Here is a 72089-nt window from a genome sequence, read left to right on the forward strand (position 1 = left end):
GAGATGGAACCTATCCCCAACACTGTTCAGTACCCCAACATCCTGAGACCAGAAAGGACAGGAACCTATCAGAAGACCAAATACTACTGTTCTGCTAAAGGAATGTAGCAAAAAATAACTCCCAAAAACATTCTCTTATACCCATAGATCATTGTCTTGATCAGCCATCATCAGAGAAGCTTCCTCTTGCAGCAAATGAAAATAAATACAGAAACTCACAGCTGTACAATGTGCAGAAAGTGAGAGAACATGGGACATTCAATCCTAAATGCGATGTGTCTATCAAATCACTCCCCTTGGGGCTCAGGGAATCCTGTGCAAAAGGACTTTAGGAACCAGAGGGAAAAGGAGGACACTACCATTGCCTGGGGATGGGCCTCCTACAGGGCAGGGCTCAAAGGGAATCCAGAGTCAGTGCCTACTACATACTAAGACTTTATCTGAGGAGGTTAGGGAAAAAGACACTCACATACACTCTTGATGGTTTCCTTCAGACCTTTTCTTTATTCTTCTTTTGCAGTCTCTATTCTTTATTTACCTGATGATTTCCTACTCTCTTTCTGAGGTTTTCCTTGTAATGCATTTTAACTCTACCTTTATTCTTTCCCTTACAGCTTATATACCCCAGCAAAATCTTCCAGACAGTATAAAACTTACAGTGGGGTTACATTCTGTTAATGTGACAATCCACAGAGGTCTATTATTAATTTATTAAAGGTGCAATGAGGATACAGACTCAATAATACAGAACTAGGAAGACACAATGGCTGATCCTGCTGGTCCAGCTGCTGATGTCCTGTCCTTCTGACCCGAGGGGGATGGGGACCAACTGCAAGCTGTTCTATGCCACTTGACCTGGTCCTTGCCACCAAGAGAAGAATGACTCCTCTCTCTCTCTCAGCTCTTAAGGGGTCACTTGCACAGACAAAGCCATGCTCTAGGGCTTGTACCCCAAAGCCATTGGCTGAAAAGAACAAATTCCCACAGCATTCTGTTTTTCAAGTGAATAATTACAATGAATACAAGTAAATAAGAGCATTTTTCTATACCCTTTACATGATTAAACTTTTTACACATTACAGGTGAAAAACAAATTATCCCAAAAAGCCATTTACATTCATATCCAAGCAACTTGTTATAGATTAACAGTGTGTAAGCAAACAAGATATCCTTTTACTGGCAGGCTGTGTTTGCAGTTACAAGGAAGGACCAATCATTTTATTACTTATCTTGATAGGCAATCTTATGAGGAATCTTAAAGGAATCACAAATCTAAACTTTTATATATGAAAAAGAATTAGTCAGCTCTACTTTAAAACTTTAGGGTACATACCCACCCATCAATAGATTTTTTTGTTTTGGTTTTTGGTTTTTGGTTTTTTTTAGGGGGGTTTAGTTTTTTGAGACAGGGATCCTCTGTGTAGCTTTGTGCCTTTCCTGGAACTCACTCTGTAGCCCAGGCTGGCCTTGAACTCACAGAGATCCGCCTGCCTCTGCCTCCTGAGTGCTGGGATTAAAGGCATGTGCCACCACCACCTGGCAAAGTAACTTTTTTTAAAAAGATTTATTATGTATACAGTATTCTGCCTGCATATGTCCCTGCAGGCCAGAAGAGGGCACCAGATCTCATTACAAGTGGCTGTGAGCCACCATGTGGTTGCTGGGAATTGAACTCAGGACTTCTAGGAGAGAAGGCAGTGCTCTTAACCACTGAGCCATCTCTCCAGCTTATCAATAGATTTTTATGTCAGGAGATTGAAGGCAGAAATGAGTATAAGGAATTCATCACCACCTTTGGTCATCATCCAATCCTAGCAAGAAAGGCACATCAGCTAATGATAATTGGGTTGCTTTGTTCTTGTTCTCATTCAACTATGTGCTTTTCTAAAATTTCAGACTGTCTTCTTGGGTTTTACACCTCAAAGCTATTTTACAAAAACATCTTAGTCTAACTAAGTTATTTTCAAAATTTTATTTCAGCTATGCTGGACTCCAAAACCTGTGAACACCTGGCTCCTGGGACTCAGTTATTTTCCTTTATCATTAACCTGATTCGCAGTCTATACTGCTACTCAGTAGAAACTCATGTGTTCTAGCTGTGTGACACTTGCTTGTTTTATTTTTTTATTAATCAAAACTTTGTATAAACTAACATTATTATTATCAGTTAGACAGTACAGCTTAAGAAGAAATTATCTTCATAATAATCCACAGGTAAAAATGCTCTTTAGGATGAGATAAACACACTACATTACAGGCAGTGGGGGTCTCCCCACACCCATTCACATCATACCAGATACCAGAGAAAGATGGCAGCAGCCAACATGTAAAGGCACAGCAGAAGCAAAAGACATTCAGGATTCTGTGGTGTCTGGGCCTTGCCTGTCCAATATTCACCCATCAGGGATTTGCCTACTGGTGGCCTGACATCCTGAACTTCAATTGCCATCTGCTGCTCCTTGGACATGGCTAATGGCAGGACAAGAAGGAAACAAGGCTACTAAACTCAAAAGGACTGAATCACGTATGAATTCACAGATACTGAGGCAACATGCACCTGGCCTGGACCAGTTTGTGCCTGATGGGGTCCCAATGCAGAGAGGGGACATGGACACAAGCTCTTGTCCTGTTCCTAAGTCAGCAGTTATCTTCAATTGATAAAGCTTGGAAATGAAAAATTATTATTCTTTAACAGAGTCTCACTGGGGATACAAAACAATCTTTAAGGCAGGCCCATGCCTAGCAGTAGATGGTCCACACAAAACAAACTGAATAACATTTTAGAAGGTTCTTTGTCCCATTATCAGGGCATTTTTTAAGATTATAGCTCATATGTGCATATATTATGGTTTCTTGTTTTGGGTTTTTATGGGATTCCTGTGTGTGAGAACATGTATGTCTCTGCATCTTTATGTGTTTCTTGTGATTTTACTTTGGTTCTTTTTCTTTTGTTTGTTTGTTCATTTTCTCCTATTCTGGGCTTTTTTAAACTTATTTTATTTTGTTATTATTTTCAGATGTCTCTTTTTTCTAAGGAGAGACAGAAAGGGTAAGAGGAAACATCAAAATATATTGTATGAAAAAAAAACATTTTCAAATAAAGAAGAAAAAAACAATCCATAAGTCTAATACTGATAATTTCTCAGCTTGTTAGAGAAGACTTAGTCTTTTACACATTAGGTAAATTGTTTATAGTCACACAGCTGTCACACTCACTGACTTTGTGATTGACGTGAGCAATATATTTACACAAGCCCTATGCCATTTGATTTTCAAACCTACTTACCAAAAGGCAACATTGGATGTGGTTTCCAGATGAGGAAAATGAAGCTCAAAAAATTTACTCAGGATCCCAATAGTTAGGTAACTAGAAAGAAGCAGAAGTGGTCTGGGCATATCTCTGTCACCACAATGCTTTTCTGGCAGACGTAAAGACCTGGGTTCTATCTCCAGTATCACATAAAACCAACCTTCATGGTACAAGCTTGAAATTGCAACCTTTGGGAGGAAGATATAAGACTACCAGAAATTCCCAAGGACACAAATGAAAGAGAAGCATTCTAAAGCTCACAGCTCAAATATAAAGTTTCCACCCAACGGATAGCCAAAAACGAACCCTGCAGCTTAACATGCTTGCAGAGCTGGGAAATACACCATCAGTCTCCTGGCCACTTTTGTGTACAAACAATCTCAGACATAAGCAGTCTAAGGAGTTCAAAACTGTTCTCTAATGTTCTGTCCCTCTGTCCTCTGAGATGAAGCTGCTTTTCTCTATCTGCCCTGTTCCCTGGGGAAAGCAGCATTTTGCAGTCCCTCTGTTCTCTGAGAAAGACGCCTTCTGTTCTCTAGCAACAACCTAGATTTATCTATTTCTTCAAAAAGGGACTAAAAATAAATGGATTGTAAAACTTACTAATAAGTAACTTGTCTTTAGATTTATAGAGACCATAACATTTCATGACCTCCAGCTAACAGGAGCTCATACATCAGCAAAGCAAGATACCTACCATCTGTAGTTATCATGGAATTTATGACTACCCTGGTGCCTGTCTATGTGATATACCTTCCTACAACTCCCTATATAATTCGTATGCCTACAAACCCAAACCAAGATTGTTGGTAATAACCACCATATTCTTTAGTTGGCTGGCTTTCCAAGTAAATCTTTCTCTTTGCCCCAACTCTTCCTTGAGTTGTTGACATTTTGAAGTAGCCTAGCTGATCACATAATCTATGTAGAACATCAACACATTGGAAGGGGGTTGGTGGTAAAGTTCTCTGTATAAGAACTTGGGATTGTGACAAGAACACTCCTCCCTGCTGGATGGCTTTCATAATGCCAGAAAGTACCATGCTGAGAGGAAATTTCCTGCTCAGGCTCAAGTTTTCATAGGAGCCCACATCTTCATCATATTTCCTGTCTAAGTTAGGGCTTCTACTGTGATCAAACACCACAACCAAAAGCAATTTGGGGAAGAAAGGTTTATTTTGCTTTTTGCTTATAAGGCCCCACTGCATGAAAACAGGGCAGGAATGTAGAGGCAGGATCTGGAGCAGAAGCCATGGAAGATGGCTATGTCCTAGTTTACCCTTCATGGCTTGCTCAGTCTGCTTATACCATCTAGGAACACTTCCCAGGGATGGCACTGCCCATGGTGGGTAATGACCTTCCACATGAAACACTAATCAAGAAAATACCCACAGACTAACCTACAGACCAATCTTATGAAGGCATTTTCTCAGTTGAGTGGCCCTCTTCCCAGATATGTCTAATGTTGTTTCAAGTTGACAAAAACCAACAGGCACACTCCCCATTGTTGAAAGACTGTAAGTGGTAGATGGTGGGGAGGTGTTCTGGGAAACAAATGTCTTCAGGACACGATGTGGCTATTGCACCCATGAACTCATAGCAGCTGTGGTTATCTGAACAAGACCTTCACATGATGAAGGCAACCAAAACTCCAACATAATCCGGGGATGTGCTTTCCAGACCCCCCCCCCTTACTGAGGAGCTACTGGTAGTTGATGGCTGTTTTAGGAGGAAGACTCATTCTTGTTTGAGGGTGTTCAGCTGGTAGGTTTCCCATGTTCCAATGGAAGGTCTCACACTTTTATACATATATCAGCATTAACTGGACTTAGTGGATTAGCAACAAAGAAAAGGCATGAGGCTGGGAAGAGGCATACTAGGGGTATATAGGGGTATACATATACATGTATGTATTTCTTAAAAATTAAGAAAAGTAGTAACTTTTTTAAAAGAACCTGTATTGTATCCTTAACCTGGCGGTAGATGCATACAGACACTGGCAAATATATATATATATATATATATATATATATATATATATATATATATATTCTTAGAAAATCAGAACTCATATCAGGTATTTCAACAGAGTCAAATGCAAGAAATTACTCTGGCCATCAATGGAAAAGCAAAATGAGAACAATAAACTACCACAGAGCTGGGCCTCAGACCTCCAAGGGGGACACGCTACCCAAAATATTTCTGGTACAAGTAAGGAGCACAGCAAGTCTGGCACTGGAGGACTAAAGGCAGGTGAAAGCCACATACAATTGTACCAGGCTTTTTCTTTTAGGCACCAACCAGCTCCCAACTCAATCAAGACACTTGATTAATTTTGAATGCTCAGCATAGCTTAGGCAGGTTTCTGGCTAGCCCTTTAACATAAATTAACCTGCTTCTCTTTATTTACCTTTTGCCTCAGGACTTAGAACTTTTCTTCTGTATATCTTATTTTCACTGCTTCTTTGTGTCTGGCTGGTATCTGCCTGACTTCTTGCCCCAGGCATGTCCCTTATCCTCTCCTCCTTATTTTCTCATTCTTCCTTCACATGAGCTTAGAGTTCTCCTCCTCCTATTTATTCTCTCTGCCTGCCAGCCCTTCCTATCCTTTCTCCTGCCTAGCTATTGGCCATTCAGCTCTTTATTAGACCAATCAGGCGCCTAGGCAGGAAAGGTGAAACAGATCTAACTCATCTTTACATAATTAAATACTCATCCTTACGTCATTATACAAATGCAGCATAAACAAAAGTAGCACACCTTTACACAGTTATCTTTTCTTTTTCGATTTTTGAGACAGGGTTTCTCTGTGTAGCTTTGCGCCTTTCCTGGAACTCACTTTGGAGACCAGGATGGCCTTGAACTCATAGAGATCTGCCTGCCTCTGCCTCCCAAGTGCTGGGATTAAAGGCGTGCGCCACCACCACCAACACACCTTTACACAGTTAAAGCAAAATTCTACAGCATGTTTTCCTAGTGAAAATAATACTCCACAATGCTCAAGTGCCATTGATTTAGTTATGTTGAAAGGAGCAGCAGACAAAAGGGGAAGGAATAAGCCCCTTGCCACCTATCACTAGTTCCATTTTGGGGGCACTACCTACTAGAGAGCAAAAATGATAAGTGCTTTATATCTCTTAGGCCCACCATCACAAGAAGATTGGACATGTAGCTCACACAGCTTAACAAATGACCTACATTTTATTTAAGGAGACTTCTAGCAGGAACCCAGGGAGGAAGCACGAAAGGTAGACTGAAGGAGCTGGAAAGATAGCTCAGCAGTTAAGTACACTGGCTTGTCTTCCAGAGGACCCATATGGCAGCTCACAAGCAACGATCTGTAATTCCAGTCCTAGGAAATCCAATGAACTTTTCTGGCCTCCAGGGGTACTAGGTATGTATGTCAAACACAGACATGTAGGCAGAGCAAAGATCCATATTCAAACAATAAATAAAAAAATTTAAAGATGGCTATAGAGATCCTGCCCCAGACTTCCCTTCTGGACAAGAGGTGAGTGCCTGGGCTCAGCCTAGACCCCATCCCTGGGCACCAGCCACTCCGGGGAAGACCTGCCCAACTTGGCCCCAGGTTCTGACCACCACAGGTTCCATTCTAGCCCTACCAAGAAGGCTCCCCTTCTCCAAGACCCCTGGCAGCCCCTGCAATCTCCACGCCCTGCCCCCACACACATCCGACAGAGACCCCAGCCACTTCCTGAGACTTAGAGACCAGCCCCCAGCTCCCATCCTGCCCCGGACTTCCCTTCTGGACAAGAGCTCCCATCCTGCCCCGGACTTCCCATCTGGACAAGAGAGAGAGACTTCTTGAATCTGTCATCTCTGTCTGGACCAAGTGCGCTGATAAGACCAAGAACGAACCACAAGGAGATGGGCAGACGTCAAGGCAGAAGTACATACTACAAAATGAAGAGCAATACAGCATCACCAGAAACCAGTCCTCCTCCAACATCTAGACATGAACATCAAAAATTGGAAGAAGCAGAAGAAAACAGCCTTATGAATAACATCATGAAGAAGGTAGAGGCTTGTATAGAGGAAAAGACAAAAAAAATTGGGAAGAACGCTATAAAAAACTAGAGGAAAGGACAAATAAAGTAGAAGAAAACAATAAAGCCCTGGAAGAAAACAATAAAGCCCTGAAACAAAATCATGAAAAAAGAATGAAACAGAAGAAGGAAACAGTCAAAGACCTGAAAAGGAAATAGAAAAAAATGAAGAAGACACAAACAGAGGGAATGCTGGAAATAGAAAATCTGAGTAAACGATCAGGAAGTTCAGATGCAAGTATAACCAACAGAATGCAAGAGATGGAAGAGGGGATCTCTGGTGTTGAAGATACGGTAGAAGAAATAGATTCATCAGTCAAAGAAAACACTAAAGCCAACAAAGCCATGAACCAAAATGTCCAAGAAATTTGGGACACCATGAAAATACCAAACCTTCGAATAATAGGGATAGAAGAAAGAGAATACCAACTCAAAGGCACAGAAAATATATTCAACAAGATCATAGAAGAAAACTTTCCAAACTTAGAGAAGGAAATGCCTATGAAGATACAAGAAGACTATAAAACACCAAACAGACTAGACCTCCCCAAAAAGTCCCCTTGCTACATAATAATTAAACAACTAAACATACAGAATAAAGAAAGAATATTAAGAGCGGCTAAGGAAAAAGGCCAAGTGACTTATTGAGGCAAGCCCATCAGAATAACAACCAATTTCTGAATGGAGAATCTGAAAGCCAGAAGGACCTGGACAGATGTAATGCAGACACTAAGAGGCCATGGATGGCAACCTAGACTAATATACCCAGCAAAACTTTCAATCATCATAGACGGAGTGAACAAAACATTCCAAGACAAAGCCAGATTTAAACAATACTTATCCACAAACCCAGTCCTATAGAAAGCACTAGAAGGAAAATTCCAAACTAAGGAAGTCAGAGACATCCTTGAAAACACAGGCAATAGATAAAGCCACAGCAGTAAACCCCAAATAAGAGAAGTACACACACACACTACCACCAAAAAAATAACAGGAATGAACAATCACTGGTCATTAATATCCCTTAATATCAATGGACTTAATTCACCTATAAAAATACATAGGCTTACAGAATGGATATGAAAGAAGGACCCATCTTTCTGCTGCATACAAGAAACACACCTCAAATTCAAAGATAAACACTACCTAAGAATAAAAGGCTGGGAAAAGACTTTCCAATCAAACGGTCTTAAGAAACAAGCAGGTATAGCCATCCTGATATCCAGCAAAATAGACTTCAAACTAAAATCAGTCAAAAGAGATCAAGAAGGGCATTACATACTCATCACAGGAAAGATCCACCAAGATGAAGTTTCAATTCTGAACATTTATGCCCCAAACACAAGGGCACCACATATGTAAAAGAAACATTACTAAAGCTTAAACCACATATAAAACCCCACACATTAATAGTGGGAGACTTCAACACCCCACTTTCACCACTGGACAGATCTCCCAAATCGAAACTTAACAGAGAAATAAAGGACTTAATTGATGTCATGACTCAAATGGATTTAATCGATATCTACAGAACATTCTATCCTAACAAAAAAGAATATATCTTCTTCTCAGCACCCCATGGAACCTTCTCTAAAATCGACCACATACTTGGCCACAAAGAAAATCTCAACAGATACAAAACAATTGGAATAACCTCCTGTGTTCTATCAGACCACCATAGTTTAAAGTTATATTTCAACAACAACAAAAACTACAGAAAACCTACAATCTCATGGAAACTGAATAATGCTCAACTGAATCACCAATGGGTTAAGGAAGAAATAAAGAAAGAAATTAAAGACTCCCTAGAGATCAACAAAAATGAAGACACCACATACCCAAACATATGGGACACTATGAAAGCAGTGCTAAGAGGGAAATTCATAGCACTAAATGTCCACATAAAGAAGTTGGAGAAATCTCACACTAGTGACTTAACAACACACCTGAAAGCTCTAGAACAAGAAGAAGCAAAGTCTCCCAGGAAGAATAGACACCAGGAAATTATCAAAGTAAGAGCTGAAATCAATAAAATAGAAACAAAGAGAACTATACAAAAAATTAATGAAACAAAGAGTTGGTTCTTTGAGAAAATCAACAAGATAGACAAGCCCTTATCCAAACTAACCAAAAGACAGAGAGAGAGCATCCAAATTAACAAAATCAGAAATGAAAAGGGGGACATAACAACAGACATTAAGGAAATCCAGAGAATCATCAGGTCATACTTCAAAAACCTCTACTCCACAAAACTGGAAATCTAAAAGAAATGGATAATTTTCTGGATAGGTACCACATACCTAAGTTAAATCAAGACCAGGTAAACTATTTAAATAGTCCAATAACCCCTAAGGAAATAGAAACAGTCATTAAAAGTCCCCCAAGCAAAAAAAGCCCAGGACCCAATGGTTTCAGTGCAGAATTCTACCAGATATTCAAAGAAGAGTTAATACCAATACTCTCTAAATGGTTCCACACAATAGAAACAGAAGGAACATTACCAAACTCCTTCTATGAGGCTACAATTACCCTGATTCCTAAACCAAACAAGGATACAACAAAGAAAGAGAGCTACAGACCAGTCTGCCTCATGAACATGGATGCAAAAATACTCAATAAAATACTGGCAAACAGAGTCCAAGAACACATCAAAACAATTATCCACCATGATCACCTTCATCCCAGGGATGCAAGGGTGGTTCAATATATGAAAGTCCATCAATGTAATACACCATATAAACAAACTCAAAGAAAAAAAAACACATGTTCATCTCACTAGATGCAGAAAAGGCATTTGACAAAATCCAACACCCCTTCATGATAAAGTCTTGGAGCGATCAGGATTACAGGGAACATACCTAAACATAATAAAGGCAATTTACAGCAAGCCAACAGACAACATCAAATTAAATGGAGAGAAACTCAAAGCAATTCCACTAAAATCAGGAACGAGGCAAGGTTGTCATCTCTCCCCATACTTATTCAATATAGTACTTGAAGTTCTAGCCAGAGCAATAAGACAAGATAAGGAGATTAAGGGGATACAAATGGAAAGGAAGAAGTTAAGCTTTCCCTATTTGCAAATGACATGATAGTATACTTGAGTGACCCCAAAGATTCAACAAAGGAACTGATACCACTTATCAACACCTTCAGCAACATAGCAGGATACAAGATCAACACAAAAAAAATCAGTAGCCCTCCTATATACAACTGACAAACAAGCTGAGAAGGAAATCAGAGATACATCACCCTTTACAATAGCCACAAATGACATAAAATACCTTGGGGTAACACTAACCAAGCAAGAGAAGTACCTATATGACAAGAATTTTAAGTTCCTGAAAAAAGAAATTGAAGAAGATGTCAGAACTTCATATGGAAAAACAAAAAACCCAGGATAGCCAAAAGAATCCTGTACAATAAAACAACCTCTGGAGGCATCATGATCCCTGACTTCAAGCTCTGCTATAGAGCTACAGTAATAAAAATAGTTTGGTACTGGCATAAAAACTGACATGTGGACCAATGGAATCGATTTGAAGACCCTGACATTAATCTGCACACCTATGAACATATAATTTTTGACAAAGAAACCAAAAGTGTACAATGGAAAAAAGAACGCATCTTCAACAAATGGTGCTGGCATAACTGGATATCAACGTGTAGAAGGCTACAAATTGATCCATATCTATCACCGTGCACAAAATTTAAGTCCAAGTGGATCAAAGACCTCAACATAAATCCAGCTACTCTGAACCTGCTAGAAGAGAAAGTAGGAAGGAGTCTTGAACACTTTGGCATAGGAGATCGCTTTCTAAATATAACACCAGTAGCTCAGACACTGAGAGAAACAATCAATCAATGGGACCTCTTGAAACTGAGAAGCTTTTGTAGAGCAAAGGATATGGTCAACAAGGCAAAGCGACAGCCTACAGAATGGGAAAAGGTCTTCACCAACCCCACATCTGACAGAGGACTGATATCCAGAATATATAAGGAACTCAAGAAATTAGACATCAAAATGCCCAACAGTCCAATTAAGAAATGGGCTATAGAACTAAACAGAGAATTCTCAACAAAGGAAACTCAAATGGCTGAAAGACATTTAAAGAATTGCTCATCATCCCTAATTATCAGGGAAATGCAAATCAAAACAACTCTGAGATACGCCTGTCAGAATGGCTAAGGTCAAAAACACTGAAGACACTTTATGCTGGAGAGGATGTCGAGCTAGAGGAACTCTTCTCCACTGCTGGTGGGAATGCAAGCTTGTACAACCACTTTAGAAATCAATATGGTGCTTTCTTAGAAAATTGGAATCAATCTCCCCCAAGATCCAGCAATACCACTCTTGGGCATATACCCAAGGAATGCTCAATCATACCACAAGGGCACTTGCTCAGCTATGTTCATATCAGCATTGTTTGTAATAGCCAGAACCTGGAAACAACCTAGATGCCCTTCAACTGAAGAATGGATAAATAAAATGTGGCACATATACACAATGAAATACTACTCAGCAGAGAAAAACAATGACATCATGAGGTTTGCAGGCAAATGGATGGATCTAGAAAAAAATCATCCTGAGTGAGGTAACCCAGACTCAGAAAGACAAACATGGTATGTACTCACTCATAGGAGGATACTACATATGGAACAAGATGACTGGACTGCTACTCACATCACCAGGGAGGCTACCTGGAAAACAGGACCCCAAGAAAGACACGGAGATCGCCCAATGATGGAGAAATGGGTAAGATCTGCATGAACAGCCTGGACATGAGTGGGGTTAATGAAGGGCAAGTGTCAAGGGAAAGAGAGCTTGGGGAGCAGTAGATCCCAGCTGTATCAAGAACAGAGAGGGAGAATAAGGAATAGGAGACCATGGTAAATGAAGACCACATGAGAATAGGAAGAAGAAAAATGCTAGAGAGGCCCACAGAAATCCACAAAGATACTCCCACAATAGACTGCTGGCAATGGTCGAGAGACAGCCCATAAGAAAACCATCTCCCAACTAGCTGGGTGGTAGTGGCACATGCCTTTAATCACAGCACTTGTGAGGCAGAGGCAGGTGGATATCTGTAGATCAAGGCCAGCCTGGTCTACAGAATGAGTTCCAGGACAGGCTCCAAAGCTACACAGAGAAACTTGTCCCAAAAAAGAAAAAAAGAAAGAAAGAAAGAAAGAAAGAAAGAAAGAAAGAAAGAAAGAAAGAAAGAAGGAAGGAAGGAAGGAAGGAAGGAAGGAAGGAAGGAAGGAAGGGAAAGGAAAGGAAAGGAAAGGAAAGGAAAGGAAAGGAAAGGAAAGGAAAGGAAAGGAAAGGAAAGGAAAGGAAAGGAAAAAGGAAAGGAAAGGAAAGGAAAGGAAAGGAAAGGAAAGGAAAGGAAAGGAAAGGAAAGGAAAGGAAAGGAAAGGAAAGGAAAGGAAAGGAAAAAGGAAAGGAAAGGAAAGGAAAGGAAAGGAAAGGAAAGGAAAGGAAAGGAAAGGAAAGGAAAGGAAAGGAAAGGAAAGGAAAGGAAAGGAAAGGAAAGGGGAAAGGAAAGGAAAGGAAGGAAAGGAAAGGAAAGGAAAGGAAAGGAAAGGAAAGGAAAGGAAAGGAAAGGAAAGGAAAGGAAAGGAAAACCAACAAATTGAAAAAGACACCCAACATCCATCTCTAGCCTCCACACACACATACAGGTACACACTCAATACTCTGGCACACACATATATATATGAATACACACACACACACACACACACACAAATAAATGTGCATATGACATGCTGACAACTGCAATGAGGTAATGGTATCATCCATCCTGTGTCAGGAGATGCAAAAAGGCAGCTCTCCTTTGGATAAAACATTGTCATTGCTCACTTACGGAGCTGCCACAGTGTTGTGTGAAACGGATAGTTGGAGACATAGGATCCTGGCCACAGCCTGACTGTTTTGATGACTCCATGATTAACATGAGTAATCTTATACATTTTCTAGGTGTGTTAAGAGAAACAATTATAGATATATTTATACACATTTCACATTCTGTGAAAAGCATAGAACAACCCAGCAACAGCACCATCACTGTTACACAGCATTCTTTTCACCAGAATCAACACAACCCGAGGTTCTTTATAGGACTTTAAATGTCTAGGCAGGAAATATTCACCTTCTGGTCTGGCAAGATTATAAAGCTGCCAAGCCTCATGACCTGAGTTCAATCCCTGGGACCCATATGGCAGAAGAACCAACTCCCACAGAATGCCTCTGATGCAGAGTAGTACAAAAACGATGTAATAGGAGTTCAGAGTTGAGGTCAAATACTTTCATTGATTAGAATACAGACTGATTGTTTGTTCCAACATTGAAACCTTATTTTTTGTTTTGTTTTGGATTTGGGTTTTTATAGGTGGTTTTTTGTTTTGTTTTACCTAGAAAAGACAGGAAGTAGTTTGGAACACAGTAACCAGAAAGCTTCTGAAAGCTGGTATTTGTCTTCTTTTGAGTCTAAAAACTTTTGCTAATATGAGTTTATGATACTCCTGTTTGCTGGATAACAATGTCAGGTAATTTGATATTTAGCCAATAAATCAATACTTATTAATGTACTTGTGTCTATTCAATTATTCTTGTCAGAAAACAGGATGAGTTAAATCAGTTAATCTCTGTTTAATGAGATCTTTCTTGATGAAAATATTAAGGGTGGATATTTCAGAGTGAGACTTCTAACAAGGTCAATCTTATGGTGATGCAGTCTAAAACCAACAGTTCCCTTATGGATTAAAAAAGAACAGTGGTCTTGGTAGAGAATCAGATGACCTGGATAAACCTTCAAATGCAAAACATAAAAATACTAAAAAATAACTTAAGTCTCCACAGATACCTGCTTACTGACAAAACAATTAATAGAATATTTAGGCTAAGCAATGAATGACGGTAAAATCTCTGAGAACTTCAATTGACTTGCTTCCAAGAGAATTGGATGCGGTTGAGCTAACTCTCTCAGAATCATGGGGAAACTCAAGGGCTTAAAAGCCCAACAGAAGATCCCACATAGACTAGGACAGGAAATTTTACCACAGCATAAGGCAAACTAAGAATTAAACCCTCATGGGCAATCCAACCCCAAGAGAAAAGCCTGGTGAACTATAATTAAATTCGCTTATATCACACTAAGAAAGAAGATGACAGCCAGTATAAGAGAACCTCAGTGGTAGAGCACTTGCCTAATATGTACAAGAATCTAGCTTCCATCAACACTGAAGCCAACACAAAACATCGTTTGTAGTGGAATTGATCTTCCTGTTTCCTCCAAGACTACCCTGCCAACTATTTAAAGTATTCTTAGTGTTTTTTTGTCCTTGAGGACTCTGAATAGAGAAGGTATTCCTCAATGACAATCAGTTGGTATCACAGATGTTTGGTTAAGCTGATAGTAAGCAAAGATAAGCCCCCATGTTTCAAAGACATGGTGATGTTGTTTCAGAGGTAGTGTTACTTTGTTTTTTAGGTGAAAGCCCTTTGATGTCTCTAAAATACTGTATTGGGAGATAAATGTAACTATAGTCTAAAAAACTGGTTCTTAAGTCAATTAAAATTGAAAACTGTTGGATCCTATATGAGAGTCAAAACACAGTATAAGAAAGGCTATGCCAAATCCTCTGTCAAAAAGTTGAAGATTTGAATTACATGAACATAGAATTATTGAATTTTTAAATTTTAAGTTAAATTATTTGATATCAGATTCCTCTTTCCCAGAACAGTACCATATAGAGGAACAGAGTTACACAGAACCCATGTTTATCTATTAATCCAGACTCTTTCCTAATACTGTCAACAAAATCCAGTGTGATTTAGAATCACTTGAGAGATTGGAGAAATATACCTCTCAGTATATCTGTGAAGGTACTTGCACATAGGACTGTCTAAGGTGGGGAGGAGCCTGGGAGAAAATATTTAGAAACACTGTAACTGAAAAAAGTCATCCTTTGTAGAATAATAAGCACGATGGATAGGACCTACTCAAAGAAACAAATTGCACTGCAATAAAGTCAAATAAAAACCTAACACATTGCTAATAATTTTTAAAAGTTAATGAGGAAAATGCATTTCCTTAAATCAAACACACACACACACACACACACACACACACACACACACACACTCAGAACAAAATTAAATTGCTCAAGAAAGAAATGTTAAAACAACAGAAATTTTTGAAGTGACTTCAAAGATCTCAGGAAAAAATGAAAAGGGGAAAAACAGAAACTTCTACATATATTAATGAAGATAGCATAAAGGAGAATAGACATTACAAAGATCATGAGAGGTAGATTGGATTATAGAAGGAGAGAAGGAGAAAAGGGGAGATTGGTTGGAATAAAGCAATATAAAAGTGAAAGAAGAATATAAAAGAGCTAGAAACTTAATTTTGTAAGATACAAATAGGAGATCCAATACATATTGATTTTCCAGAAAAAGGGACAAGGACAAAATGGAACAAAAATTACTCAAATCTGTGGTAGACAATTTCCTGAGTTTCAACATATTTGATTATTTGAACCGAATATCAAATTGAATCAAAGGATATATGATTTATTTGATGTTTTGAAACATTTGATAAAAAAACACATGGCACACTATGAAAAATGATATTAAATAATAAATTTATTGATTTACAAGGCACAAAAGGATATATATTGAAACCGACCAAAATCATACATGTAGAAGGAGATCATGTTGACTTCAAATCTTTGTCTAGAAGCACTAATCATTAATGAACAAGGCAATCTTTAAAAGACAATATGTTGCAAGTGTTGCTTAAATAGAAAGTCAAATATTTTTAGTTATACATGAATCCAAAGAATATCCTTCTTTTTCCCCATAAATATATGTATATATCTCCCAGGTTTCTTCTACCTCTAATCCTGTAGAGATATTTTATTTTTGCTGAAAAGTGGTGATTTTTTTTTGTATGCTAACAAATAAAGTTTGCCTGGAGATCAGAGGAAATAGCAAGCCGGTTTAAGCAAACACATAAGTCAAGCAGTGGTAGTATACGCCCTTAATCTGATCACTTGACAGGCAGGGTCTTTGTGTGTTCAAGGTCACACTAGGAACAGAGCCAAGAACAAGAAACCTACTTGAGCAGAAGCTTATTTGACGCATAGACTTGGAGGACAGGAGGCTTGACCTCGCCATCCGGTGCTGCTGTAGGGCTGCCTTGCTGCTCTGTAACATCATGGGATACATCATGAGGACAGAAGGGCCAGGTGAGGGGCAAGAGCAGGAAGGGAGGAGCGAGGGAAGACTTTCCCTATCTCAGCAGTTCCGCATGTCAGCGTCATCACAGTAGCAATCACTTTGAACTCAAGCTCCTAAGGGACCTTCAGTTTCAGATACTTGTGGAAATAATGATGATAAAATACAGCATAAATGTTAGAAAAAGTGGCGATCTAGAATCAATGTCTTCTCAAGCCAAAAATTGAAACCAAGTATAACTACATACTTTCTAAGAAATGGTTTTTTTGGTTTTTTGGTTTTGTTTTTGTTTTTTGTTTTGAGAAAGAACTTAAAGTTGGATGGGTAGGGAAGGGTAGAGGGTTTGGAAGGACTTGTGGGATGAGGAAATCATGACCAAAATATAAATTTAAATATTGCCTTAAATAATAAAGTGTAGAACAAGAAAATGAAATGCCTGTGCAGAGCCTGGAGATCAGTGACAAAATTGTTCCCTGGTGTCATAGCTTGTTTCTCTACTGCTGTGACAAAGCACAAACCAAAACAATTCTGGGAAATGGTTTATTTGGCTTACAGGTTACAGTCCACTGTGGAGGGAAGTCAAGGCAGGAATTTGAAGACAGAAATCTGGAGGCAGAATCTGATTCAGAGATCATGAATGAATGTTGCTTGCTGGCTTCTGCTCTGCCTTACTTTGCTACCTTTCTTATATAGACTATGGCCACTTACCTAGGCAAGGGACCACTCACAGTGGGCTAGACCTTTCCTCTACAATCAGCAATCAAGAAAATGTCCCACACACCTGCCCAAAGGATATCTAACAAAGGCAGTTAGTTCTTAAACAAATGTTCCTTCTTCCCAACTTGACAAACAAAACCAAAAATTAGACAGTATATCTTGCACATACAAGTGTCTGGTCTTGGATTCCAGTACTAGGACACAAAAATGGAAAGAAACGGTCATTTTTTAAAAAAAAAAAATTGTATCAGTTGCTTGTTAAGACACAGAGCAACAGGGACATGCATCCATTTCTAATAGAAATGCAAAATAAGAATGTCAGTTTAGAAATGGTGTGACACCCCCTACCATGCCAAACACTGACATACTAGTATCCTAAGTATTGACCACACACACACACACACACACACACACACACACACACACACACACAGAGAGAGAGAGAGAGAGAGAGAGAGAGAGAGAGAGAACTACAAGAAGGATGGAGATATGCCAAAAGAAGAAAAAAAAGTATCAAATTGCAGCAATATACACAATAAAATGAATATAGACATATTGAATGATAACACAAAGTATAGAATAAACATGTATACATCCACATGGATATAAATAAACGTGAATGCTATGACTTAGATGTAAAGTTGCTTCCGACAGGCTCATATGTTTAAGAACTTGGTTCCCATATGGTACTGCTTTTTTGGGAGCTTGTGGAACTTTTGGAACATAGGGTCTCCTAGTTGGGGGACATGGATCACTACGGGTGGGTTTTGAAGGGTAGAGCCTACCCAGATTTTGTTCCCCTTTCTGCTTTCTGATATGTTAAGACCTGAACATGTCTGTCACATCTTCTCCCACCATACCGTTCTACCTAGTCTTTTCTGTCATGGCCTGAGTGCTGACTCTGAAACCAGGAGCCCCAGATTGAAATTCAATCAAATGCTTTCTAAGGCAGGGATGGTCTCTGAGGTTTTCTCCTAACATCAAGAGGGGCTTTCTCGGCTGCTTGATGCTCTTGTTTGTAAAGAGGAACTATCCAGCCAGGCAGTGGTGGCACACGCCTTTAATTCCAGCACTCCGGAGGCAGAGGCAGGTGGATCTCAGTGAGTTTGAGGCCAGCTTGATCTACAGAGTAAGATCCAAGAAAGGCACAAAGCTACACAGAGAAACCCTGTCTCAAAAACAAAACAAAAAAACAAAAAAAGAGGAACGATCCATTGTTTTCACTTGCTACCAGCACTATTGTGGCTACTCTTCTCTTGATTGCTTGCCAGAGAGATCTACATTTTAATAGGGTCCTTGTATTTGAGTCTTCTCATTCTTGCTTCAGAATAAAGTTAGTCCCCTGAAGAAGCATTATAGAACTCTGTTCTAATAGCCTAACTCTCACCATTGGCAGGCATTGTTTATTACAGCTCTATGGATGGAAGCAGAAGTCTATTATTCTCGCACCTGTACCTTTTAGTGGCAGGACAAAGTCATCACTAGACTCCCTGGCTCATCTTTACCTCTCAGTATGAAATTTTTTCCTTATAAACCAGCTTAGGTAAGGTTTAGGAGGACCATCATTCTTGACTAGTTATGTGTGGGGTAAGGTTTCCATCCTACCCATGGTACCCTATGTAGACAAAGAAGTCTCAGATGTCACTTCCTACAATACAGCATCTGCCAAATAGAGTGAGTGAGGATGAGAAATATTTATCACCAATGCCTCAAAAGAGAAACCTTAGTCCTCTACTGGCGGCTGGGATAAATAAAGCCCAGTGTTATAGGCTGCACTCACCCACTAAGAGTTTCCATTTCTCTGTGGTAAAACTGGATAAAGAAGGCTCAAATGCTACAAACTTTTAGTGTTCTAAGATACAGTTCGATTTTTGTAAGTAAATGTGTGTCAGTTTCTTGCAAGCTTTTATCAAAGTTACCATAGGATTTAAATTTGGTTTTTAAATATTACTCAACGGTTCCTTTTTTTTTTTTTTTTTGACAGTGTAGGTCTATAGAGATAATCCTGCCACCAATCTGAAAGTGTTTTTTCAAATGATCTGGAACCTCCTCTCTAAAGAATTTGAATTTGAATTGATCTATTCTATTTTATTTCCCCTCTCCAGGGAGATGGGAGCAGATGGGGATGGGAACAGGAAGGATCAGGAGGGAGATGGAGGGGTGGATGGAGAGAGTACTGGGAGAGAAGACTGGAATATGTGGGCATTTAGTGCACAATGGGGAAACCTAGTGCAGTGGAAACTTCCTGGAACCTATGAGGGTAACCCTATCTAGGACTCCTAATATGGGAGGATACGGATCCTGAATTGGCCATCTTCTGTAAAAGGCAAGGCTTATATTGGTATGATGGGGACACCAACCCAGCTGCAAAATTTTGACCTGTCCTGCCTGCAAGATATGCTGGGTCAACAGTGATTCAGAGCTTGTGGAAGTGGACAACCAATGACTAGTCTAACTTGAGGCCCACACTATGAGAGGGAGCCCATGCCCGACACTGCCTGGATGGCCAAGAACCAGAAGCTGCATGGTTCAGAGACCTAAGGGTTGAACCAAACATGATTGGCAAAAAAAATGAAATAATTCCTAAAGATGTTCTGCTATACTTATAAATAGATCAGTGCCTAGCCTGACATCATCATCAGAGAGGCTTCCTCTGGCAGATCATAGGAGCAGATGCAGACACCCAAAGCCAAACATTAGGCAGAGCTTGGGGAATCCTGTGGAAGATGGGGGAGAAAGGATTGAATGAACCAGAGGGGTCAAGGACACCAGGAGAACATGGCCCACAGATTCAACTAAGCAGGGCTCCCAGAGGCTGAGAGAGACTGAAGTGGCAATCACGGAGCCTGCATGGGCCTGCGCCAGGTCCTTTACAAGTATGTTGTAGTTGTTTAGCTTGGGGTTCCTGTGGGATTCCTAACAGTGGGAGTCTGAGTGTCTCTGACTCTTTTGCCTGCTTTTTCAACCATTTTCCTCCTACAGGGTTGCTTCCTCCAGCCTTAACATGAGGGTTTGTTTCTAGTCTTATTATAACTTGTTAGGCCATGTTTGGTGGCTATCCCTGGGAGGCCTGATCTTTTCTGAAGGGAAATGAAGGAGTGGATCAGGGGTGGGGGTGAGAGGAAGAGATGAGGGAGGGGGATGGGAAGAAGTGGAAGGAGGGTGAACTGAGGCAGGGATGTATGGTATGACAGAAGAAGAAATACAAAGAGAACTGAATTTCAATTAATAGACTGGAACTCTGAGCCCTTCATCAACAGCAAACACAGTGAAGAGTTTCCTAGTGCAGAGTAACCTCCATTAATTAATGACTATTAGAATGAAGATGAATTGGCATTTGTTTTGGAAGTTCTGAAAGTCAACCAATGTTTCAGACAAATGAACTGTTTATTACCTAAGTACCTGGACTTACTGAAGGAAAATATCTAGACTATAGGTTCATTATACACTTTACTTCACATAACTAGACACTTTACTTATTCTGCAATCCAATTTGTATCAGCATTTGCATATGTGAGTTTGGGTTTTTAGTTTCTACACCACACCACTAACTTTAATGATCTCTGATTATATTTATATGCCTCCAAATTGGCAACAGGAAGCCATCATCCACCTGCAACTACAAAGCCCAGTAGTTTTTCTCTAGGTTATAAAATTATATAGAACAGTTACAGAACTGAAAACTCTCTCACAAGAGTACCTTTCCTCTCTCTTTACTAATTAGTACAACTAGCTTTACCTGAAATTATTATCACATATTTTAATGAAGAAAATTTATATAATCCACATGACACCAATTTTCAACTAGGGTGTATGCTTTATGGAGAGAGTTGCCCAGTTGCAATGGGCCAAGCATCCCAACCATCAGCTCCCTTTGACATCACATTCATTCTCTTCCTGCTCTCTGCAGCTCCCAGAGCCCCCTAACCTCATAGGTCCTCAAGTCCCACCAACAGCCCTAGGCATTGCCCTGTGTTTTTTACACAGAAACTCTTCCCCACACTTCCTGTCACCCTTCCATGGATCCTAGGAAATGATCTAACGATCAATTTACACTTAAAATGTGAACTTTTTATGGATAACAATCTTGATATTTGTATAAATATTTTCTGTATAAAAAAACAAAAAGAATTTATACTAAATTATAGTGCCTTCTATCACAAATGACAATTATTCTAAATAATGGTATTTGGGCTTACAAGTCAGGTTTAGCAGTTTTTCTCCTTTAAGAGATGATCAGCCACAATGAGAGTCAAAATTATGGTAACCCTCCTCTCCATTAAATGACCTTAGTAACTATCATACTATAACACTTAAATATCAGTACTTTAATAAATGTAAACTGCTAGGTAGGTCTGGAGTAGAGAATTCTAATATGCTCCCAGAGGACACTTTACTTAGAATAACATTGCATAAATATTAATCTAAAGGAGATTTGATTTTTGATTGAAAATTGGAGTCTATTATTCCATACATATTTTTTAAACTGTCTACTACACCAAGGAGGCTAAGTTATTTACCTTTGAAATGTACTTTTAAAATATTACTGAATTCTGATATGATCATTGATGTTCTGCCCCGTCTTGCACCACCACACCCCTGTCCCCCACAAGCCATAACACTGACAAAAATGAAGAAACACAAGGCAACAAAAAGCTTAGCAAGTAAAGGAGTTTGCTATGCTAGCCCGACGACCTTAGTGTGAGAGCCAAGTCCCAGGGTGGAAGGAAAGAACTGACTCTTGAAAGTTGTCCTTGAACCTCCACATGAGGTCCTTGACATGTGTGTGCACGCACACGCACACGCGCGCATGCACGCACACACACACACACACACACGCACAAACAATAATATTTTTAAATGAAATGTTACTTATAACTAACACAGGGGATTCCCATGTTTTTACTGTGTTGTGCATAAGTTCTGAACTTTTCAAGTATAGTCCCTGGCAGTTCTTAATTTTCAGTCTTATAGCATCTTTTTCTTTTGTGAAATGGGATACTCACAGAACTGGGGATGTATTTAAAGCTTCCTTCATTCTTATTTGTGGTGAATACTTTCACCCAGAATTCAATTTAAAACAACAATCCACAAAACCATGAAATCTCATCTTCCTAGATTTGGCAGTATCTCCTTAGGTTAGTTCAAGTTGCAAGATGATGTTATTTTATGTTCCCCATAGGCTCAGTTATCTGAACACTTAGTTGCCAGTGGTGGTGCTGAGTAGGGAGGTTGTGGAACCTTTGGGAGGCTGAACCTTGCTGGAGGAAGTATGTTACTGGGACAGACTTTGCGAGTTTATATTCTCACTGTACTTCTTGTTTGCTCTCTTGATTCCCACATGCCAATAAAGGTGTTATCAGGCAGAAAAAAAATCTGATGATGTTATTTTATCAGTGCAACACTGAATAAAATCTGACTCATCTCTTGATTTCTTTACATACAGAATTCTCACCATATATTTATGTGAAAACAAAATGATTACTAGAGTATAGTAAGTTTACTATCTGCTAAGGGTTGGTGCACCATAAAGTGTACCTAAATGCAATAATGAAGATGAGCATGTTTCACACATGTGTAATGCCAGTACTTGAAAGGCTGAGTCAGGACTATCACATGCTAAGCCTATGATGCGCCAACTTGAGATACATAACCAGTCCCTGATCAAAACCCCAATAATATCAGGACAAACACTGTTTTGCAATAGGTTGTATTTCAAATTTGAAGAGAAAATGAGTTTAATATGGCTCATTCTGGGTGACTCTATGCCTGGAAAAGGTAGCTTAACAGAGGGTCTCTTCATAAGAATAAGCTTCCTTGTTCAGATCCGTATGGAAGCTCTGAAATACAAAAGAGCTCCATCACTAACAAATCATTAAGAATACAATTTCACTAATATTAACAACTCAGAATATAACAAGCAGAGAACTGAAACATATCACCTGCTTATCACCAGTTCTATCTTTACAACACACAATATTAAGATCTTTTTCTCCAAACACAGTTTTTCCTTAAAGTCTACATCATAGTTGGTTTTAAGCATCAACTTGACACAACTTTAAATCATCTGGGAAGGAGATCTCAATGAGAGATTTTCCAGGTCAGGTTGACCTGTGCTCACATTTGTGAGAGATTATCTTAATTCCATTAACTGACATGGGAAGAAGACCCATCCCATTGTGAGTGGCACGGTTACTTTGACTTGTATCCTGAGCTGTGTAAGAATGGAGAAGGTAAGGTGAACGGTAAGCACGACTACATTTATTCCTCCTTGTTTTGGCTGGAAATGTGTGTGACCAGCTGTTTCAAGTTCCTGTCACCTATCTCACCTTCCCCTCCCGATCCTGTTTGTCTCCTGGAGTTCAAGCCCTGGACTGTTTTCTAATCTACAGATCTGTAACATTTCATGTTCTAGATTTTCCTTCCATTTTGACAAAATTCACCACCACTCCCCCAAATGTGGCTTTCTAGTATCAAATTTGGATGACTATCTTCTGATGATATCATCATAATGTGTATAGAATCAATTGTACCTCATAGTGAGCAGGCTAAAGTATAAAATGCAGGTCCATGAGTTTTGAATGCATTATTTTTGTGTGTCTGCTGTTTAAGACATGATATAACCTTAAAAAACTTACCAGTGTCGGTTCAGGTTCTTCCTTCTCCACAATCAGGCAAAGAAGTAATAAAAGGAATACAAAGAAAAGATAAACTGGTACTTTGAAAATAATGTAAGTCTATCAATTCTGAATGCATTACGTTTATGTGTCTACTGTTTAAGACATGATATAACCTTTAACAACTTACCAATGGTGGTTCAGGTTCTTCCTTCTCCATAATCAGGCAGAGAAGTAATAAAAGGAATACAAAGAAAAGACAAATTGGTACTAAGAAAATAATCTTTGAGTCTGGCCCTTCGAAACCTAGGATTAAAAAAATCATAATAAAAGGAGAAATGTTAAAGTTTTATAAAGACCTTTGAAATTTAATTATTTCATAAATCCACTGTCAGTATTGCATAAACAGAGTTCAGCTGACATACTTACCACTGCACCAACACCACGGTTGGGTCTGAGGTTAGCATTCCTTTTGTTTGTGAACTTTTCATACAGAAGAAACTACTTTGCTGAACTGTGACATCTATCCCATTTAGAGTAGAAAAATAACTCCCGAAGCACATATGATTTTGCTTATTTTGTGACATTTTTCATTAAAAACACACAAGAGCCAAGTGATTAAACAAATAAGTCCTATTATCTCCTAACTCAGGAACAAGTTCTGATCTTTAATAAAGATACACATGAGGGTAATGACGCTAACTTAACAAGGTCACCTCTTAAAATTTGTCTCATACTTTAGAGGCTGAACTGAAGAACAAAAGGTGACTTGGCTGTTTGGCATTTAGATGTGACATTTCCTTTTTTCTCTCTCTTTTGTGTTTTTTCTTTTGTTTTAGCACACTAGTTGGTCGAATGTTAGGCAAGCATTTTAGTACCAAGAGATTACTAGACCCAGGAGTGAAGCGTTAATGTTGCTTCTGCATCTTGAGAACTATCAGTGGTGATACTTTAAACAAATCTGTCCTTCCAAGTCTGGTTTCTCTGACTTGTTTTTGAATAACATACAGCATGTCACCTTTTAGAGCCAGACCTATAAATCTACCCCATCTCAATTTGTCTTTGTCTTTTTCCCTTCAGAACTTAGTTGTTTCTATAAAATTGTGAGTCAAATTCTAATACTTAGGATAGTAAAGATTTACAGGGGTAATTTCCAGAGAAGTAACGAACAAGAAAATTCTCCCGACATGGAAAATTAACAAGGTCAGGGCAGACAGTTCTTTTCATGAGGCTCTGTTTGTGTTCTCTAGTCAAGACAATTCCTAAGGAAGTTATTTTATTGCCAAATTATTGTACTACTCGCCGCCCCCCCATCAAGTCCAGTGTGTGTTGCCCAACTGTTGTGGGAATGGGACATGGAGGGTCAAATGATCAGGGCTCATGTTATTAAAGAAAGCTGACACTCCCTCTCCCAGCAGATATAAAATGCCAACTCAAAGTTAGGAGGATCGAAAGGTGAGGGTGGATACGGGAAGAGTTAAGGGGTTTAATATGATCAAAATGTATCACATAAAATCCTCAAAAAATAACAAAAATAGTATTAAATATGTAATTTTCCTTTAAAAAACCCTTCTGAGGGCATGAATGTAGTCAGTGATGTGAGCTCAAATTTTCACTCTCCAGAACTGCAGGGGAATAAATATATGATTTTAAACTAAATATATGTATATATGTATAATATATATAAACATATGCATACTTGTAATTTTCCTGTTATCTACAACTTGAAATACCCAACAAGAAATGTATCCTAAAAACATAAAACTACAAGCAACTCCAAAAATAATTTGTTCCTAACTTATAAATCTAAATTAAGAATCTACCAAGAGATACCTGTCAGGACAAAACAAATCTCAGTCATCAAATTCCTAGTGAGATTATATGTAATGGAAAAAGATGTACATTTTGATAATGTGGTAAAGAAAAATCACCAAGTCCACTTTATACAAATTATGGACTAATGACAAAATATAATTCACGACAACAAAAACAACAACAACAACAACACACACACACACACACACACACACACACACACACACACACACACAAACATTTTCCAGATTTCTGATAGTGGAAATGAAAATGAAAACTGTAGAAGCAGTAACAATGTTCTCTCTGATCACACACATCTCTTACTTGAACTCCTCCTACCCTGACTATTTTCCTCCATATTCCCTAGTTGTTGTACAATACATTTTGCTTCTTTATTATTTATGTCTTCCCAGCTTGGGAATAACATAGACTTGACAAGAGTAATAATTACTTCTGGATATCCAGCCCTTGGAATCTGATATATAGTAGGTACCCTAAAAATATTTAATTAACAAAATTGAACAGTGATCCTGCTGTATTTGTAGGTAGGTAGAATCAAAGATTCCAGTCTAGTCAAATTATGTGAAAGAGTAACAATTGATAAAAAGATTATTGTCTACATTTGTACATTTATTACAGCTGCATCCATATATGAATACCTAAACAAGCAATGCTGAAGTGATTTTCTTCAATTTTGCATAATTATCAGTAATTTGGTTTGGTTGGTTGGTTGGTGGGGATTTTTTTGTTGTTGTATTGTTTTGTTTTTCAAGACAGGGTTTCTCTGTGTAGTCTTAGCTGTCCTGGAACTCACTCTATAGACCAGGTTGGACTCAAACAGAGATCCACTTGCCTCTGCCTCTCAAGTCCTGAGATTAAAGGTGTGCTACCAGGCCCTGGCCTCAGTAATTTACAATGATGTTAATATATTCTAAAACATATTATGTGTCACCTTCTAGGCTTTTAAGTTTACATCGCTATGAAATTTGAATATCTCTTTATTATCATAAATCACTTCCATACTAAAGGGATTGTTTTCCCTAATTACAGAATTTGTGATGGTAGGTTGTAATTGTCAGCTTGCTGTGCCGTACAATCATCTGGGGAGAGAGCCTTATGAGAGGTTGTTTGGAGCAGGTTGGCCTATTGGCATGCCTGTGAGCATTTTCTTATTTGTGCTAACTGAGGTGAGACTACCCACCCTGGATATGGCAGCATCATTTCCTGGGACAGGCCCTTGACTGAATAAAAATGAGAGAGTTGTCTGAGCAGTAGTCAGATGCACACTCATTGCTTTCTTCTCTCTCTCTCTCTTTTTATTTTTTATTTTATTTTATTTATTTATTTTTTTTTTTTTGGTTTTTCGAGACAGGGTTTCTCTGTGTAGCTTTGCGCCTTTCCTGGAACTCACTTGGTAGCCCAGGCTGGCCTTGAACTCACAGAGATCCGCCTGGCTCTGCCTCCCGAGTGCTGGGATTAAAGGCGTGCGCCACCACCGCACGGCTGCTTTCTTCTCTTTACTGTTGCTGTGAGGGGTGGATTTAAATTTCTGCCAACTAGACTTCTCTGCCTTGATGGACTGTGTAACCAGGAACCATGAGCTGAAGAAGCCCTTCTTCCCCAAACTGCTATTGGCAGGATGTTCTAATCACAGCAACAGACATGAAACCAAACGTCTCAATTAGAAAAACTACCAGTACTTAGTATTAGATGCTTGGAGTCAGATGCACCCCTTACTTTTAAAGTTCTGTTCTTGTGAAAATTGAAAGCACAAAAAATGTTGACTAAAATGGACTCTGGACCTCCCCCCAAGAAGGTCTATGAAATGTTCATTGCAGACAAACAAAAAATACTCCTATTATAGCATAATAAGACTCCTACTTCCAAATGAATATTAGATTTTCAGTAAGCCTTTCATCTATTGAGATACTTGCTCTCTCCTCATTGATAAATGATGCACAAGACCCTTTAAGCTCCAATTTACAAGCACACTGAGCGGAAATAACTTTTGCTAGCAAACAGTCCCAAGATAATTGGTTCCTATCCTTTTAGTGCATACCTTCCCAGCATTCCTCTTCACTCCATTCACTCCAAATTCCATCATCTGCGCAATATATATTGACTTTACTTCTTACAAAAAAGCACAGTTCTTCACTATCATTTGCTCTCTTTTTTCAGCTTCATGTCGTTTTTATCTGTGGCAGACTGAAAGCCAAGAAAAAAATACAGTGTGTTTATTTGACCTAAGTACAACTGCAGTGATTTCATCTCTCAGCTTCAAAATGGTTTGGGACATAAAACACCTGCATTGAGATACTAGAAAGGTATAATCCTAGCTCATCGCTGTACACTGATTTTTGAAGTCATTTTTCTTCCACTTCGTATTTGTACTTAATTTTATCTTTTGTCCTATCACAATAATTGGTTACTTGTAATAAAAAACAGTATATGTAATATGTCACAACTGTACATAGTTTGATGTCCATAATGTTGTCCATAATATATCCATATTAGTGTCTGATATTCCAGGTTGTATAAGGGGAAAAAGTAAGGTTACATAAGATGAGTTACTGAAAGAAAAAAAAAAAACTTCATGTGAATGCAGATTTTCGGAAAACTGGAATGTCCATATTCAAACTGTATTCACTACTCTTTTTGTTCTGATTTACTTTTGAAGGCCCACGTAGTAGTCCTCAGGAATTGGCACAAGACTGCCACTTCAGATATGAGATTACCACAAAATATTCAAAAGCTCTCATAAGAATCACATGAGAGAAAAAAAAGAAAGAAATTATTTCAGGTTTCCTCTTCAAAGTGCTACAGAGTTCTTCTCATAAGCTATGATTGCTTTTCATTTACTTAACTTATCTTCAGAGCATAGAGAATATGTAGTATAGACTTAAGTGGACTGGGACTCAGGTTTTGAGTATACATCTATTTGACTGTGAAATCAATTCCCCTTCCTGGAACAAGGATACTAACTCATTACCATTCTTCTCTTCTATATATGAATTGAATCATTGAGAACCAGTAGTTCACCTTCTTGTCTCTACCAATCTCTAAATTGGAAACAAATAAATCAAAGCAACATACACCAACGTGGGCTTAAAGAAGTCACCAAATCCTTGATGTTTGGAAGTAATTAATTTCACAACCATCATCCCTGTTACAAGCCCCACTTCTCTAGAAAATCTCTTACACTCCTGAGGACTCTTAATTTTGACCTCATGGCTGTATCTCAAGAAGTGATTTCTGTGTTCATGTGTGGTTTTGTAATTTAATTTATTAAGACAAAATTGGAAACAAGTAACTAGACTGTCTCCAGGGTCTTCTGCAACTTTAAAATTGGCATGATTTAGTTGTACTTTTTAAAAATATTTCCTTTGTCCACTGGATTTGACCTTCTGGAAAGTAAACAGAAATACTTGTCATGGTCCATCGCTCTTTTGAGCAGCAACAGATTTGGACTCTCCGGTACCCTGTTGTAATTCAATGTTAGTTTTGATTTCAGCAGGTAAGTACAGCATACCTCCTGGGAAATCCCGTCTTCTCGGACCACCAGTTGGTAAGTGTAACACCTCGGTGGAATGGGCCCTTCAGGTATGCTCCATTTCATTCTCATCTCAGTGGGATTCTCCACGCTGATATGAAGGAATTCTGGTGGCAACGGTTTAACTAAAAAGCAGAAGGCAACCGTTTCAACATGAAAGTCGCTAAGTTAGCAGCAGCCCTCACCCAAAGCTGGGGACACTCCAACACAAACTTTCAGGGACAAATTAAGTGGCTCAAGATTATTCTCATAATGTCACTGAAAATCAACGTTGCTTGCCAATCAAGATGAACTTCTTGAGAAATTTGGTTATTTGGGAAACTCACTTTTGCTCATTTGTTCTTGATAAATTCTACAGTGATTAATATTTAAGGCCAATAGGAAAAATATGAAGACCCAAATTATTGCAATCATTGCCCCATTTTGCAACTTTTTAAACTGCAACCAAACCACCACTACTATTATTATTGTGAATACTTTCTAACTAATCATATGATCCATACATCTGACAAATTGCACCAGGGTGTTGTGTGGTCTTCCACTGTCTTCATGTGCATGACAAGGACATTGAAACAGAGAGACCTTAAGTCAATCACCCAAACTCATACAATTAGAAAATGGTAGACCCCAGGGTGTGGAGGCACATGCCTTCAGTCCCAGCACTTGAGAAGCAGAGGCAGGCGAATCTCTGAGTTCAAGGCCAGCCTGGTCTACAGAGTGAGTTCCAGGACAGCCTGTGCCATACAGTCAGACCCTGTCTTAAAAAGAAATAAAGAGAGAAAGAATCAGAGAGAAAAAGAGAGAAAGGGAAAGTAAGGAAGGAAGAAAGGAAGGAAGAAAAACAGAGAGAGAAAGAAAGAGACAGAAAGAGAGAGAGAAAGAAAGAGAGAGAAAGAAAGGAAGGAAGGAAGGAAGGAAGGAAGGAAGGAAGGAAGGAAAGGAAGGAAGGAAGGAGAAGGAAAGGAAAGGGAAGAAAAAAAGAAAAAGAAAATGGTAGACCCAGATTTCAAAGCAAGGTCTATCCAGTTCTAGAACCTCTCATTCTTACATCTGTTGGAATGAAGAATACAAATTCAGAAGGCATAAAAATGTTTTGGTTTTCAATGGTTTGTCATTTGAAACCAAGGTTAATAGAATCTACAATTAGTAATTCACTGACACTAAATAGAAGAGACTCTTTCAAACTGGAAAATGAATTGTGATCTCTAAAATGAAAGCTATTTTATATTTCACTCAATAACGTCTCTACATCCTCATCTACTCTACAGCCTTTATGTTTCCTGCTTTGCACTTCAATCGCTGTTGTAAATCTCATTCTCTCCTCTTGCCTCTCCTGCTCCCTTAGAAACAGCCAAAACTAGGATGAATGGACTTGTAGTTCACATTATTTGTTCACATCACCTATATTTTGAAGTTGAAAAACGGTATAGCTGGATCTGATAGGTTCCATGTTTGAGGATCCATTAACACAGATAAAAAAGTCTTTATAGTCTGATGACACCAAGTTGGAAAGTTTGCATCCAACATTTTTTTGATTATCTCGGAGATAATTGGAACACTGCAAGGCATGATCCAAGCCTTCATACCTATAGCAAAAGAAATAGTTCAGGAATTGTTTATTAGCATCTTTTTTTTATCCCAGTGATCAGTTTTAAATCATCTTATGATATTATCTGAAATGTACATATGAGCACAATATATTGATTCAGTAGATTATATATATTTGTATATAGATAAATAAACACATACACATATATACATGTGTAGCAATACCAATTTTTAAAAGAGGTCATGAATTTGAGAGGTCATAAGAGCAGTTGTAGGGAGGAGAGGGAAAGGTAGAAACAATGTAAATATGGTACTTATGTACAACATTCTCAAAACAAAGTTGTTATAAAAAGGATACAATATGGAGAAAAATGCTATTTGCTACATGCAATGATAAGTACTGTATATTCACCAGCAAGAAAAACAGACATAGTTGATTTCATGGAGCTTCAGTTCAATATGAATCTTCATAAGATCTCAAAGAAACTCAAGTATCATTATTCTTGAATTTAGTTTTTGTCGACTCATCAAAGATTTTGCATCAAAGATTTGCAATAGTAAGGTAGTCTTGATAATATTTGACTGAGAAAATGATTTGAAGTGAAAGCAGATTTAAAAGCAGATATAAAACATTCCTACGTTTAGGAAATAAAAAGAAATCTTCTACAATACAAGCCTGAGAAAAACCAGCTAGAGAAGGGGGTGAAACGAACAAGGTAAAGTAGTTTGTCAAGTACAGTGTAATTTTCCCTTTGTCCTTTAAGATTAGCTTTGTTCCAGCAATGCAGCTGATGGAAATGGAAGTTGTTAGCAACTGATTCATAAAGTAATAATTCCTGATATATTTTTCTAAAGACTAGCTTGTAGTGAAAAATGTGATTTTGGCTTAAAAAACAGCCAGAAATCCCTTCTGAAATGAGACCAACACAGCAGCTGTTAAGGAGCTACTGAAAATATCTAGACTCTGTTAAGTGAACTTTATACCAAGTGTCCTACTTTAGGAAAGTGTTTATAATTTGTATTCTCTTGGTTAAATTGCCTGCTTACAGCTTGGGAGACTTTTTAATCTATGACTGACTTTGTTTATTTATTGTGCTTTGACACAGGATTTCACTATACACTAACCTGGAACTTAGTATGTAGCCCAGGGACCTAGTGTTAAACTCATGATTGTTATAAGTTACCCTCCCAAACTCTGGGATGACAGGTATACATCACTATGTCCAGTTGATGCTCCAGTTTACAAAGACTGACTAGTGCCTTTTTGTCAGTGAAAATGATTCACAATCTGTGAAATGTTAAGGTTTATTCCTCCTCATTCCACTAAGTAAGGATAAGGTTATGTTAAGCATGAGTGACAACGTGAAATGTGTCTTCCTCTTTTGTTTGTTGTATCTTTTAAAATCAAGGGCAATGTTTTTCATTTAATAAATGTTTAATATTTATTGATTTAGTGACCAAAAAATTAGAAATGTATCCATCCAATTCAAGATATGGAAAGTCAAACATTTCCCCCAGAGGAATTGTCTACCCAGATACCTGCTGCCAGAGAAGGGTTTAGAGCCCAACTCTCAAAAGCATTAATCCTTTATACCCGATCATTTTTATATCATGTCTTTCTTTTATAAGACACAATCACAGTTTGAGCTTAAAGATCACAAATACTACAATTTTGTCTTCTCTTGCTCTTTCTTTAGTAAATGCATAATTTCTGATGTTTTTCCATTTATCAATGTTATCATCGTTTTCATTCATTTAGTTAACATTTAGCATTAATCTATTGTGAGTGTGGCCTTCTGTAGTTAGGTAAGAATTGGATCACATCCACCAATCTTTAAATAACTTGAGGAAAAGGCATCTTTGGTGACACACATCTTTAATCCCATCACTCAGGAGGCAGAGTCAGGCGGACCTCTGTGAGTTCAAGGCCAGCCTGGTCTACAGAGTGAGATCCAGGACAGGCACCAAAACTACACACAGAAACTCTGTCTCTTGAAAAACAAAAAAGGCGTCTTTAAAAAGGTGTGGGGGTGCTAGAGAGATAGCTCAGTGATTAAGAGCACTGGCTGCTCTTCCAGAGGACCTGAGTTCAATCCTCAGCAACCACATGGTGGCTCACAACCATCAATAGTGAGATCTGGTGCCCTTTCCTGGCCTGTATATACATAATAAATAAATCTTTAAAAAAAAGAACTTGAGGAGACAAACTATACATAGAGATATGCTTAAGTACCACCTGAACAACAAAGAATGAGCTGTAAGAAGCAATAGTTCAGCAGCAAAGGTGAACAGAAAATGCCATGATCAGCCAAGGGTCAATGAATTTAGCCATTACATAGGCCTGGAAGGATGAAAAAGAACTGGTAAAGGGGTGAACCAGAAGCCAATCCAGATTGCAGGATGCACAAAAGTCATGAAAAAGAATGTAGAGATGAATCAATACTGAACAGAGTACTGATACTGGCCATAGCAGACTACAGTTTTGAAAGGTAGTGATGCAGTGAGGTAAAAACTTGAAAGGCAACCTAGATTTGATCCTGGGCATAATGTGTAGCCACTGGGGTTATACGGTCTAGGGGGTGGTGTACAAAGATCACAAGGAAGAAAAAGGTAGCTACAGTGTGCAAAACAAGCAGGAAGGAAAAATGTTGCAATCAGCTGGGCTGTGATGGCTCACGCCTTCAATCCCAGCACTAGGGAGGCAGAGGCAGGTGGAACTCTGTGAGTTCGAGGACAGCTTGGTCTGCAGAGTGAGTTCCAGGACAGCCACCGCTGTTACACAGAGAAACCCTGTCTCAAAAAAATGAAAAAAAAAATGCTGCAATCAGAGCAAATACCATTTGGGAGGTCATGGCAGTCATCCAGGTAAGGAATGGGAGGAGTCTAAAGGAAGGTTCTTACAGTAGATGTGGGAAATGAAAAAACAGATGTGCAACTTAGCAAAAGAATGTCAGAATGTGGTGATGTCTTACCACAATGCATTAAGAACTGGCTGCTGGCAGAGCGGACTGTGTTTTCACTGATCAGTCACCCATGCTCTACACTTACGCCCACACAGGTGGCCCTAGTTAAACTCAGATGACCACAACATGAGAATTAAAACAAAGAGGCAATAGCAGGAGGCGGCTTGTTGAGAGGGAGGGAAGGAAACAAAGGGGGAGGGGGAGTGTGACCAGAATGTATTAAACATTAAACATGCACAGGAAATGAAATCTTTAAATGGCTCTACATGTAAAAGCTTCAGGAACAGACACAAAAGAAACAGCAAAAAGATTCAGTTTAACAGATAACTGCTTTTAAAAGCTAAGTGTATAAAATATATGCAAACTTTTAAATTATAAACCCATCTATGTGTAGGATATAATATTTCATCCTGTATAGAAATAGTCACAGGATGGATGCCTTGCAGTTATATTCAGCCTGAAATTCTCACATAATTATGAATATCATCATAAATATAACTCTGGTGAAGAAAGTGGTGGTAATTCAGTTGGAATATAGTTGATTGTACTGTGAGCTAATCTTGACAGGGATTCTAAGTATAAAACTACTTACCAGAAAAACATAGTATAGTTGGTATCAGAATGTGCTACCTTACCAGGCTTCCAAGAGCAAACCAAATACTGCCAGTTATAATATATACACTTCATATCCTGAATTTTCGTTTCCAGGCTTCCTAAGAAATGAACAAACTATGAATACTTGAGAGACGTGGTGACAAATCTTCTGTGTAATCACTATGCAATTTTATTTCCTTTGGCCCTGCTACTCCATTTAGCAATCAGCATAATGAGAAACAGTGCAAAAGGAAGCTATCAGAGATCACTTCACTGTAAAGAGGATATTGCAAAGTTGAAAACATTTGAGGGCTTATTTACTGACGCTAGTTTATGTCTAAGTATTAAATTATTACAAGATGTTCTCAGCGATTGAGCAAATACCCATTCATGTTTACTAATATGGCTCCATGCTGAGACTCTACTGATAAGATGTAGATTTACTAAAAAACAAAGTTTGTTGGTTTAATGAGTTCAGAAACTCAAGACACTTAGGCTAAGAAAGATTCTATTTTATGTCTGATCATCACATGATTTACTGTGTATACAATCATCTAAATAAGGGTTAGGGAACTTATTCTCTACATGGATTTTTTCTGAGAGTATGAAATGTGAATAAAGAGACTTCGTTTTAACCTGCATCTGATATCCCATAGGAAGCTTCCATCCATGAACTTTGAACTTCTGATCCATTTGTACACTGCTCTGACAAATGCGTACGTATCTTTCCTTCAATGCCTTTGTTAAGATCAAACCCATCCTTGTAAATTAGATTCCTAGTAATGATGGTCTATTTGATAAAAAGATGAAACACAGTCCATTTTAGAAATATATGGAAAGGTGATCCACATTAGTAAGACTCAACAATTATTAAAATCTAAGATAATTATTTGCTGTAGTACCCCAGATGTATTTCTGGCAGAGATCACCTCTGTAGATGATATTATTTGATAAGGTCATTTGAAACAAACAAAACAGAAAACATTTAGTAAGGGGAAAGACTCTGTGATGGGACATGAGCTGTTAACAACTTGGAGTTAAATAATAATTTTCAACAATATGTGTATTGCATGGCCAATGATTTGTCACTTTCAGGAAACTTTCAGGAATCCCATAAAATAGAAAAAGTCTCAGGGGTATCTGAAGAAAACTGGACAATTGGTAAGTTTTTAAAGTATGAATTCATCTATGATAGAGTCTTATGTTTCTGAAACTTACCAAGTATTTTGTCTAAAACTTTGTTCAATAAATATTGAACTTGAATTGCTCATTGAAACTACCTATCTGCATTACAGAGCCAATGGGATACCCTCTGCAACAGAGCTCTGAATGAACACAATAGTTGCTGTATAAATAGTTGACAATTCAATAAGCGTTCAATGAAATCTTGCCATACATGTAAAGAACAATGCCGTGTTCTGTGACGTGCATGTGAAGATTTAACTCAACATCAAATATTTTGTTAGAATTGTAGAAATGAACTGATATAACAAGAAACTGTAAATGTACAGCAAAATACATAAATGTTCTCAAGTTATATGAGACCTAGTTTTCTTTCTTGAACTTCTAAGAGTTGTCTTACTAATGGACAAGGTGCAAATACATTCATGAAGATGCACAGAAACTCACATGACAGCTTTCATATACTGATAGAACAGTTACGGCACATAAAGTAGTGGTTAATAGAGTCAGGGTTAGAAAAGAAAAGATCTAATGATAAGCTCACTCTGATGTTGCAAGCCATGTTTCACTTACCTTCCAATTGTCACTGTCAACATTTCGGTATTTTAACTCATATTCCAATGTGCATTCCTTAAAGTTTTCCATAAGCACAGGAGGTTTCCATTGCAAATAGAGATAACCTAGTAAGCCAGGATCCATTATTTCAAAATCCTGAGGAGGATTAACTGAAATGAAATTAAGAAAATATTTATATTTGTCTTGTATTTTATGATGATATTGTTGAATGTAAGTAATTTTTAAATGCCCATCACCTGATTACTGGATAAAAATTCAAGCATTTCTATGGTGTGATATCATTTAACCATAAAAAGAATAAAGCACTGATAAAAGGTTATAATTAGAAAAATCCTGAAACATTATGCTAAGTGAAGGGAACCTGTCTCATAAAACCACATATCCAGTGATTACATTTAAATACCATAGGTGAAGACATTAGATTAGTGGTCACCAGAGGCACAGGGGTTCTCTGGAAGAGAGTGAAGGAATTCTGGAAATTGATGGCAGTAGTGATTCCATAACTTTGTGGATATACTAAAATAATCTTCAAATGGTACATTAGAAAAGGGAGAAGTTTCTGTTATACAAATAAATCTGTTGAAGTCCATAATTTTCCTGTGTAGCTGTCCTTTGTAAAGAAACTACATAAGCAAAATGTGATTTTTACCTCTCTAGGAACTATGGCTGCACAGAAATACACTTGCTTTGGAACCTTCTTGGTGAACATATACACCAGAATTTGTATAATATTATATAAATGATAGATATATAAATGTTTCTAGTAGTGAGAACCAATCAATAATAATTCAGTATCTTGTTATGATCTACATAAAACATTGTGATAGATGTGAAAAATGGTGGGAAAACATATTTACTATGCCCAAGCACCTTAAAGCATGTCTTGTGAGTAGTCCGTGGAGTTAACTGAATATATAGCTCCCTGAGTTTGGCAAACCAAGCCTTCCTATCAACTTTCTAAGTAACAAGTCGAGTAGCACTATAGTATTGCCTTCATGTTATCATTTGGCTAATTCTCTCTGTTGAATGCTGTTTGATTCAGTACTTCACCTTGACTAGGGATTCTGATCAAACTCTTCATTGAGAATGACACAACATCCTTGTGGTTTTCATCCTTAAGGTTAGAAATCTGTGTCAAATTCAATGTTCCATTAGATGCTGAGAAATTCAGATTATTTGTATATTTTAAACTTCCATTTTCTGTTTTATCCAATTACCATAAGACTCAAGTTGTGCTAGAAGAACATAATTTTCAAATACTTATTCATTTCCTCAAAGAATCCTTACTAGAGGTCTGGAAATTATTTTATAATTTGGCATTTTACCTAAGAGAACATGATCATTAGTTACCTTATACATGTGAGTAACTACCAAAAACATATTTTTTTATATCATGGAAATATTACTAATAACATTATCTACTAGTTTTACACTTCCATGATACAAAGTGAAAACACCATTTGTATTTTTTTTTTTTTTTTTTTTTTTTTTTTTTTTCGAGACAGGTTTCTCTGTGTAGCTTTGCGCTTTCTGACTCACTTGGTAGCCAGCTGCCTCGAACTCACAGAGATCCAACTGGCTCTGCCTTCCGAGTGCTGGGATTAAGGGCATGCGCCACCACTGCCCGGCCCCCATTTGTATTTTTTAAGACTACTCCATTAAAAGGAATTTAATTTATTCATTTACCTTTTATCTCCAAACAATGTCCAATTATTGTGCAAAGAAGAAAGAGACCCAGGCATCTGGTATCCACATCCATAAAAGTCATTTCTCCAGGATTTAGTGTGATGAAGCCTCCACTCTAAGAAGGGAGAAGATAACAGGTTGACTTTATCATACTTAAATAATCGTGTGGGTGAGTGTAACTAATAATATTTCTGGGAGTTCTCAGTGTACTTTCTACTGAGACAAGAAACTGTGCCCCTTGATCCGTGGAAATGGAAATCAACCTCGGACTCAATGCAGTGTACAAGAGGATTCTTGTCCCCTAAGAATCCAAACTAACCCAAATAAAGAAAACTGTAAAACCTCAACCATACACACTTATTGATACTCTGATTAAGATATAGGGGCTGCCAGAAGCCTTCCTACTGAAATCAAACCCAGCAGAATGTCCCTACTACTGCATAGGAGAAATTTGGACACCCGTGTAGTCATAGTAACCATTTCTCCTAGATGTAAACAAAACATGCTGAGGTATGCTGTTTTCTAAGAAAAATGACAGTATTTGAAATAATCTGACTGCTTCACAAATTCAAAAATCTACATGAAGACCTCAGAAAACTAAGAACTTTGTTTTAGTTCTTCATAACTATGAAATCATCACTGTCTGCTCTCCACTATCCCAGATTTGCCCGTTTTTCCTATCAGTACATATCATTGCCACCTCTCAGCCTTTAAGCCTTCCTCACCTCTTCCCTCTTCCATTCTCTCTCCTCATCACAACTCTTAACTCTAACTGATCTTGTCATCAAGGATCTTATACAACTATTCCTGTCTCCAACACATTGTTCACACCACTCACAAGAGGAGTGATACATCTAAAGGGAAAATCGGACTTCTCTTTTTCTCTTCTAAATTCTAACAGCATTTCTTTGCCACAAGATGCAAGGTGAGCTTGTCTAGATCTAAAGAACACTGTTTTTATGATTAAAATTTAAAGGATTAACACACATAAAAATAGCTACTTCATTTTAAAAATCTTTTTTTTCATTTTTAACTTATTTGAGAATTTTATACATGTACATAATGAAATTTAGTAATTTTTGGACCTCCATTTCCCTCTCCTAATCTCCTCCTCCTGCTCAAACACGTCTCAACAATCTTCCGTCTACACTTGTGTCTTCTTTCTGCTTATGACAAACTGAGTTTAGTTAGTGCTGTATACATGAGCATAGATGGGAGATTATTTACTGAGCAGGGGCAACTTATCAGTGGCTACATTACCAACAAAAATGATACACTCTTCCCCAACCACCATTAACTGTTGTGAGTTGCTCAAGAGCTCATTTCCCCGTCTTTGTGTGTCTTATTCAAATAGCCACATCTTCAGTGAGTCCAATGGCTCTGTCATATCCAGATGACATTTTATTGTGTGTCTTGTCATATTCAGGCTCCTTCATCCTTTCTACTGTGTTTCTGAGCTTTGGAAAGAGCTATACAGATATGGTTGTAACAATTAATGAAAAAGAGGATATGAACTAAAAGAGAACAAGGAGGAGTGTATGGGAGATTTTGTATGTAAGAAAGAGAAGGGGGGAGATGGAATTGTTATAATCTCAAAAATAGAAGAAGAAAATTAAATTATAATTTAGGAAAAATTACCATGCTTAATTTTGCACATTTCTCTTTGAATATGTATTCTTGGGACTAACTATTTTCATGGAAATTTGAGAATTAAAGCTTATGCACCTAATGATTTGCGAACCACCTTTCTGCTCTCCTTCACAGTTTAAGTGGAACGTATAGCTCTTCTCTTATTTCACCCTCTTCAATCAGCTCACCTAAAACATTCCAATATTGACAAACTTCAACTGTGACCTATTAGAGTCTTGGGATCAAATTATTGGATCTTAGTAGAAAGTTTTAAAATCATCTGTCTCATTTTTACCCACAGGCTACTGAAATTCGACTCCAGCTATTAAATAACATTTTCTATATCAGTCCAAAACACTTAAGCATACAAATTAGGACAGATGGCTCTTGGAGCCATTTGTGAATAAGTTTTTTACATAAGTTCCTGAGTTACACCTTGGAGCCAGCCTAGGCCTTCCCAAAGGAACAGAAAGACAATCCTATCATTGGCTTCCTGCTTGCAGGACTATCACTAACACACTGAGATTGGCATTCGTGCACTGGCTCCAGGAACTCTGCACAAGGTAGATAGAAACCTGAAGACAAAAGGAAGGGGAAGTAATAAATGCACACATACACAATCTGAAATGTCTCTGACACACTGGACACACATCAAACAACTCATCTGGACAGAAATCCAATTATTTTTTAATCAAGAACTAACAGCCAAAGAGGAAGACTAGTTGTCCTGATTCGCACAACTTGTCAGTGGCAGATGTAGGACTAAAAACCAGGTCTTTGGACATCTTTACAATAACTAGCCACTTCATTTTCTTGACCTAAGAAGTCAGTCTGCATCTATTGTATCAAAAAACCTCACCACACCCAATTTTCCGTAACCTACTGTCCCTACTCAAGCCAGATACCATACCATTTACTTTTTATATCATATTTCTCATATAGGAAAACTTCTACAAATATGCATTGAGTATAGGAGATTTTGTTTGTTTGTATTGTTTTACCTGGTAATATTCAAATAAATCTTTTATTTTGCATAAGAACCAAATAGCAAGTCACAATGTGTATAATAATATTATCTCCTACAATGCATCCTGAGTACTATGCACTTTACAGGTATTTTTTCACACAATTCTTAAAATCATGCTTGGCCATTCGTTCTATTTTATGACATCTTAGAAACTAGAAGCTGAGACACACAGAAGTTGTGCCTCAGGTCACACAGACTGTAAATGCTGAAACAAGGATTTAAATCTAAATAATGTAGAACCAGAGCCATGAACAAAAGTCACTGCTAGGTATTTTCCATGCCTAAGAGCAATAAGAAAGGCAACTTCCTGTTTCTACCCACTTGGTTTTATGTAACACTATTGCTGACACAAGTTCTCATTGGCAGTCTCCTTTGGAATGGCAAACCTACAGTGATTTCCTCTTTTCAGCCTTCCTTCCCCACCTCTTCAAAATATTACAACAAATCTCCTTTGCTCTAAGGTTTGGCTGAGGCTGAGGCTGAAGACTGAACTTAGTGGTAGAAAGTCTCCCTGGCCTGAGCAAGGCTCTGAGTTCCATCACAAGCAAACACATGCACACACAGAGAGAGAGAAAAAAAAAAAAAAAGAAAGAGACAGAGACACAGAGAGAGACACAGAGACAGAGAGAGACAGACAGAGAGACAGACAGAGACAGACAGAGACAGAGAGAGAGACAGAGAGATACAGAGAGACACAGAGAGAGACACACAGAGAGGAGAGTCATTCATGCATTCACATGCACACACATCACGAATTGGCTGGATAATCCTTGCATTACTGGAAAAGCTCCAGGTACTTACCAATAATATGGTTTCTCAAGAAATGTATTATCACAGGCAGTTATCACAAGCCCTCTTTGTCCGCTCCTCTCCACATTAGACACTAAATTGAATCTCTACTGTTTTCCTTTCTGCCAGACAATAAAGAACACTGAAAAACTTAAGATAGGTGTTCCTGAAATAGCTAGAGGGCCAGGACAAAGATTCCACAAATCACAAGCAAGAAAAGCTTCTGGGTGGTGCTAAATGCCATCTAGGGCAAATTTCTAATTACGACAAAGTATTTTAACAGCTCACAATTATTATTTTGGGAAAAGTAATAAGTTTATAGCTGAGAAATTTACTAGTATAAATAACCACCTATTTATAGTGGGCTTACAAGTAAATTATATCTTCCACCTATAAAATAGAGGTAATAAATACAAGCCTGGCTGGGGTTTCTCGCAGATCAAATCAGATTGTGCATATCCAAGTACTCTGAAAATAATAAATTGCTCTATAAACATGAAAGAGGCTTACTTGCAAGGATCTTGTCACTAGTCAGAACTTGAAAATAACTTGCTTCTGTCTTGCCCCCTGTTAGATTTTATACCCCAGTGTTGATAACTAGGCACTTATAATTAATCTCCAGTTTCAAGTACCTTTGCTGATCCCTTATTCTACCTTTATTGATATTTAATGACAATAGTTCTTTGTATTTGTTGAGATTCCTTGAGTTTAAAAGTAGTTTTTTTTTTAAATTGGTTTAGCCAGTAGATTTGAGAATCAGTGTTGCAAATAGTAAGAAAGAAGTGATGTGGTCGGCACAAGGTCCCACAGTTGTCAAAAGCCATAAAGTTTACAACAGGAAGTGAATGGAGGAAGAGACAGAAAATAATTTAAGGCAGTTCTTCTCAACCTTCCTAATGCTGCTACCCTTTAATACAGTTCCTCATGTTGTGGTGACCTCCAACCACAAAATTTCTTCATTGCTACTTCATACTATAATTTTGCTACTGTCATGAATTATAATGTAAGTATCTGAGTTTTCCAATGGTCTTAGGCAATCCATGTGAAAGGACCATTCAACCACCCTCCACCCTGAGGGGTCACGACCCACAAACTGAGAACCATTGTTCTAGTGCAATAATATATAATGTGGTGCTTTGTTGACCCTTTTCTATGTGGGCATAAAGTAGATAATACCTTTATTCTAAACTACCTAAATCACTATAGTTTTTTTCATTGTAGTTGCTTTAAAAGGAAATTCCAGAGACAAATAATTATTTGTTATAAGCAGACTAATAGAATTTTATAGTGTCAATAAGTAGCTTTTTAAAGAATACTTCAGGGTTAAAAAATTAGTGTTACAAAATTTGATATTTTTCTATTCACATTTCATTGTATCTAAAAATATAAAAGGAATTTATAACAGGGCATGGGAAGTAGTAAAATGTTAATATAAGAAAAGGAAAGAGAGAGGGGGGAATTGGATTCCTTGATTAATTGTGATCTGCAGGTGAAATGAGAAACCAATTTGAGGCTCTAATAGCAATTTTGCCATATGACCTTACAAAACATCGTAGGGTCTGTAGTTTACTTAGCCCATACCAAGGGTCATTAAATTTCTCAAGTGTTGATAGCTGGTTTTATCACCTCAATATTAAAAAGGAAGCATTTGAAATTTAGAAAAAAAAACATTTCTGAAGGTCATAAAAGCTAAACAAGCAAAGATGTTTATCTTTTTCGAAATCCCATGCACCTTTTAAACAAAGAACACAGTCTTCCAACCCGTCTTAGAGATGGTCCATTGTCTTTCATACAAGTTATCCCTAGGATGCTGTACTCAATTGCATCAGTTGGTCTGAAGTGCTTCTAGTGCTTCTAGTCATGGTTTTAGGACGTGACTCAAGAGTATGGCATTGTTGGATCACTAATCTTTCAAGTACATCATCCAACAAGTGCAAATTATTCATAGCGCCTGGAGTATGGCCATGACTCAGCATCAGAATCAAAATGTCAGGAAGTTGCCAGGTTTTGAGACCTAATAGCATGCTGAGATTGATTCATGCACCACTAATACTGTAATCAGCCTATGAACTAGTGGTGAGTCAAATATTATGGTGATGTTTTATTTGTGCTGAAATGTGATTTTATTTGTATGTTAATAAATAAAGTTGCCTGGAGATCAGAGGTCATAATCTTTAAGCAGAAGTCTGGTAGTGGTGGCATATGCCCTTAATCTGATCACATGGCAGCCAGAGTCTCTGTGTGTTCATGGACACAGCCAAGCGGTGACATGAACCTTTAATCCCAGTATGAACCATAAAGACCTGGAGGTCTGTATAGACCGGCAATGACGAGGAAATCATGTGGTTGGGTTTAGAGCCAATGAGAAGGTAGAAAAGAAAGGCAATAAAAAGACACACAGGAGAAGGTCTCTCTCTCAGGGGAAGAGAAGGCAGCGACTGGTAAGCTAAGGCTTTAACTCTGTATCTGACTCTGTGTTTCTTATTTACAAAGACCTTTTAGAATTTCATGTACAAAACATAATTTTGATAATTACATGTAAATAACATCCCCCACAATAGATAAGCAGGTAAGGAATTCTGAATATGATTTCACATATATTAAAACAAATAACTTTTAACCACACAAATTTATCATGGCTTCCACCAATCAAATAATGCAAATAATTTCATGCAAAAGTAAGACATAAGGAATATAGGTTCATGCTGAATGATTAAGGTATAGTATGGAAATTAAACACTGGTGGGATCTCTATTTTAACATATCATTTAAGCACTCTGTTAGATACAACATTATTATATTTACATCCCTGCTAAGATTGCATGCTGATATCAGTGTTTACTAATATTTACAGAATATGTTCAACAAATCTTACTAAAGCATAAGAGTCATCTTATTCTTTATTCCCACTTTAGATGGTTTCTGATATGGTATCCTGAGTTCATTTGGCAAGCAAGTTTCCTGAAGTGCTATCCAAGCTACAAAATTTGCCCTAGAGATTCCATGCTAATATCTATATTCAAATCATACATTCAAAAATCACCTCATACATTTCAGCATCTGTGCACAGTTGACACAATTCAAAATTTGTCTCTAATTTGAGCAGATCAAATCTTTATTATTTTATAATCCCACCCAACAAAGCAACAAAATGCTTTTCATATAACCCACTAAAGATCAAGGCTTTACATTTTTTATGTAGGGCATCAATTAGAAAATAATTGTTAAAAATCAGTAAATTGTTATTTTTTAATATACCTTATAGCTGAAGAGCAAAGCACTGTCTTGAGAGAGATCACTGTTCAGGATGTAACAAGCAATCTTCCTCTCCCTCTCTCTCCCTCTCTTTCTTTCCTCTCCTCCTCCTCCTCCTCCACACTCCTCTGATGCTTTCAAAGACTGATTTGTAAATAGTGTGTCCTGTACCCAAAACATTCACATCATGTAACTACTTCAAAGGCAAGGAATAGGCTGTCATCCAGAGCCTCAATACTCACTACAAACACAATGCACAATGTGCAACAGTAGGTTTTAGAATCCTTGCTGATAATTCTACCAGTCTGTTCTTTCATGTCTACAAGGCACAGGCTGAAAAAAACATGGGACTGGTATTTACTAGATCATAATATATTGCATCATATTATGTCTTCAGTTATAGAAAAAGTGTTTGCAAATACAATGAAGTATTTATATAACATGTTTACTTTACAGAAATTAATGTTAGGAGCCTATTATCTCCCATGTACTGTTACAAGTACTGGAGATACAGCATTGAACAATAAAAAATAATTTGCCTTCATTTCTGGTGTTGGAGACAGATGTGTACTCATCAAATAATTATAAATTGTGCAAAAGAAAGCAAAGCAGGATATCAAGAATGAGAATGGTGATGGTCATTTTTGATAAGATCATGAGGGGAATGCCTCTCAGAGAAAATGATATTAAGATTCTCAGTGAGGGACTTAGCCAGGATTAGATACAGGGAAGGAATTTTCCAAGGAGAAGAAATTGCACAATCTAAAGCCCTATAGCAGTAATAAGCTTAGTAGTTCCAGGAATAGCAAGACCAGTGAAACAGCAATAGAAAAGGCTGGTTTGGTATTGTGGTTTGATATGAGGTGTGTGTGTGTGTGTGTGTGTGTGTGTGTGTGTCTGTGTGTGTCTGTGTGTGTCTGTGTTGTGTGTCTGTGTGTGTGTGTGTGTGTGTCTGTGTGTGTCTGTGTCTGTGTATGTCTGTGTGTCTGTGTATCTGTGTCTGTTGTTAATGTTGTTTGCTTTTGTAAATATGGTTTCTAGTCCTGGCCTTAAACTTGCTATATAGTGGAAGCTAGCCTTGAACTCCTGATACTCTCATTTCCATCTTCAAAGTGCTGGAATTAGAGAAGTTTGCCATCATACCAGGCTTGAGATTAGGAAAGGTTGAAAGATAATTTCATCTACTTAGGTGTGCAAGGGGATGTTGCAGTAGTGAATATATCATTTATTTGTAGTGAAACGGGAAGCAGCTGGACACTATGAGCATATTGATGTGATATAAATTATATTTTGCTTTAATTATTTATGTGTTAGTGTATGCATGCATATGTGCATAGCTATATATGTATGTGTGCACACGTATTGTGGAGGCCAGAGGTTGACATCAGTTATCTTTTTCAGTCACTCTCCATTGTCCTTTTTCAGACATGGTCTCCCACTGGATCTGGATCTTGCCAATTTGTCTAGTCTGGTAGGCCAGCAAAACCCAGGAATCCTCCTCCATCTGCTTTCCCAGCACTGGGATTACAGAAGACCCATGGCCATCTGCCAAACATTTTCATAGGCTGGGATCTGAACACAGGTCTTCATGCCTGTACCGCAAGCATATCAATGGTGGAATCACCTCCCCAGCCTCATAAATTGTATTGTAGAAAACTAGTGCATAAAAGGAAATGGTAGAACAATGACTCAGAGTAAAGCACTTAGTGAATTGGAACAGGTTGACAGCAGTGACGACGCAGGGATAATTTACTGGTGTATTGAGTATGGGTGACCAAAGTAGAATGCCTCTATTTCAGAATAGGCAACTGATACTTATTTCTGGGACCTGAAGACGATAATTAAGAGTTCAGTTTGTAATAGTTCCATTTAATCTGCCTGAATAATAATGGTAGAATTAGGTGGATAGTGACTTTACAGAGTACCGGAAGGACATTGCTGTAAGTACAAGTTTGAGAGCCATGAAACACTCAAAGTACTTAGGCACAAATGGAAGTTACTAAGAAGATGAGATAGAATTGACATGTATGGTAGAGGAGAATGGACATGTATGGACTAGAACCTTCAAATATAGAAAAGTCAGTGTATGTGGACGAAGGTACAAAGGAGACAAAGCAGAGGCCAGAACGTTAGTTGGTAGTGTCCCACTTTCTCCCAAGTGGAGAAACTTCTTCCAGGACCAGGACAATGACAGGCAGTGTCAGAAGCTCCTGCTAGATGAAGTAAGATGAAGCTTAAGAATAGTCTACTAGCTGGGAGATGGTGGTGCACACCTTTAATCCCAGCACTCGGGAGGCAGAGGCAGGTGGATCTCTGTGAGTTCAAGGCCAGTCTGGTCTCCAAAGCGAATTCCAGGAAAGGCTCAAAGCTACACAGAGAAACCCTGTCTCAAAAGACCAAAAAAAAAAAAGCCTATTAGATTTAGCAGTAAAAAGGTGAACGGTACTGTCTATAATTGACCGCATACAGTAGAATGTCTGAATCACAACAAATTAGAGTTCAAAACACAATTGTGGGGCAAAATTTGAAGACAACAAGTACATGTAACTATTTAGAATAGAAAAGAGGGGACGGGGAGATAGGTGGGATCGGGATGCATGATGGAAAATCCACGGAGAATCAATAAAAGTTAAGAAAAAAAGAATAGGAAACACAAACAAAGGGTTTTCCCTATTTTTCACACAACTGGTAACATACAAATTATTTCATCCCTGGTCATCCAAATATGTAAGCATTTCTCTCTACCAGTAACCAACCAATTCCCTAACGGACAGCATCTGGGTGTCTAATTTATTTGAAAAAGCATGGCAGGTTGAGGGCTGATACAATTTAGCTACAAATCAGGGCTCTGATAACCTCCTTCTTGAGTTACATTTATTTCCTATGATAGCTCACAAAACTCGGGAAACATTGCCTAAATGTCTCCATTCATTATAAATAATATTACAGAATATGCAGATGAATAATTCAGTGATTGGAATGGTATGTGAGACAGGTCACAGAGCTTCCATGCCTTCTCCAGGCACCTCTGTGTATTCAGCTACCCAGAACACCCTGAACCCAAATCTTTGGGCGTTATGAAGGTTTTAGTGCACAGGCAGGATTGATTATTAAATCGCTGGCCATTGTTAATTAACTTAGTCTTTAAGTTTGTCTTCTTTCCCTAAACATCAGACAATTGCATCTGTGTGGAGGATATGAGACTTACCACTTAGGAGAGAGCAAGACTTGTGTCTAGGAAATTCAGTCTTTGAAACAAAGATTCTTTCCATCAAAATGACCACAAAGGTCAGAAAGGGAAGATTTCTTTCATGTGTGAAATCTAGAACAGAAAGAAATTGACATGAAAGAGAAAAGGTACTATTGGTAAGTAGACAGGGATAAGAGGGAGAGAAAGGAGGATAAGACAGGGTAAATGTGGAGTAAGTATGATCAAAGTACATTATATGCATGTATGGAAACAGCACAGTGAAACCCACAATTACAAACAACACACACTAATAAAATTCTGAAGACAAACATATAGTGTCATACTATGACAGTCCCATTCAGTCACTAATAATGAGTCCAATCCATCTTCCTATCATGACCAAATATCAAGGCAAGGTCACTCAAATTTGCAGATTTTCAAACAGCACAATGTCTTCTTTGACACGTTTTCTATGCATTACAGGATTTACATATACGACGAGATCTCTCATTTATTCTCTTTAAAATATGGACACAAAACATCCCATGTAAAGGCTTGCTCCCATCCTGCCCTTCCTTAGATTGTTGCCACGAACATTTAGTAACAGGATAGTGTTATTTGAGAGATACATGTCAAGGTAGTTTAGGATTATTTATCAAAGGGTATCATGTGAAGTACGAGCATTTGTCTGAGGAAATTAGAATCTTCTGAAGTTTGAGTTGGATGGATGGCCCAGTGTGTAATTGCTTGCCATATAAGTGTGAGGACTTGAATTTCAAATCCCCAGAACCCATGTAAAAGTTGATTTTGCAGTTCTCTACTCCCAGTGCTGATATTGAAAGATAAGTAATAAAGACAAGAGAATCCTTGGATGCTCTTGGGCTAGCTAGCCTGGTGTCTGTAGTGGAAAATGACTAAAGAGTGACCCTGATCTAAAACAGAGTAGAAGGCAAAGCCTGAAACCCAAGGTTGTCCTCTGAGCTCCACATGTGTACCATGGCAAATATGCATCCACACTCACAAACATGAATGCACACACATCATACATATTCCTATTCACGCAAACTCATGTACATACATGTATTAGCATAGATAGACATGCAGACACACACAGGAACTACCAAAGTTTAGTTTCACCAACAATTAACAACTGTTTCCCATTTGTTCAAATTATTTTGTTAACCTGTGTTCCAACTTATTGCATTTTCAATAAAGAGTATTAATTTTGAAAACCTGGGACCAACGTGATAGCTCATGAGTAAAGATGCTCACTCCCAAACCTGATGACCAGAGTTCAATTCCCAGAACCCATATAGAGGAACAAGAGAAATGATTACCACAAGTTGTCCTCTGACCCCTATAGGAGTGTCATGGTACATGTGGCAACACACAACACCTATACACATACACAATACAGATATATATATATAGATAGATAGATAGATAGATAGATAGATAGATAGATAGATAGATAGATAGACAGACAGACAGGACTATAGGGATGGCTCAGCACTTAAGAATGCTCGCTGTCAGTCATAAAGATTGGAGTTTGGCTCTCAGCACCCATGTTAAAAGCTAAGCATTCTTTCAATAGACTCTAACACTAACTTGGAATCATGAAGGCATATATTCACACAGACACAGAAAGACAAATAACAAAGGAATAAATAAATAAACCTACCATTTCTCCACAATATTGAATATCTCTATTTTCTGGATGCAGTCTGAATTTTCATTTGTTTTCTTCTATGTATGTTTTCTGTAGAAAGCGATGAGAAACCATTTTAAATATATTTTTACACAAATGCTTTAAAAATGTTTGCTGGCTGAAATATAATTGAAGGTCTGAACCAGAGGAGCACCGAAATAAATTCTGAATTAAAAATGAAGAACAAGAATGAAGAGTACCTGTGTGCTACTAGTCTTTCCCACCTTGTTCTTTTCTGTTTTGGTGTCTTGAAAATGATCAGGGATGAAACAATATAGCAGAACACAGTCCCAAAGAGTTAGAGTTAAGTGCATTCCTCTAGGTGGGATTGTGTTTGCTTTGCTTTAGCCCAGAAGGCAAAACATGGAGAGTCACACCACTTCAGCTCCTTGCCATTGGCTTCTTCCTGCACTGTGGTCTTCAGGCTGATTCCTCTTGCCTTCTCCTTTCTAACTTTCTTTCCCACTTTTCTCCCTCTTTCCTTCATTTTCTACGGAGTATATAAATCAGACACTTGTCCTGAGTCACTACTTTTTCAGTGTCTTGACTTGAGTTATTCCATTTAGGGTGACTTGGCACCTTGTTTGCAGAAGTTGGATGCTACGGATAACCAGACCCACCTTTGCTTAGCACATTTATCAAGATACATAACATGATGAGATACAGTAGGAAGATAACCCCCAGATACTGTACATATCAAATATATGGAAACTCCCAGTGCAGACACACAGGCCCAGTCAAGAAAAAGCACTGTAGACTGGAGTATAGCACACCAACCCATCCATTTTCCATATGCCACTCAATGTTCTTGAGGCATTCTGGTTGGGAGATTGTCAAGAGACAAATTCAACTATCCTCAGATTCAGCTAAATGTATTCCTGCCTGCTGCCCACTTCCACACTATCTGGACCCACATCTAACCTTTGTGATCTGTTCATTAACCTAGTTGTTGGCTACCTGCATTGACTCTTAACAATGATACTCTAATTTGCTTCTGACTCCTATAGTTTCTTTAAATATTTTAAAGCTTTCGTGTGTGTGTGTGTGTGTGTGTGTGTGTGTGTGTGTGTATGTGTGTGTGTGGTTTGAATGTTATGTATATTAACAAATTGAAATGGAATGAAAAGTTTGCAATTTCTGTTGTCATGAATCCAAGTAAAACTAAGAGTATTCTGACAAGCAAAGCTGGTGGAATCAATGTAGCTTGTGAATCTACTGGCATTCAATAAATTCCGACATCATGGAAAGACACTGGCCTGTGTTATTGGTAGAACTTACTTACAAATCTCATGTTTCTCTTTTGGAAGCTGATATATGTTTGGATAATTTGTTGTCCTTATTTTTCAAAAACTAAAGATGCCTTTTTTTTATTTTTCAAATTTTGGTCTTACAAGGTTTTACTTTTAAAGTCAGGCATTAAGACCTCAAACTTGCTATACAGCCCACAGCAGCCTCCAATTTGCTACATACTCCAGCCTGGCTTCAGATTCATGATCCTCCTGCCTAGGGTGGCCGAGGCTGAGGTTACAGAAATAGACCTGCATACCCAGTACAATGTTTCTTTTCAATATAGTTTTTCTTAGTACTTTGGCTTCAGAGGAATTGTTTCCACATTTAATTTGCAGATTAAAGTCATATTTCAACCACAAGTTTTCTCTTTTAAAGTTACTTTTATTCATTTGTAGGCAGAGCTTCCTCATTTTTCAGTAGACTGAACACCTTCATTGCAATGAATCCCATGATTTAAAAGTCCTGGTGCATTGCACGCCCCCCTCTCCAAACTTAAGAGTTCTAAATGCATATCTTAATCCTAAGAAATAGGTCTACTTGTATGTATTGTTTTTGACAGCTGTATTGAGCCTAGGCCTGACACTTTCCTAAGTGACAGAGTTTTCTCATCAAAACAAACCCCAGGGTTTCTGTTTGTATAATCTGTGCATAAGTCCACCTTGCTTGCTATATTAGTGCTGACATGGTCATGGGCGTCTATCCAAATCATCCTTTCTCAGGCATTTCTTGAGCTCCCATTTTGTACTCAATGCTGAAAACAGACAAGGCACAATATTTCCTGCCCTTGGTTCTATCGATGGAGCAGAAGAAAATAAATAACTATTATAAAGGATGTTTTTCACTTAATACCAGTAGAAGGGTGAATTGATACAATCATCTTTGGAGGTAATGTGGCTGAGATCACCAGCCATCAGCTTCAAATATTGTGAAAATCAAGTTTTAGCTGGCACATAGCCAGGTGAAAAGAAGATCCATATTTGAAGATGATGTTTCAGAGTGTCCTTTCAGCTCCACGAAGCGTGTTATTAAAGTTCTTGACTAGGAGATGCAAATGGCAGGGTTGTCTCTTATCTTTGAATCTAGCCATTAAGGAGAATCAACATTTCCTGCCCTTCTCATCTTTTTCCATCCTACATAGCAGAGTATGGTCTTGGTACAGAGCTTCCTTTGATCAAGCAAATGAGTGAAACACCTCAAGCGTGAGAGAACAACTAGCTTCGTGAGGCCCAGGGCCATTGTTGACCTATGGCAATGAGGTTGAGAACTCTTCGTGCAGCTCTGGACTCACTAGACCCAGGTAGTCATGAAATCAAAGCAAGATTTCTTATTTCAGCAGAACCTGTAACTTAAAATTCAAATTAGATGGCAACTTGGCAAGGTATATAAAGATGTTTCGAAGTCTGAATCAATTTATCCTCAAATGTCCAAGAAACACATTAAACAGTGCCACCATTCAATTTCTATATAATCTTAGTGTCTGAAACCTTGCATAGCATTCTTTTGGAGAGCCTCATATAATTAGCCTTGGTTGAAGGTCTCATACATACTCATTACATGGATAAACTAAATGGAACCATCAACCTACTTTCAAGCATTATAGCCACAACATTCGGAAGTGATAAAATACATCATGACAACACTCCAATGCTCCAGTGTTTCTCTTTGAGGTTTTCAAGAGGCTTTCCAAGTTCTTGAAGTTGTTAAACTAGAGGCAGTGTCTACTGAAGGAGCTTCTCTGGCTTGCTGGCAGTGCGGCTATTATGATGGCACTCACACAGCTTTATTCCTGTTTGGCATCCACAGAGCCCAGTGATTCCAGCTTATCCAATATCCTTTGTGTAGTACAACAATGTCCTGGAGTCCATTTCCTCTTGGTGAAACAATGTTCGTTCTATCAACAGTATGCATTATTCTTCCTGCAAAATTTCTAGATAAAGATAAATAGTTTGTTCGGTAACTACAGTTTAATCACTGCTGGATAACTAAAGCCAAGCAGACCTTGGGGGATAAAAGGAATTACTGTAAGCCTGAGCCAAACTTCTTCCAATCATCTGTGCCTAGTTGCAAAAGTCCATCACAATTGGGTCTGTGGGCTGTCCATGTTCCCTTTAGAAGGAGAATCATTGGAGGGTCCTTGGACCCTTGCCTGAGTATCTGATGTATGTATGTCCCAGCCACTTTTATGTGATATTGTTCTAATTGAAGTGGTATTGGGAAGAATCTAGAGTTTATAGTCTATGGAAGACTACATGATTGGAGTTCCATCTATGTATTTATAGGGAAATGATCATCTGTGCTGTGTGAAGACTTTCCAGTGTGGTTGCTTTGGGGTTACCAGTATTCCTGTCAATAAACCATCACCCATGATCTGTAAGTAAGCTGGATAAACTCACTGGTTCCCCAGAACAAACTTTGGTGAACTCACACTTTGGTTTCTCATTGGATCTTTAGGAGGAGGGGGTAGACATTGTTCACAACACCTGTAGTTGAATGACATCCCCAGAGGGTATGGCCACATCTTTCTTTGACTGAGTATCCAATGAGGTGTTTAGAATGACAGGTACATCCTATCCCCCCAAACCACTTCACACCTTGAGAGAAAGTGGGATACTCACTATTCAGGGTCTCCTTAGTACTCTTCATTTGCTTGAAACTTACTGTATGAAGACAGTGAGGCAAATATACAAAATTACAAACACATACTAACCTTCTACCAATATATTTTAACCCCAGCTTATGTTTTTAATGCCAGTGATTATTTTCCAGCTGGGGAAAACTTTCAGTTCATAGACCTATATTTCTTTTCCCAGTCCATGGGCAAGATATTGCCTTATTTCTGTCTTTATTCCATTTAGACCACCTTACATTCCCCCAAACTCGGGTGCCCCTGTCTGTTTGATCATTACTTTTAAAAATATGGAGGACTGTTCTTTTCTAAAGAGGAAACAGAGGGGCAGTAGATCTGGGGGACAGGGGAGTTTGGGGGAGCTGGAAGGAATGGAGGGAGGGTAAATTGTGGCCAGGCTGTACTTTATGAGAGAAGAATCTATTTTCAATAAAAATCTACCTCTCATATTTTCTCTGTGCCTGCAACGGAGCAGGTAATTGTTGATGAAAGGATGAGTTCTATGGTAAATTTATAACATGCAAGGTTCAATTAGCCCGTAGTGGTAATCAAAAGCCTTACTATATGTCTCTGTCTAAATTTATTTAATTCTTTGTAAGTACAAAGCTTTTATACTCTCTTCAATTCTTTCCCCTTCGTCCCCCACACACTGAGAACATGCCCTTGATTTTACATTAAGAGAAAAATTGAAGGTGGAGGCAATGGCTCAGTAAAGTGCCTGTTGTGAACCTGAGTCTGGATCTCTGGCACCCATGCGAGAGCTGGACATGGTCATGTGTGTCTATAACCTTAGTACATGAGATGGGGAGCAGAGACGGGCAGATCCATGAAGCCCATTGTGTAGCCACTTTTGACCAACTGGTGAGCTCTGGGTTCAGTGAAAGTTCATGTCTCAAAAGATAAGGTGAAAGCAATTGTGGAAGACATCTGCCATCAACCTCTCACAAACGCATACATATGCAAAGCACACATGTCCATACATCTTTATGAACACATACACTACCCACACCAAACCTTGAAATTATTAAGATGGATAGTTTCTGCATCTTTCCAATTTGTAATAAGAACTTTCTTTTATTGTTTTCCCAGACTCTTCTATTATTATATAGGAGATATATTTCCACCTTCTAATGTAAAAGTCCTCATATATGCTCATATTTGTTAACACTACCTGGAATAATATAATAGTTTCTTTCATTATTTCTGGGTGATGCTGGACGTGGAAGCTTAATAGTCTCTTAATGTCAGTCCAAATCTCTTCTGTGTGTCATGCCATCTCTTTTCATATTGTAAGCAATGTGTATATAGTTGGTTTGAAAATGTGACTCTAGTTATATAACTTCCAAGCTAAGAATTATCCATAGTTCCCTTCTTATTTTAGAATTTACAAATAAGTATGAGAATTCTTGGTTTTGTACTTAAGGCTCTAAATATTATATCACCTGGCTAGTTCTTCAGCTACTTTTTAGCAACTGGTGTACATGTGTTCTGTATTCAGACTACAATGACTATACATGTTTTCCCCCAAAGATTCTTTGGCAAGTCATCAGACTTCCAGTATAAGGCAAAGTTACCAAAGAACTATTATAATATCTTGATACTTCCACAATATCTGTCCCTAAAGTCTTTGTCTCCATAAGAGCCTTTAACTTGTATAAATACTAGATTTATCTAAGGAAGATAGAAAGGTAAAAGCACATATTTCCTGCAGCAGGGCTAAGTTCTTCTTGTGGAGGTATTCTTTAAATACTTAGATCATCAATACGTTTTAAAAAATACATATGGATGAGGTCATTCAGCTTTCTCTGCTTCAATGAAAATGAACCACCTGAAGATCATGAATATTCAAAACATGAGAGCAATTCATCTTCATTTCCTTTGCATAATCTATGATACGGCAACTTCACAAGCTACAATTCTACAAGTTGGTCTACATTCCTTCCACTTACTTACCCCCAACACAATTTCATCAGCGTGTATCATATGCTAAAGATTCTCTTAAGTACTTTTGTGATCCATCTGTATCATCACATACTCCCTGCAATGCTCATAGTGCTAGCCTTCAGAGTCTCTTGACTGTTTAACTACTAGAAACTCCAGATACACTTTCCAATTAATCAAGTTCAGATCATTCTCCCTATAGTAGTTGATTCAATCTTTGAAAACCTCAGATATGTAAAAACTGCCCCCAAAGACTTCCCACTGCTTTATTGAATGATTTATGATAAATCCCCTTTGGATGTGCTTTTCTAAGAATTGCACATCAGCAACTCTCTTAACCTACAGCACAGCATTGTGGGATACATGCTGATGTAATCACATTTGACTAATAAAGTAACTTGAAGCACAAACATGCTGCATGAATATCTTAGAGTCTCATTAGTTAGCAAGTGATGACAATGAGATGGAAAGTCAGGTTGTTCCTCAGGACTTTGTGCCTTTAAGCTCTAGGATGCTATTGTCTCTCATAAAATATGCTATGTACATGTATATGTACATAACTATGATGATTAAAGAAGAAAAGGCTTTGAATTTGAGAGGGAATGATTGGAGCATTGGAGGAGTTTGTAGGGGAGAAAGAGAGGTATAAATTATGTAAATTTAATACCTATGTATGCAATTCTAAAAAAAAAAAACCCCACAATTTTAACAAGGAACATAATACAAAACCTTCAGCGTGGCAATCAATGCTTTCCACCCTCTGGGCCTCACTAACCAGTTCAGTCTCATCTCCTGTATTGAGGTTTTAAAGAGTAGGACCTTGTTTTGTCCCTAAGCCTTTGTCCAAGCAGTATCATTAAGATCAATTATGGACTGCAACCCACAGCTCTAGTGAGACTATCTAGCAAGGAGGATCCTAGGAGGAACCAGGCTGAGCTCCAGCAGTCCAATCGAAGAAAGAGAGGAGGGATTCTATGAGCAAGGGACATCGTGATCATGATGGGAAAATGTACAGAGATGGCTAGCCAAACTAGTGGAAATGCATGAACTGTGGACCAATATCTGTGGAGTCCCCACATTACTTGACTAGGTAGGCCCTCTGGATAGGCCAGACAGTTGTTTAGCTTGAACTATTTAGGGGGTCCCCCAGGCAGTGGGATCAGGACCCATTCCTGGTGCATGAGCCAGCTTTTTGGAGCCCAGTGCCTATGGTGGGACACCTTGAGCAGCCTTGGTGCAGGGAGGAGGGGCTTGGACCTGCCTCAACTGAATGCACCAGACTGTGCTGACTCCCCATGGGAGACCTTGCCTTGGAGAAGGTGGGAACGGAGGTGGGTTGAGGGGAAAGGATGGGGCGGCAGGAGGAGGGAGGACAGGGGGATTTGTGGTTGTTGTGCAAAATGAATAGAAAATTTAATAAAATAAATAAAAAAGATCAATTATAGTTTACCAAACTTCATCATGACTAGATTACTAATGACATTTAGCTGAGGTAGTAAATAGAGCCTTCTGTATGATTGTGGGCTGGTGTCAATTATTCAGTGGTAATAATAATATTCTAATAAGACACTAGTACCCTCCCTTTGGATATCAAACTATCAAAACAATTGTCTCCATGGGACTGGAATTTCCCCAGAAATTTCATGTTGGGAAAGGAAAAGGCTCCAGCCTAGTGTCAGCCAGAAAGACATTTTACATACTTCTGACAACCTGTCAGATCATCCTGCAGGAGACACTGGAGCCCAGATAAGGATGGGTCAATAATTGGTAAAACCACAGCTTATCCATGATAAGTTATCATACCTTTGCTTTCTGTTTAAAACTAAATCTCCTGTCAGGACCCTGAAGATAGACTGAAAAGGGAAAGGAGACAGGAAATTTTTGTTCTCCTTGCAAAGGTAGCCGTAATTGAAGAAAAGTTTTTCTGTTCTTCATTATTTCTGTAATTGACCTATTGAGGACAGGTGGCCAAACCTAGCTTGTGGTGCTGCTAGGGACCAGGCTCTGATCCTAACGCTGCTAAGATTTGGCCTTCCAGACTAAAGTATGTACATCTCCTCTGTACTCTGTACTGAACCATAGAAAAATGAAATTCTACAGCATTTTTAAAGGTACTCTTCATTTAGTAAACACTTTCTCACATGCTAAGTATGTGGGCCAGGAGAGCTGGCTCCGCAGTTAAGAGTACTGATTGCTCTTACAGAGGACCCTGGTTTGATTCCCAGTATGTACACGGTGGATAATGGTCAGTAAATCCATTTCTAGGGACTTCAACTCCCTCTTCTGACCACCATGAGCAAGGCATGTGGGCAAAATACCCACATACATAAAATAAATACATCTAAAATACAACTAAGTATGTGGACAAAGAAGAGAATTCTTTTTGTTTATTTAATTGTCATTCTCCCCTATTTCAAGATGGTAGCTGGGGTCATCATTCCTCACCCAACATTGCTGGAACCCAAATTGGCGATTTGAAAACCCAAGATCACAAGAAAAATAGCATGCTCAGTAATGTCACTAAGGGTCTTAAGGGAAGAGGTGAAATTCTTTTTAGACTACTAAGAGGAAAGAAAGTGGCATATGTTTAATTCAAAAAGAAATCTGCTAAGAGTAAAAGGCTACAGGGAAAAGGGACCACTCAGTATTAGATGGCAACAGGCGAGTAGGAGATGTAAAATCCAGATGCATTTGCTTGAGTGTACTTGATCCTAGACACACGATCTCAGAAATGATTCAATCTCCTATGCAGAAAATAGGACTGGTAGCAGAAAACATAAAACAGGCAATTCCGGCATGAAACAAAATGGTAGATTAGAGAGTATATCAAGAAAATAATGGAAGTTTAGTGCTCAATAATCAAAAGGGACTTACCAGAACTTGAGGGCTATCTAAGTTTTCAAATATCTGTATAACCCAGCAGTCAATTCAACTACTAACTAAACTTGTATATTTTACTTTCCTGGGAGACTATTGAATATAAAATGGCTTGATAAACATTTTAAAGTGGAAACTTACAGTCATCCTTTGTTTTACATCTAGTATCCTCCTATGAGTGAGTACATACCATGTTTGTCTTTCTGAGTCTGAGTTACCTCATTCAATATGATTTTTTTCTAGATCCATCCATTTGCCTGCAAACCTCATGATGTCATTGTTTTTCTCTGCTGAGTAGTACTCTATTGTGTATATGTGCCACATTTATTCCAGGCCCTCTGGATAAGTGAGACAGTTGATTAGCTTGATCTGTTTGGGAGGCACCCAGGCAGTGGGACAGGGACATGTCCTTAGTGCATGAGCTGGCTGTTTGGAACCTGGGGCCTATGCAGGGACACTTTGCTCAGCCTGGGTGAAGTGAGGAGGGGACTGGACCTACCAGGTTGAGCTGAATCCCCAGGGGAGTCCTGCCCTGGAGGAGATGGGAATGGAGGGTGGGCTGGGGAAAGGGTGGGGGGCGGGAGGAGGGAGTACAGGGGAATCTGTGGCTGATATGTAAAATTAAATTAAATTATAAAAAAAGAAAAGTTACCCCCAAAATATAAATAAAAATAAAGTGGAAACTTCTTACATACCCACATTTGTTTGTGCCCTAGATTCACCTAATGACTAATTATCAAATGGCATGGTAAATTTGAGGGAAGAAATAAGCAGTTAGAAGCCCAGAGGACAGGTAAGTACTCAGTCTGATCTTGGGAGTAGTGGTCCAGGGAGAGGCATTTAAGAAACTGAGATGCAAGCTGTCTCACAGATGAGAAGGAAGTATTTGCCAGAGAGATGATGACATATTAGGGGGAATAGTGTGTCCTAAGTGTGAACTGCTTATGCAAATGAAAAGAACAGATAAAATGTAACACATTCGGGGATCTGCAGGTGATTTGATTTGGTTGTGGTTTAAGATAAGATGTACATTGGCATGCCTTTTAGGACATGTTCTAAGACTTGAATTTCATCCTGAGCATTATAAGTAAGAACTGAAAGGAGTTTATACCTGAAGGTTGTGTGGTGTTGTGAGATCTAAAACACAAGTGAAAAGTTTACATTTGAATAGATAAAAAGGCTACTTTTTTCCTTTAAGACAGGACAAAAAGCATGAGTGAAGATGAAAATGCATGGCTTTCAAAAACAAAAAAAAAAGATGAATGCATTAAAAAATGCAGGCACACCTGAAAACTTTTAGTTTCTAGGTGAAATAGAAGGTAAGATAATCTCATGAAAGTAATGTGTATCAGCAGAAAAAGATTTTTAAGAAGAGAGATAGGCTGGGGGTGTGGTTCAGTGATATAACAATTGTCTGAGGCATAGAGAGAGTAGGAGGGAAAGGGATCATAAGAGAGAAAACCAAAGGAAAGTAGGGAAGGAGAGAAAGACAGAGGGTGGGAGGGAAGGATGGATGGGTAGAGGGAGGGAGGGAGACAGGGAGGGAGGGAATTTGTCATAGCCACCAAAAAGGATGTAAAGGAGCTGAAGAAACCAGGTGGATCATAGATAGATGTGCCCTAGTTAGTATCAATTCACTCTTCAGATTTCAGATGAGGTGTCGTCTTCAGAAGCTACAGTGAGGCCTATTTCATGCTTTTGAAGTACAGATTATATTTCCCGTAGAGGCTTATCATAATGTTAATCTTATATGATTAAGATCTACTCCATACCTGTTTGGTCACCACTGTATAGATTAACCTTTAGTTTCCCATCTCTAATATATGAAAAGCAATAATCTCTGCCTCTATTGCTACTTGTTCCACATCTTATGGGTCTTGTACTAAGTGACTATGCACATACATTATACTAAAGAGGAAAGGGAAGCCCTGAAATGTCAATCATGTACAAGTTCAAGAGCTGGTACAACTAGAATTCAATCCAGGTCTGCATCAATCCAAAAGCCAAACTCCCATTTCTTGTCTACAATGCTTGATTAGGCACTAGGCAACTAAAGATTTCATACATGAACCATCCTGGGGTTATATATTTTTCAAAGTTCCTTTCTTAACTTCCCTGCTTGTAAGGAAACCAAAATGAACAAATGTCTTACATCCAAATGAATGACTTTAGAAATAAATTCTCTTGGCAAGTTATATTAACAATTAATTGAAGATAATACTCACAGCAGGAATCTGTCTTCTATCTCCCAAATAATCATGTATACTCACTCAGCAGTAAAAAAAATGACATCATGAAATTTGCAGGCAAATGGATGGAACTAGAAAATATCATCCCGAGTGAGGTAACCCAGACTCAGAAGGAGAAACAAGGTATGTACTCACTTATAAGTGTATACTAGATATAAAAAAGGAGAGGCCAGGCGTTGGTGGCACATGCCTTTAATCCCAGCACTTGGGAGGCAGAGGCAGGCGGAACTCTGTGAGTTTGAGGTCAACCTGGTCTACAAGGCGAATTCCAGGAAAGGCACAAAGCTACACAGAGAAACCCTGTCTCGAAAAACCAAAAAAAGAAAAAGAAAAACCCACAAAGGATAACCAGACTACAACCTAACCTACAGCTCCAGAGAAGCTAGCTAAAAGGAGGACCCAAAGGGGGACACATGGATCACCCTGGAAAGGGGAAATAGATGAGATCTCTATGAGTAAACTTGGAATGAGGGTTGGGCAATAGAGGGGAGAGGAGGGAGGACAAGAACATGAGGGAACAGGAGGGTCAAGCTGGAACAGGGATGAAGTGAGAGACCAATGAAAGAGATACCATGATACTGGGAGACTTCATCGGGATATAGAGAAACTGGGTGCTAGGGAAGTTCCCAGGAGTCCACAAGGATGACCCCAGCTTACACTACTAGCAATAGTAGAGAGGGTGCCTGAAATGGCTTACTCCAATAATCAGATCAGTGAATACCCTAACTGTCATCATAGAGTCTTTCTCCAGTATGTGATGGAAGCAGATGCAGAGATCCACAGCCAAGCACCAGGCTGAGCTCCAGGTGTCCAGTTGAAGAGAATAAAGAGGAATTCTATGAGCAGGGGACATCAAGATCATGATGGAGAAACCTACAGAGACAACTGAACCAAACTAGTGGGATCTGCTGTGAGATGTTCTCTATGCTGTGAATGTGTTGCTTTGATTGGTTAACTAATAAAGTGCTGATTGGCCAGTAACGAGGCAGGAAGTATAGATAGGACAAAGAGAGAGGAGAATGCTAGAAAGTGGAAGGTTGAGTCAAGAGATGCTGCCAGCTGTGGCCATGAAAAACAAGATGTAATGTACTGGTAAGCAACAAGCCATGTGGCAACTTATACATTAATAGAAATGGGTTAATTTAAGATGTAAGAACTAGATAACAAGAAGCCTGCCACAGCCATACAGTTTATAAGTAATATAAGTCTCTGTGTGTTTAATTGGGTCTGAGCAGCTGCAGGAGCCGGGTGGACACAGGAATAATCCAGCTACAGGGAATTCATGAAATTTAGACCAACAGATTTGGAGCCTGCCTGGGACTCTGAACTAGGCCCTCTGCATAAGTGAGACAGTTGCATAGCTTGATCTGCTTAAGGGGCCTCCTGGCAGTAGGATCAGGATCCATCCCTGGTGCATGAGCAGGCTTTTTGGAGCCCATTACCTATAGTGGGACACCTTGCACAGCCTTGAGGCAGGGAGAGGGGCTTGGACATGCCTCAACTGAATGTACCGGGCTCTGCCAACTCCCCATGGGAGGCCTTACCTGCTTGTAGGAGGAAATGGGGCTTGGGTTGTGGGGGAAACTGGAGGGCTGGGAGGAGGGAAGAGGGGGATCTGTGATTGGCATGTAAAATAAACAAAAAATCTTTTAGTAAAAAATAATGATTGTGTATAGTCATCTACAAGCTCATTCTATGTGATACTGTACATTATCCATCTCCCCAGCATAGGTTTTAGTCTCACTGACAAAATATAAAGTTTAAGTCTGAAGAATTTATGTCTCCTGCAGTGCATTAGAATGACCATGGAAGCAGTTTTCAATAATAGAAAAAGCCACACAAATCTGAGCAAGATTCTTCAGCTCTTACATCTGTATTTTCTTATGAAGACAGAAAAACAATAACACTTGCTACAGTTTGTGAAATGATTAGTGGGACAACGCATACAAAACATCTTTGATACAGTTAATATAATTTCTTTTTCTTCTGATTCTTCTATATCCAAAGGTTACTTCCTATGAATTCCTTGAAAAGTACTTCAGAAGCAACCAATTCCACTTCAACTCCTACCAAGTAGTAACAAGAAAAACAAAATATCCTGAAAGCAGTTTTCATTTACTGGTACAGTATTGGCATTATAAGAATTTCTGTCTCTACTTTGATTTCTCCCAATGTTTAAGCAATCAAATGTAAATATTATATCACCACACAGTTGGTTTAATATCTGGGTTACTTTACAGATGAAGAAATTAAGATAAGGAAAGCTAGGTAATAGGCATACACAAGGAAAATCTAAATAAAAACCTACATTGTTGGTTATTAGTTTAGTGTTATCCACAATAAAAACATCAGCAATACCAGTACTAATACATTAATATGATTCCTGAATCTGAAGCTCACTACAATAGTCTATTATCACAGTATATTATACATGTATAAATATCACAATGAAGTCCACTCTATTGTACAATTAATAGATGCTAATAAAATGGGGAGAAAATAGCAGATAAGCTCTTGGTGTTGATGGCCTGGTTTTATGTGCTCTCTTATAAAAAAAAATTAACCTGGAAATAAACCTAATTGGAAGCACTGACAGTGTATAAAGTGACTGACATATTTCAGTATTGACTATTAATATTTTTTTTCTTGCAGGGAAAGATAGTAGACGCTAGCACATTTTAGAGGAAATGTGGTGAAGCTGGAACTTTTCTTTTCATAACCCTGTTATTCGTGTAATCAGAATATATGAGTAAATGAAGCTACACATACACAGAATATGCCTGTTCTCTGAAATGAATCAAAACATCAAAAATAAATGAAATCATTTCTCATGGAGAGTCTCTATGTTTGTCTCCAGGCTTAAGAGGGAAAAGTTTCAGAAAAGTCGAACCTTCTCCTTTATAGTAGAATAATCATATAGAAAATTGTCTCAGAGAACTCTAAAAATCAAGTATTTCCAAAGGATCATTGTTGCTTGAAAGAGGTAAGATTTTATAGGAAATATAGGCCAATAAAAATTAATCAATTGTATTATTCATGTCATACTAATAGTACATCATATACTAATTAGATTCATTCAAAACATGTAGTATTTTCCCCAACTATGTCCACTAAATCAAACCGTAGCCACACACACACAAAATGATTCATGTGCCCTTTAAACAAAGATGATTAAAACAAAATAAGCAATTACTCCAAACAAGTTACTTCACATGACCAAATTTCATACCCAAATGAAAATTCGAGACTTACTCTGTGTGAATAATGTGCCCAGTTGCAATCAAATTCTTCTGAAATACCACTGAAATCTGCCTCAAGGAACAACTTCAAAGCTTAATGGGTTTTAAATGACCTTAGAACTAAAGCTTCTATTTAAGTAGGAGGAGCTCCAGCATTAGCTGCAAAAAGCACCAACTATCATGAGAAAATTTGCATTCAAAGCCAATCAGCACTCAAAGTTATATTTGCTTTAAAAATTTCAGAGGAAATTATATCTGAGTGATTTTCCCTTTTAATTACTTCCTGATATAGCCTCTTAGTACTGCCAGTGTTATTCTACTACGTGACTTACCACACTACAAATCAAATGATAATCTAAAGACAAGCATATGATTAATAGGTTTCTGTTTTATCAGCATATAGTGTGCAAAGGTGTCATGGTTTTGAGTGTTAAATACCTTTAAGTAGAAAAGGAGGAATCCCCAAACCTGATTTCTATTCTAGGACCTGGTTTCATAGTCAGCTCTTGAATCTTCTATGATTTCCTCAGCACTCTTGGCACTATTTGGAAAAAAATTATTTCAGGGGCTGATGATGTAGCTCAGTGGCCCAATGTATGTTCATTTTCAAGCACCAAGAAAAAAAATGAGGAAAAATATTACTGAATGGGGCCACAGGCGTCATTCATTTTATGGTTGCCCTGGACAGATAGAGACATTTTTTTTTTTTTTTTTTTAGTTTCAATTTCAATAGCTCAGGTTTATTTATTTATTTATTTATTTATTTATTTATTTATTTATTTATTTTTATTTTAAAATACTATTCAGTTCTATATAATAGCCACAGATTCCCTTGTTCTCCTCCTTCCTGCCCCCCTCCCCTTCCCCCCAGCACACCCCCCATTCCCACCTCCTCCAGATCAAGGCCACCCCCGAGGACTGGGATCGACCTGATAGACTCAGTCCAGGCAGGTCCAGTCCCCTCCTCCCAGAGTGAGCCAAGCGTCCCTGCACAAGTCCTAGGATTCAAACAGCCAACTCATGCAACGAGCCCAGGACCCGGTACCACTGCCTAGATGCCTCCCAAACAGATCAAGCCAATCAACTGTCTCACCTATTCAGAGGGCCTGATCCAGTTGGGGGCCCCTCAGCCTTTGGTTCATAGTTCATGTGTTTCCACTCGTTTGGCTATTTGTCCCTGTGCTTTATCCAACCTTGGTTTCAACAATTCTTGCTCATATAAACCCTCCGCTTTCTCGCTAATTAGACTCCTGGCGCTCCACCCGGGACCTAGCCATGGATGTCTGCATCCAGATTCCTCAGTCCTTGGATGGGGTTTCTGGAACAACTATTAGGGTGTTTGGCCATCCCATCACCAGAGTAGGTCAGTCCGGCTGTCTCTCGACCATTGCCAGCAGTCTTTTGTGGGGGTATCTTTGTGGATTTCTGTGGGCCTCTTTAGCACTTTGTTTCTTCCTTTTCTCACTTGCTCAGCTATGTTTATATCAGCATTGTTTGTAATAGCCAAAACCTGGAAACAACCTAGATGCCCTTCAACTGAAGAATGGATAAATAAATTGTGGCACATATACACAATGGAATACTACTCAGCAGAGAAAAACAATGACATCATGAGATTTGCAGGCCAATGGATGGATCTAGAAAAAATCATCCTGAGTGAGGTAACCCAGACTCAGAAAGACAAATATGGTATGTACTCACTCATAGGAGGATACTAGATGTGAAACAATGATAACTGGACTGCTACTCACATTACCAGTGAGGCAACCTGGAAAACAGGACCCCAAGAAAGACATGAGGATCACCCAATGACGGAGAAGTGGCTGAGATCTACATGAACAGCCTGGACATGAGTGGGAGCAATGAACAGCGAGGGTCGAGGGAAAGAGAGCGGGAGATCCCAGCTGGATCAAGAACAGAGAGGGAGAACAAGGAATAGGAGACCATGGTAAATGAAGACCACATCAGATAGAGACATTTTATTTCATCGCCAAGGAGTCAGTACATAACCACTCATCCATGATCCTATAAAAACCATAACTAAACTCAGTAGGGTCTGAGACAAAAGGAATAGAGAGGCAGGGAGGAAGAGGGAAGGGAAGGATGGAGGGAAAGAAGGATGGAGGGAGGAAAGGAAAGAAGGAAGGAAGGAGGAAGAGGGAGAGAGGGAGGGAGCGTGGAAGGGAAGGAAGGAAGGAAAAGACTGGAAGGAAAGAGGGAAGAAGGATTAAGGGAGGGAAGAAAGAAGAAAAGAAGGGGAGCAGGGAAGGAGAAAGGAGGGCAGAAGGAGGGAAGGAAGGAGGCAAGGCGAGAAAGAGGGAAAGAGAGAGAGGGAAGGAGAGAGGAGGGAGGGAGAGAAGGATGGAGGAAAAGAAAGGAAGGAAAAGACAAGATATGACAAGGGAAGAGAGGACCACGTAGGAAGAGGAAGAGGATGGAAAGTGGCAAGAGAAGAAAGGGCCATGGGAGTAAGTATGCTCAAAATGCATACATGCATGAAAGTGTCCTAATAAAACATATTGTTGTATATAATTAACATACAACAGCAAATACATTTTAGTGTTAAGTCATTTTAACCTTCTGTTTACACAAAAATCACCTCTTCTCTTGGCCTTTATGAGCTGAGGATGGAGCTCTCATTCATGTGTATGAACTTGAAAAAACCCTGGACTTGAAATCAAACATCAAAAAACAAACAAACAAAGAAAAAAGTTCCTATATCTTACATAATTTAAATTGATGGACAATAATTGGAGGATGTCTAAAATTCCTCTTGTTCCTAAAAGCCCTGATGTGATCCTTGGTACTAGAGTTAAACTCCATTAAATGCCATGCAATTTTTTGCACTGAAAATATCAAATCTTTATTTCCACAATGGACTGAGATTTTTTTCAGTCCGGATAAAATTAAGAAACTTGGGCTAACACTCACCTCTTCTTCACCTTATAAGTCTCCACACCGACTTTCTATGGCCCTGTTTTGATCTCCATGTTCATACAAAGTTACATTTGAATCATACAAAGCCCTAAGAATCCAGAATAGTTTTGCTATTTTCCTAGGTAGAAGAGGTGCCCACAATGGTGAATTCCAAATGAGAATTAACTGAATTTGGACTGTGTCTCCAAACCACTAACACTCCAATGGATGAAAAGCACACACTTTCCATTGGAATGCATGTTCAGAATTTAAAGATAAGCTGCACTCTGTATTAGAGGTAGTTAAACAAAGGTAATGCATCTAAACAGAGGGCTGTGTGTAGTCTTCTCTCCATTACAAATTTGTTTTATCCCAAGATGGCTTTCTAACTCCAAAGGTCTTTGTATTTGTATTCATTTCCAGTTAATGTTTCTCTGTAATACTTTTTTGAGACAGGATCTCAGCATGTAGCCCTCGGTGGCCTCAAACCCACGACCCCCAATCATTTCTTACACTTCAGATTCCAAGCACCACTTCCAGCCTAATGTTTCTCCAACTTTGAAGTTAAGAAGGCAAAAAGAAACTCCAACTTAAAGAATATGGCACTTGCTTTCCAGACATCAGCTGATTTGGCTGTTTCACAATCCTTTTGGTCAGAAATTACTTATCAAACCTCTGTGTGAGAATTTAGTGTCAGAATTTGCTGACATGAAAAAATAAATAAAAAGAAATCTAGACTCAGACTTTCCTTTCTTTTTCCTGAGATTGCAATTTCAATGAGCTCCAGGAAGTGTTCTTCCAGCTTCCTGCTTCCTGTAAATCGTTTGGCAGCTACAGACACCTCACTGCACTCTAGCTCATGGTCAATACCATAGACGCAGCTTTGTGGTGTTCGATGTCTTGCCATAACTAATACAGTACTTGTAATAACAGATATGTAAAGGATAAGTTCTATTGAGTCAATGAGCTTCTGTTTTAAACAATAATACATTATTCTCTGTTGCTGAAGTCTTACTAGATAGTCCCTTTATCCTGATTAGACAGCTCAATTGGCAAAAGAATAGGCTAAGTTTTGCTGCTCCATGTGAAAAGAACTTCACCCAAAGACAATTCACCTAATTTTCCTAAAAGTTCTATTTCAACCTTTTTTAGTGACATGGATGCATGTATAAATCAAAGATAGCTCTATGACTCTGCTTCAGATAAAAAAATATATTGCAACTTCTGAGAAATACAAGACTGAGGAGTAAAGAGTAAGAGATTCTGTTTTGTTTTGCTTTGTTTTTAAGGTGAGGAGAATTAGAGAAAAAAACTGGACGGCAATCTCTGACCTCCACACATGCATGCATAGCACATGCTGCTGCATAAACACATGCATTAGGCATGTGCGAGCACACACACACTTTTAAATATCAGGCTAATTAAAATCCACGTTTCTTATAATTGACACCTCTGTTTATGCTCTTCTGTCCTTACTGAACTGCTGCAGATTTTATATTAAATGGTTGACTGACAGGAATCAGGATCTCTCTCCTTGTGTGACATTCTCTATCTCCAGCCACTCTGTTGACCACCAAAACAGGAAACTGCTGCTCCAATGAGGCAGTGAGGAAAAGCTGCACAGTTGTTACTTTGTTGGTTCTAGGATCTTTGGGGATAGCAAAGTCCACTGATGTTCCTACTCTTGCATAAAATGGTGCAATGCTTGCAGAAACTCTATGTACATCATCCAAAACCCTTTCAGGCATTACAAGATTAGTTCTGTTACCTAATATAAAGTAAATGCTATGTGCATAACTGCTATACTGTACCATGTAAGGGTTAATCACAAGAAAAACACTTCTGTATATGTTTAGTACAGGTTCAATTGCTGTGTTTCATTAAATCCAAAGATATGGAGCCTCTAGAAAACAGGGCTTCACTGCATCTAATGTTTCAAAGTGTTATTTTGTTTTAAAGGTTAAGAGGTATTAAATAGAAAAAGAGAGGGGAGGGAAGAAAGAGGGAAACATGATTACATATACACACCAGATTTATAACAAAATTCTAAATTTAATAACAATGTCTAAACATTCCCGTAAGCCTACTCTGTGAGACAGAGGGTGGCAAGGCTGCTTACCTTTCCCACAAATCTAGTTTTATTTTCTGTCATAAATCTGTAATCTCCGCTGCCAATATTCAATAGCAGGAATCCAGAGCTGAGCAAAACACATTTGTGCCAGAAAATACAGTTAGCAACAAGATAGGACCTGTCCCCATGTGGTTTCCAGAGGCAGGAATTAGCATCAACCAAGTGTGAATGCAGACAACAGAGGTCAGTGGTGCCAGCTTGCTTCTCTACTCTCCTGCTCATTGCACAGCTACAGGACATTCAAGTTCTCAGCTTCTCTTCTCTCCCACCCATTGAACAGCTACAGGGCATCCAAGTTCTTAGCACCATAGAGAGATGTGTTCAATGCTACAGCATGTTGTTTAAAGTCTAGTTGAAGGGATGGAAACTAGAATATACGGAATGTTTACTCCATGGTGTGAGATTGTTAGATAACTAGTTAGATATTAGCAGACCCGGAAGAAACTGGGGCTGGACTCCTGTCAGTACCAACAGTCTGTAAAACCAAGAACTGGCACTGTAGGACTCGAATCACAGGTTGGCCCTGTGTGAAGATGTGACATCCTAAACTGCTCTGAAGGTCATTAATAGGTTGCTATCTAAACTTGATTCTAGGAGCCCAAAATTTTATAAGATTACTATCTAGCAGGAGGCTTTCTGATAAAGAACAAAGACATACCATCAGTACCTCCTCCTGTAACTGTTAATGTAAATGTGTCTGTCAATCATCCAGGGCAGAAAATGTCCCACAGGAAAGATTTCTTGTTCTAGAGACTTTAGAACTATTAAAATGTCTTCCTAAACCGGGCTGGAGAGAAGGCTCAGAGGTTAAAAGAACTGGATGATCTAGAGGACTCAGGGTTGACTGCCAGCACCCACATGGCAACATTCAACTGTTTGTAACTCCACTTCCAGGGGATCTAATGCCCTCTCCTGGTCACCTCAAGCATTGGGCATGCCCATAGTATGCAGACATAAAAATGTACATGCAGAGAAAATGTCTATATACATAAAAATAAATAATAGTTTTTTTTTTAAGTTTTTTTATACCTAAAGTATAAAGCCAGAAAATAGTCTCATTGACTCCCTCTGCTCCAGAGTGTGATTTCCTTGGCTCTACCCATCTTGGACATTATGCTATGTGTGTCTCTTATGAATATTTTTCTGAAGACCATAAGGATCAGGACACCTAAGTGAGATCCCAGTGACAAGACCAGTAAACTCTAACAAAGAATACCACTGGCATCTAAAAGAATTTGGAAGAGAGAACAATTTACTCTACCTGTGTCATGAAGAGGATGAGCATCTTCAGGCAGAGATGGTTTGGAAGACGATACTGGCTTTGTTAATATCAAGTTGCAAAATACTTAAAATACATTGATATTTTAGCCCTGTTCTCTGCCAAAATCCCTTGGAATTTAGTGAGAGATAGAAATGGGTTTTGTTATCTTTTCGCAACATTCTGAGTCTTTTAGGAAGCAAATGTAGCTAAAGCTGTCTTTAAAACAGTGGCAAAAGCCAGGCATAAGCGGTACCTGCCTCTAATCCCAGCACTTGGGAGGCTGGTGGATCACTGTGCACTCAAGGCCAGCCTTACCTACTTCAAAAATATGAAACAAAACAAGAAACCTAGGGCAGAGAGTAATTGTTTCCCAGGTTCCATATCTCCTTTCAGCCATACAAACTGTGTCAGAATTATATATACAGCTTCTCAACTGAAGCCTGTATTTTCTAACTCCTTCATGTCTTGGCATAAATACATGGCAGTAAATTAAACAATAATATGCAAAAAGCAAATTGTATAATCTATGGACCAGGCTTTAACAAGAAAATCACATGTCCTCTTCCCCCTTTCCACATAATCAGCAAGCTATGATCTGGATGTAATGGTGGGAGCCATATTTGACCACATAAACAATGTCAATATACTACAAGATGGCAAGGTGACAATATAAAATTATACTGGGCATTTGAAGACCTATATTAGTGTTGTCTATCCACATTTTGGTCTTATTTTGATGTCTCTGGATTATAGAGGTTTATTTTCCCTTAACTAATATTGAAATAAGCCTTTGTTAAGACACATGTTACTAATAAAGCATTGCTCTTCACAAGGATATCTGCACATGAAATCCAGAAATCAAAGACTGCACAAAATGGAAAAGAATATGGGGATGATGTTTGAAACCTACTAAGCCTAAAGACTTTTTTGGTTTTGCTTCTTGTCTTGATCTCCCATTAATTAATGATTGCCCGTTGTGTTATTTCTTTAGAGTAGACCCTGACTGAGCTTCCACGTGCCTCATACCTTAGTATGTAATTTCCTTATGGGCGGCAATAGTGTGTCTCTTGCCTCCATAAAACAAATTCCTAGATAGACTAGAGCAGATATTCAGTACATGTTTAATGAATGCACCTGTATTCCCGCTTCCCTTTTCTAAAAATTCTTGGACACATAATGTTTATTCCGATGGTGCCAATCATCACAAAGCAAAACTAATAATGACAGAATGGGCTGCGCTATTGATTTAAAGAAGCATTCCCATTTAAGAAATTAAATTAGAGAAGCTAAACACTTTCTCAATGTTCTCATGTCGGAAATGGAACTCAAATTCAATGATTGGTCATGATCGTGGCCCCTCACAGCAAATTCTTGGTACAAATATTACTACAGTAGATCCCTCTTATTAGTAGAGAGGTCCCTCCTGTGAGTTTTAGTGGATAACTGAATCCACGGACAGGATCAACACTCTGTGTAAACTATGGGAGTTTTCCTTATATATGCATATCCACAATAAGCTTTATTTATAAATTAGGTGCAATGACAAAATAATAACACTAATGTTAAATACAATGAATTAACAATATACATACTAAATTTATATGAATGTGGTCTTTCCCTCTTAAAGACCTTGTATTACACTTTAATGACTTTTCTTTTTATCAGTAGCTGATGATAGGTTCGTGAATTTATGGGAAGTCACATCTCAGATAAGAGAATGAGGACTATCTTGGCATTCCCAATGTACAGAAGAGAAATTCAGTCTATCAAAAGTTCAGCATTTAGCAAATGGAACTCAAAACTGTTTATCATCAAAAGGTACTTTCCTTGCTCCAACAAAGTCATCCACACTCTCTTCCCGAACTAGCCTGGCAAAAAGCTGAATGGCAACGGAATAAAAAGAATCAGTGTCTTTAAAACAAATTAATTAGTTACAAATAACCAAACCAACCTAATTTATATGTTTAGATTTTCTAAGTAAACGCAAGTTATATCATGTTTACAAATACTTTTCCTATTTTTTATAAGGCTTCATGTGCAGCCTAGTCTGGCCTTGAACTCAGTGTGTTGCGCTGATGATGACCCTGAA

The 72089-nt window shown here is 38.4% G+C and overlaps 1 protein-coding gene across 1 annotated transcript; it reads right to left on the bottom strand.

Annotated features, from left to right (window-relative positions):
* Positions 1–23035: 23035 nt before the first annotated feature.
* Il13ra2 (interleukin 13 receptor subunit alpha 2) lies at positions 23036–44677 on the bottom strand. The gene is given in 12 exon segments (XM_028858489.2): positions 23036–23181; positions 23980–24003; positions 24149–24264; positions 27833–27947; positions 27949–27978; positions 29303–29448; positions 30725–30909; positions 34427–34547; positions 35065–35218; positions 36184–36335; positions 37873–37987; positions 44576–44677. Coding segments are annotated over 11 exon segments (1182 nt in total). The 5' UTR covers positions 37955–37987; positions 44576–44677; the 3' UTR covers positions 23036–23124.
* Positions 44678–72089: the final 27412 nt, after the last annotated feature.

Source organism: Peromyscus leucopus, chromosome X (assembly GCF_004664715.2).
Source record: "Peromyscus leucopus breed LL Stock chromosome X, UCI_PerLeu_2.1, whole genome shotgun sequence".
In the NCBI taxonomy this organism is placed as follows: domain Eukaryota; kingdom Metazoa; phylum Chordata; class Mammalia; order Rodentia; family Cricetidae; genus Peromyscus; species Peromyscus leucopus.